General features: G+C 33.4%; 5 protein-coding genes and 1 pseudogene across 5 annotated transcripts; all 6 read right to left on the minus strand.

Moving 5' to 3' along the window:
* Nucleotides 1-16,615: 16,615 nt before the first annotated feature.
* LOC120611252 (olfactory receptor 8K3-like) lies at nt 16,616-17,578 on the minus strand. The gene has a single exon (XM_039873985.1). It carries the CDS (start codon nt 17,576-17,578, stop codon nt 16,616-16,618), a length of 963 nt encoding a protein of 320 aa, XP_039729919.1.
* A 6,302-nt stretch (nt 17,579-23,880) lies between these two features.
* On the minus strand, nt 23,881-24,826 carry LOC120612100 (olfactory receptor 8J2-like; annotated as a pseudogene).
* An 8,034-nt stretch (nt 24,827-32,860) lies between these two features.
* LOC120612892 (olfactory receptor 8K3-like) lies at nt 32,861-33,823 on the minus strand. The gene has a single exon (XM_039875780.1). It carries the CDS (start codon nt 33,821-33,823, stop codon nt 32,861-32,863), a length of 963 nt encoding a protein of 320 aa, XP_039731714.1.
* An 8,257-nt stretch (nt 33,824-42,080) lies between these two features.
* Nucleotides 42,081-42,731, minus strand: LOC120613731 (olfactory receptor 8J2-like). The gene is given in 1 exon segment (XM_039876674.1): nt 42,081-42,731. A coding segment is annotated over 1 exon segment (651 nt).
* Nucleotides 42,732-49,232: 6,501 nt separating this feature from the next.
* Nucleotides 49,233-50,228, minus strand: LOC120614491 (olfactory receptor 5T2). Its single transcript, XM_039877636.1, has one exon. It carries the CDS (start codon nt 50,187-50,189, stop codon nt 49,233-49,235), a length of 957 nt encoding a protein of 318 aa, XP_039733570.1. The 5' UTR covers nt 50,190-50,228.
* A 4,639-nt stretch (nt 50,229-54,867) lies between these two features.
* LOC120621149 (olfactory receptor 5T1-like) lies at nt 54,868-56,047 on the minus strand. The gene has a single exon (XM_039886769.1). It carries the CDS (start codon nt 56,045-56,047, stop codon nt 55,049-55,051), a length of 999 nt encoding a protein of 332 aa, XP_039742703.1. The 3' UTR covers nt 54,868-55,048.
* Nucleotides 56,048-64,077: the final 8,030 nt, after the last annotated feature.

Below are 64,077 nucleotides of genomic sequence, written 5' to 3' on the forward strand. Positions count from 1 at the left end.
TTATGTCTAACTGATTTCGCTTTAAGAGACAGAGGTTAAAAAAATATACATATATATATGTATATAGATCTCAAATTTTAAAAAAACACGATCATTCTCAAAAACTAAAATCAAATGAGTTCTTCAATCTTCTTACAGTCAGAGCACATAAAATTCCATATACCCACGAGAACAGTGTTACAAACACTAAGCTTGAGAAGAAGGAAAGCAATGATACCAACTATGACATGTTATTAAACAGCTACTAGGTGTTAGAAAGTTTGGGTATGCTATCTTAGGTAATCTTCTTAGCAACCTACAAACTAATTCAGAGTCCTTTCATAGATGAGAAAACTAAGAACCAGCCTGATGTATGACATGATCAAGGTCACGCATTTAGTCACTAATAGAGCCAGGATTAATTACAGGTTCCTCTGTCTCTAAACCCTAAGCTATTTTCACTTGACCATATTGCAGACTCATTGTGATACGGCATAAATTTGGAAATATTATCCCCTAGAAACAACATGAAGTAATATCCTCATGTGCTTGAATTCTTTTAGAAAGCCACAAGCATAAGCTGAACATTCTATTTAAAAGAAACTGAAATGACTTCTAGATCAGTTAGATAACTTGTAAAATAAATTTAAAATTCAGTTAAATTCCTCCATGAAAAGTAAAAATTATAATCTCAAAATGCTATAAACTCAGTGGTTGCTTGATAGTCAATTTTCTCTCCATTTAACAATTTTCCAAGATTCGAAATACAGCTTCTTATTTCTACTACCTTTATTCTGTTATCTTTCATTAAGGAAATTAAGTCAATTTCTAAATTAAAAATCTACTGACAAATATATGTAGAACCTTTATTATTATCCCTGCTATTTCTCTGGAATTCTCTCATTCCATTTTTAATTCAGCTCTGTGTTAATTAGAAATATTTCTCTCAGATTTAAATGTTAAAGCAAAAGATCCAATTTGAGATTTCAGGTTATAACTTCTGCCATATTCTGTTAGTAATGGAAAATCTTTCTTCTTACCTGTGGAAATGAACTTCGTACTCAGTTAAATTACGCTATAAATATTAAGCATTTGAACTCTCATACCAGCTTCTCAAGCTCTTCTTGAAATCCTCAGGGATGCTCCAAGGATAAAACACATTTATTCTCTTCTGGAATAACAAAGAAACAAGTAATTCTGTTCGTGTGTGTGTGTGTTTATTGTTGTTGAGTTTCTTTGTTTTTGCAGTAAAGAAGAGTGTTTCTGGAGCTATAAATTATACGATGAAAATGATTACATGAATGCACTTTGGCCCGTGATATAAAATAATCATTCAGTGGAAAAAGAATTGCACTAGAACTGGAAAATAAATTTAATGATACAAAACATAGATCTAGCTCTGGTACTAAATAGCCATGCACCATTGGATGATAACTGAAATCCTCTGAAATCCAGTATCTTCTTCCTGTGAATATAACTTATTTCCTTTTCTCAAAATCTTCTAAACATATACATAATGAAATAATCTAAAAGCATAAGCTATGACAGAATTTACAATAATTTAATAAAGATTACTATACTTATTTAACTGTTAATGGTCTATATTTCTAAGTAGTATGAGAGATATATTTAAGCTCATTAAGTATTTAATAGAGAAGATAAGATGAATCCATGAATAGGAAGTATTGACAGCAGAGATGGGACAGTGTACAGGTAACTGTAGCATTCTATGTAATAGAACATTAAAATATTAGAGTCTGGCAGAGATAAAGATCAAAATCTGAGGTATATACAATCTTTTATTAGTTTGGAGACCCTACATAGTAATCTATAGACTAGTATGCAGCTGTATACTTAAAGAAGTTCTTTAAATATTGTGAAAAAGAGATAGATACTGAAACTCTACAAGAAGAGATTCTAATTTAGAAGGTGGGGAATGTTGATAAGGAATCTGAATTCTAACAGAAAGAAAAATAGAAAAAAGGAAAGAAGAAAGGAAGGAAGGAAGATACTGCTAGGCAACTTAATTTTGGACAAAGTGGATCTCTTAACTAAATATAACTGAAATGATCTATATATTCAATGCAACACCACTACAAACTAAACAAGAATTTTTTTTTTATGGAAATGAGCAAGTTAATTCTATAATTTATAAAAAAGGCAAAGAAACTAAGGCAGTCAAAGCAATTCTGAAAAAGTAGAATAAAGTAGGACTCATAATCTGATTTCAAATTATACCACAAAGCTAAAATAATTAGGAAAGTATGGCATTGGTGAAGAAATAGACATCTACATCAGTGGAACTGAATAGATTCTTCAGCATAGAGCCAAGCAATATAGTCAATTGATTTTTGACAAAGTTGCTAAAGAAAATCCATGGAGAAGGATAATTGTTATTTTTTTTTAATGCTACATATTATGATGCTGAATATGAAGAAAAGCTTTATGCCACACAAAAAAGAGGCATTGACCGAATCATTTTTTGTACTATATATGGAATTGTCATATAGAAATGTTGTCTCAAAATGTATCTTGGATCTTAATATAAAATCTAATATTATAACATTTCTAAAGGAAAACTATGACAACTTTTGCATGGCCATAGTTTAGTCACAAGTTTCTGTATAAAACACATAATGCATGAACAATAGGAGCAAAAAATGATAAATTGTACTTCATCACACTTAAAATCTGCTTTGTGAAAGACATTGTTGAAGGAATGAAGAAAACACATACTTATACAAAGTATTTGCTAGACAGCTATTTGATAAAGAACATGAACCCAGAATATATAAAAAACCCTAAAATCTCAAAAATATAAAAACAAAAGGAAAGATAAACAATAAAAAATGGATATAAATTTGAACAGACATTTTATCAGAGAAGATACATAGATGTGAATTAAGCATATAAAAAATATTTGACATCATTTGTGATTAAGGAAATATGATTTAAAACCACATCGTGTTCCCTGCTCTTAGTCATCTGAATGACTAGCATTTTAAAAGTATAATAATAAATGAGAGTCCAAAGGGCTCACAACGATGCAGAGCAACTGATGTTTTCATCCATTCTGGTAGGAAAGCAAAAGGGTGCAGCAAAATCACTGTGTTATTTACCTGAGACAAAAGGAAACATGCGTCTACACAATGACCTGTACGCCAATGTTTATAACAGCTCTAGGCACTATATTCTAAAACCGGAAACAGTCCAAATGTCCAGCAACTATTGAATGGATATACTAAACTGGGGCAACTTTAATATGGAATACATATTATGGAATTGTCTTAATCCGACAATTAAGAGGAATGAATGCCGATATGTTCCGGAGAAAGATGACTCTCAAATACATCCTGCTAAGTGAAAGGAATCGAACTCCAAAGGTTGCATACGATTTTATTTCTCTTCTATCACCTTCTGTACCAGGCAAAGTTGTGACAATGAAGAACACATCTGATACATCCGTTTGTGTCAGAACTGTGGGATAAAAGGAGTTGAGTGACTACAAAACAGTTTAGACTTTTTAAGGAGACAAAAATGATCTGTAACGTGATTGTGTTTACACAATCACATATGTCCATTAAATTTCATACTACTGACACTTATAAATGGTAAATTTTCTGTATTATATTAAAACTCAATGATCCCAACTTTTAAAAAACTAACAATTACCTAAATTAATCATTGCTTCAGAATAAGATTATCTTTACAAGGGAGATAGTGACTCGAAGACAGAATACGGGAGGCTTCTGGGGTGCTCTCGCATTGTTATGTTGGTCTGAAAATATTATTGTGTGGCCACTTTAATTCTCAGAGCTAAGCTTGCTTCAGGAATACTTTCTACCTGCTGTTTCTTATGTCCAAACAGTTCTTGCCAGCTGGAGGCATACTGTGCACTTTAGACATTAGATATTGCTGCAACAGTTCTTTCTGAAGTACTTGCCTACGTCTTCCAGAAGCTACCTCCCTGTTGGCGATTTCCTTCCTAGTGTACCTGCCTTACTCAAATGACATTCTCCTTCGCATTTTTCCCTCCAGGGGAAGCCTTGTTCTTTTCGTATTCCTGAGATCCTGAGTGATTTATAACAGTGTATCAGTTTCTCACAGTCCTTTTGTAATAATACTCTGATTGAGCCTGGGTAAGGGTGGGGAGCTTCTGGATAACTGATGAAAAATAAAATTTTACTGGGCCACCTGTCTATCAATGTTAAATTTTTCTCTTTTGGTCCTAGGTGCATCTGTGCATGTGCTTATTGTGTGTGCATATATCGATTGATTGATCAATTGATTGATAGATGATTTTTATTTAATCTGAGTAAACTGTGCATTGGTATTCAGGATTGACAAAATAACATGACTTATAAAGTCCTACAGAGCTTTAAAGTTGTAATGTTTCCTCCACATTTCTATGGCATTTTGGGGGCGTTTTTATTACTTGTAATTTATTATTACTAATAATAATCTTCTAATAAGCTTAAATATATATTTTATTCATTTAAATAACAGCACTTTATCATTTAAATAGAGTAAAAGTGCAATGAATTTGATTGACTATAAATGCATCTATTAGATTCTGCAAGAGGTATATTGTGGCTTCATGTTATCATACTTTACCATTTTTTACAGAATGTTGCAATATAAAATGGCTCATTTTGCCAGGATGAGGACATTGTTTCTCAGAGAAGTTAGTGCCAGCCAAGTGTCAGAGCTATATAATTTCTTATCTATTGTCAAAACACATATGTTTTTTTTTTCCCTTAGAGCATCATTTTAAAACAGACAAATAACTTTATTTGTTTTATAAATATCAACACATAGCATATTACTCCAGAACCATTTACATTTTTGTTATTTAAATCATCATGTTGCTGCTTTGAATCAGAAGGTGACTGGGCATATTCCCCTTTGGGTATCTCCTATGGGTTTTATGAATGTTGAGTAAGTGGATATAGGCAACCTAAACAAACCATATTCATAATGTGCCTAAACATGCATTTGCTGTTCTACAGGTAAGAGAAATTTTCAGATCATTTTTGAAATATTTTAGGAGGCAAGACCTAAAATATTAAGGTCAAATATGTTATGAAATCCCTAGTATTCTTTAATTGTTGACTATTGCATAGGTGAACTCAGCACAATGTGATTTATGCAGATTCTGCCAAAGAATGGAAAAACAATTCTTCCTCAAATAAAACAAACAAAAATAGTTGTAAATATTGAATTTATGTTTGTAGGAGTAATGAGAACGTTCCTAATGGCGTGTGCATTTGCCTTTTCTTGCTGGAAGAAGGCAGACCAACTCAAAATAAAACCATCAGGAAATTTGTTAGTAGCGGGCAAGAAAATATTTGACCTGTGTAACTGTCTGGGTCCTTGCATTTTCTTATAATGAGGAAAAGAATCAATAATTCTTTTAATTTTATTTTTCTAGCTATGTAATGTAGAGCCAGTTTGGATTACTACTTATTTCATAATGTTTCTCTATTCTTAATGGCTTAAAAAATATTCAAATGCATCAAGAATAGTGTTTTGTTTATTTCAGTGGGTGTGGTTAGAAGGGGTGTCGAGAGTGGTCATTTGCAGAATGAAGCCATGGTATACTAAGAGGCAGAAAAAATGGAGAAAAGTGTGTGCACCATGAGGGAGACCCAGCTTTGAATCTTGGGTCTGACACTTATTAGCTATGAGAGTTGCTATAAAGGAAAAATAAAATAATGTGTGCCAAATTTCATTACTACAGTTTAATAAGTGACTGCTATTGGTTCTCTGCATCTTTGTAAACTGAATGTTTTTTATATTGAGGTCAAAATTTTTGCAGTATTCTGCCCTGTATTAAAATTCTACATATATTTTTTAAATTTTACTTTATTATTAGTTTCAAGTATACAGTGCGTTGGTTAGACATTTATATAGTTTAAGAAACTATCCTATTCATTGTTCTTTCTCCCTTCTGGTTATATTTTTGAAAGTGGGTTTACATTAATTAGAAAAGTTGATTCTATATTATTAAATTCTTCAAGAATCATAGACATTTTCTTTTTATAACTCTGGGTCTCTTCAGTATGTAGTAATATCGATTCAGTCATGCCCATCTAACAGAAATAACAGTTTTAAGAGAAATTAACAAGTATTTATAATTGTAATCCTTCATTATTTTATTTACCCAAAACAAAATAAGCCCCCTGCAACGTGGCACATGGAAGTATGGTGATCTGTGTATACGTTTTTTGCATTTTTCCTTTTTCTGTTGTTATCAACAATTTATACAGCTCACAAAACATTGTCTTCTAATCCAGACACATGAAGAGTACACAGAGGGAAAACTAGAATCATAATATAATTTGTTTGATTTAATCTGATAGAAAAATATTTAAGTGAATTATATTAATAATCACAAAGTAAATGTAGTTGAAAGATAATATATCTAGTTTAAGCCTCTAGTCAACAATGTTTTTCAGTAATGTAGTCATAACGTTCATGTTGTGGTCCAATATTTGCTAATTTTTAAAAATAAATATATATGATGACAAAAGTTCAATTATATGGGTATGTTAAATTTATAATGAAATTGACATATTTAAAAGAAATTGCCAAATCATGGAGCTGGGAAACATGGCAGAGTGAGAGATGTCCCCACATCTCTCCCCTTGAAACATCAATAAGATGAACATCTAAAACTCAACAAAAGACATCCAGACTGCACACCAGCAGCGCTGAGCGTGAGATCTGAGCATAAGAGCTACCAAAGGTCAAATGATGGACTGGGAGAAATAAAGAAGCTGCCTCTCACAGCTATCAGAGCCCCTTGTAGGAGGAGGGGGAGGGGAGAAGGTGTGGTGACTGCCCTGAACAGTCCTGCCTGGAAGTGCTAGGACTTCTACTCAGCCGACAGTGAGGCCCAGTCACCATGGCAGAAAGCAGAGAAGTGAGACAGGGCCGCAGAGAAACAACAGTTGATTTTTACTGGCCACAGTTGCAAAACTGAGGCCAAACGCAACCCCCAACTCCCAACCCAGAGTGACCCATCCCCCACCATCAGAGACTGACCACCATGGAGTCCCAGAGGAATCTGAGCAAATGCTATCAAAACTCTTGCTCACAGTGACAAGGACTGAAACTGAGAGTAGTGAGTGTGATTAAATTTCTACGAGAAAATTTAAAAAAATTTATTTTGACTTTATATAAAGCAGGGACCCAAGAGGCTTAGACATCACCTGCTGGAAACCAGGAGAAAAGCACCTTCTTTGTAGCAGGCTAAAGAGAGATCTTTATATAATAAATCTTCTTTCTGGAAAAACAACAGAATACTCTTTTATTAATGCCAAGGCAGAGAAATAGTTCACTAAATACCATGAACAACCAAGGTGACAAGGCATCTCAGAAAGAAAAAGAAAACTCTCCAGAAAATAAGCTTACAGACATAAATTTATGCGACTTAAATGACAAAGAATTCAGTGAGTTCTGAAATGAGTCATATCAAGAATTTCAGGAATTGTAAAAACAACTAGATGAGCAGAGCAAGGAGATTGAAACCCTCTAAAAGAAGAGAATAGATATTCTGGAGATACAAAACATACTACAAGAGTGGAAAAATAAAATAGGAATCTTGGGAAATAGAGTCGACCAAATAGAGGAAAGGATAAGTGATATTGAAGACAGAAATCTAGAAATAAATCCGAACAAAGAAGGGAGAAACCGAAGAATGAAAAATAATGAAAGAGAAATACAAGAACTAGCAGATACTATCAGGAGAGGAAACATAAGAATAATGGACATTATCAAAGGCGAGGAAAAGGATCAGGGACTACAAAGCATTTTCAGACAAATAGTGGACAAGAATTTCTCAAATCTAAAAAATGAGCTGGAGCTTGGAATCAAGAAGTTAACAGAACCCCCAATTTTCTCAACCTTAAAAGGCCGTCACCTAAGATACATTCTATTAAAGTTATCGAAAATCGACAGCAAGGATAGAGTTCTGAAGGAAGCAAGGGAAAAGAAACTAGTAACTTATAAAAAAAAACCTATTAGATTATCATCAGACTTCTCAATGCAGTCCTTACAAGCCAGAAATGAATGGAACTAAATATTTAAACTATTAAGTGAAAGGAACTACCAGCCTAGAATAATGTATCCAGTTAACCTCTCCTTTAGATATGAAGGAGAAATTAAGACCTTTCCAGGCATACAAAAATTGAGGAAATTCTCCATTATGAGGCCTGCACTGCAGGAAATACTGAAAGTGGTCATCTCACCTAAAACAAAAAACAATGAAAAACAAATAATTAGGAGTAAAGTGACTATAAGGCAAATAAAGCAGAGGAGTGCAATCCTTACTAAGAACAGAGCACTATAAGCTTAAATAATAAGAAGAGAATTGCTAAAGCAAGATAGTAATAAACTTTCAGCATACATAGGGACAAATTGAGATAGCAATGTCAGAAAAGGGGAGGATTCAAACATCCAGATTTACAAAGGGGAGTGGAGATAAGGCACACGCAGAAGAAAATAGACGACTGTATATATGTAACTATCCTTTTCATATTTGTAATGGTAACTGCACACCAAAGATTCAGAAATGAAGTATATAACATAAAACAAGAACTAGAGGCAAAACCCATAAAAGCCAAACAAATAAAGAAAACAGAAACACAAGGACAAGTAAGCAATGGAAACACTGAGTTACCAGAAAGCATAAGATAAAATGGCTATGAGAAGACCTCATATCTCAATAATCACCCTAAATGTAAATGGACTGAACTCACTAATGAAATGGCACAGAGTTGCTGAATGGATCCAAAACCAAACCCAACCATATGCTGCCTCCAGGAGACACGTCTCAGCTCCAAGACAAATATAGACTCAAAGTGAAAGGGTAGAAAATGATATTTCAAGCAAATGGCTTTCAGAGAAAAGCAGGAATAGCAGTACTAATATCGGAAGAGATAACTTCAAAATAAAAAAGGTAAAGAAAGATACTGAGGGACACTTCATAATGATAAAGGGAATCTTGCAACAAGAAGACATAACACATTAATATCTATGCTCCCAATGAGGGAGCCCTGAAATATATAAAGCAATTAATAACAGAACTAAAGGGAGAAACAGACCAAAACACCATCGTAGTAGGGGACCTAAATACCCCACTGTCAGATATGGACAAATCATCCAAACAGAAAATCAATAAGTAAATAACATCCTTAAATGATACCTTAGACCAACTGGACACAATTGACATTTACAGAGCCTTTCTTCCCCAAACAGCTGCTATACATTCTTCTCTAGTGCACATGGAACATTTTCAAGAATCGTCCACATACTGGGACACAGAGATAGCCTCAAAAAGTATAAGAGGGTTGAAATCATACCAACTATATGCTCTGATCATAATGCTTTGAAACTAGAGATCAACTGCAAAAAGAAAGCAGAAATAACCACAAATACATAGAGATTAAACAACATGCTACTGAAGAAATAAAGAGATCAGAGATAGATAGAAACGAATAATATAATAGTAAACCATATCAAAACTTATGGGACATGGCAAAAGCAGTCATAAGAGGAAAGTTCATATCTTTACAGGGCTATCTCCAAAAACAAGAACGAGCCCAAATAAACAACCTAACGCTTCATCTTAAAAAACTAGAAAAGAAAGAACAAATGAGGCCTAAAGTCAGCAGATGGAAAAAAATCATCAAAAAAAAAAAAAAAAAAAATAGAAAAAATAAATGCAACGAAGAGCTGGTTCTTTGAGAAGTTTAATAAAATTGACAAACTCTTGGCTAGACTCACTAAAGAAATAAGAGAAAGGACACAAATAAACAGTATCAGGGATGAAAGAAGGGGAAATTATGACTGACATAGCAGAAATAGAAAGGATCATACAAAAATACTATGAAAAAGTATATAACACCAAATTTAATAATCTAAAAAAAAATGGACCAGTACTTAGAAAAATACAATCTTCCTAGACTGAATCAAGAAGAACTGGAAAATCTAAATAGACCGATCAGCAGTACGAAATTGAAACAATCATCAAAAGCCTACCAAAAACTAAAAGTCCAGGACCACATGTCTTCACCTGTGAATTCTACCAAACATTCAAAGATGTTTTAGTACCTATTCTCCTCAAATTCTTCCAAAAAATCAAAGAGGAGTCAATAATTCCCAACACATTTTATGAGGCCGATATTACTCTGATCCTCAAACCTGGTAAAGATAACACAAAAATAGAAAACTACAGACCAATATCTCTCATGAACACAGATACAAAAATCCTAAATAAGATACTAATGAACCAAATATAGCAACAGATTAAAAAGATTATACACCACGATCAAGTGGGCTTCATCACAGGGGCACAGGGGTAGTTCAACATATGCAAATCAATTATTTTGATACACCACATAAACAAATTGAAAAATAAGAATCATATGGTCATATCAATAAATGAAGAAAAAGCCTTCGACAAGATACAGCATCCATTTATGGTCAAAACACTTAATAGAATTGGAATAGAAGGAAAGTACCTTAACGTAATAAAGGTCCTCTATGACAAAACCTCGATCAACATTTTACTTAATGGTGAAAAACTAAAATCCTTTCTTCTAAGATCAGGAACAAGGCAAGGCTGTCCACTGTCACCACTGTTATTTAATATAATATTGGAGGTCCTAGCAAGTGCAATCAGGAAAGAGAAAGATATAAAAGGTGTCTAAATAGGAGACTAAGAAGACAAACTCACTATTTACGGATGACATGATTTTCTATATAGAAAACCCTAAAGACTCCACAAGAACACTACTAGAAAAGATAAGCAAATACAGTAAAGTTTCTGGTTACAAAATCAACATTTAAAAATCCACAGCGTTCCTATACTCTAACAATGAAGTGTCAGAAAAAGAAGTGGAAAAAATAATTTCTTTTGCAATTGCAACAAAAAGAATAAAATACCTAGGAGTAAATTTAATGAAACATGTGAAGGACCTGTATAATAAAAACTACAAGACCCTATTAAAAGAAATCGAAGAAGATACAAAGAAATGGAAAGACGTTTCGTCTACTTGGATTGGAAGAATCAATATAGTTAAAATGACCATATTACTTAAAGCATTATACAGATTTAATGCAATCCCCAACAAAATCTCATTGGCATTTTTTAAAGAAGTAGAACAAAAAATTCAGATTTGTATAGAAGCACAAAAAATCCTAATTTGCCAAAGCCATACTGACAAAAAAGAATGAGGCTGGAGGAATCACTCTGCCCGACTTCAGATTATACTACAAAGTGACAGTAATCAAAACGGCATGGTGTGAACAGCAAAACAGACACATGGACCAGTGGAACAGAATCGAGAGTCCAGAAGTAAATCTATATTTATATGGGCAAATAATTTTAACATAAGCCAAAAATGTACAGTGAAAAAAGGAAAGACTCTTCAATACATGGTGAAGGGAAAACTGGAAAGCCACCTGCCAAAGAATGAAACTAGACTGTTGTCTATCACCAAACACCAAAATTAACTTAAAATGGATTAAGGACCTGAATATAAGACCTGAAACATTAAAATGCATAGAAGAAAACATAAGAACTATACTCAAGGACCTCGGACTTAAAGAGGATTTTATGAGTTTGACCTTAAAGGCAAGGGAAATAAAAGCAAAAATAAATGAATAGGACTACATCAAACTAAAAAACTTCTTCTCAGCAAAAGAAACCATCAACAAGGTAAAGAGAGAACCATCCAAATGGGAAAATATATTTGCAAGCAATGCCTCCGATAAAGGCCTAATATCCAAAATATTCAAAGAACTTATATGACTCAATAACAACAAAAAACCAAATGATCCAATCAAAAAAATGGGCAGAGAACCTGAACAAATACTTCTCCTTAGAGGACATACAAATGGCTAACGAATATATATAAAGATGGTCAACATCACTAGCTATTAGGGAAATGCATATCGAAACCACAATGAGATACCATCTCACACCTTTTAGAATAGATATAATCAACAGGACAAGTAATAACAAATGTTGGAGAGGATGTGGAGAAAAAGGAACTCTCATATACTGCTGGTGGGACTGCAAATTGGTACAGCCACTATGGAAAACAGTATGGAGGTTCCTCAAAAAACTAAGAATTGATCTACCATATGATCCAGCAATCCTTCTACTGGGTATTTACCCCCAAAGCCTTGGAAACCCATATCCAGAAAGATATTTGCACACCGATGTTCATAGCAGCATTATTCACAGTGGCCAGGACATGGAAGCAACCAAAGTGTCTTACGATAGATGATTGGCTAAAGAAGCTGTGGTACATATATTCAATGGAATATTACTCAGCCATAAGAAGAGATGAAATACTGCATTTATGACAACATGGATGGACCTCAAGGTAATCATGCTAAGGGAAATAAGCCAGATTGGAAAAGTAGAAAATCACATGATATCACTTATATGTGGCATATAAACCTAAAAGCAACAAATGAACAGGTCAAACACAGACAGGGACACGGACAATGGACTAGTGGTTACCAGATGGTAGGGGATGGGGGAGGAGGAGAGAGGTAATGGGGTAAAGGAGGTCAAATTTAGGGAGATATGGGGAGGGTGAAGTGGGTGAATGGGATCAAATATATGGTAACTGGACTTTGGGTGGTAATCACACAATAGAATATACAGATGTCAAATTATAATGTACACCTGAAAATTATATAATTGTATTAACCAATATTACCCCCATAAATTTACTAAAAAATAAATTAAAAAAATTAAAGGATATCATCTTAAATCTTTCTTATTTTACATATTTAATTAATCTGCCTACCTGCTTATTGTGGATCTGTTTTGTCATTTAATTTTCTGCTTTTTGAAAGAGGAGTAAATTTTGGAGGGAAAGTCTAACATCACACATGATCCTAGTTATGGAGCTGGGTGAGGGGCATCCAGATTCTAAATATTGTGTAACTTTCCTCGTACCAAGTACATCATTGAACTGACAGCAAGAATTGTATTGGAGATGAGCTTTTGCTAGTGACTCCTAATTTCATTAAAACATAGATTGATTTCATCACATTTATTAAAGTTTGCTTTTATTTCTATTATTTCTCTTTTGATCTCATCTATATAAATTATTTTCTCTGTACCTTCTTCTGATTAATAGGCTTGTCATCTTTCCCATGTCGCTTTTTAAATTAAAAAAAAATGTGTTTGGGCATTTTCCAATCAATTTAAAATTTTTTAAAAAATGAAATGATATATTTAAAAGCATTTTATTGTTAGAGCAGCTCAAAATATTCAGTTAATTACAATAAGTGGTTCAATTGCCTTAGTCGTTTTGCTGTAACTTTCATTTCCAATATATAGAATTCAAATTTTTCTCTCATGTTTCATATGAGTAGTTCTTGTTTTCTCTTCCTTCAATTTTTTCTAATCATTCTATGAAAATGCTTTCTCTTGATACAGTTCTTTTGGATCATCCTGAGTTCTTCTTTCCCAGAAGATTGTTAGTAACTGATTTCTTCTCCTTCCATCACTATTTCTGTCCCAAATGGCTCTCTCCCTAACAGATGGGATCATGTTGATCTATTGAAACTGGAGCTCGACTTGCATTATGAATTTAAATAATGTACAGAATATTGTTTGCAGCAGATTGTGTGTTGTGCCATTAAGACTGACTCAGTTTTTCTATGAATGGATATATAAAACATTAAATAAATAACTTGAATTAAATATATCCTCAAACTAGTGTTATAGGAAGGGCTAATCATAGAAATTTAAATTCAAGTTCAGGTAATGCTTTTATTCTTAATTTGATTCACCATGGGTCTATGCAGGGAATAATTTTTTTCTATAGCTACTGATTTTTTCTTTTCTTACTCTTAATATTAAATATTAAATTTTATGTCTAGGTGCAATGATTTTTTTTTTTTTGCTGCTGTTTTTATAGTTTTAATTACTGATCTTAATGAAGTTATTTAATTGTTACTTTTAAATAATAGTTAACTAGTTTTTACTTTACTGAATCCACAATCAACAATATATAACCAAGTATAATACTGTAAAAGAAAATTTATATTTCTTATTTTTTCTTATCTTTTTCCCATTTAACCACAGAATTTTGAGTAGAAAAACATAGATTATCAAGAAATTAGATTTCCAAAAGCAGTGCAAAAAACTAAATATTTACTCAAAAAGGACAATCTAATGCTAAGTATTTGAAAAACAAATTGAACAAAACATAAATTATAAAATTATTATATTCAATTATGATCTGTATTCTTTAGAAGTATCTTGAATTCTTTTCAGAATACCTAAATGGGGTTGAAAAATTTTAGAGAGATTAATTCATAAAATATTATAATTCATTAGGTTTTTAGTCTGTCAATCAAATTTAATTCGACATATTCTACATTTAAAGTTAGAGATGCCAAACAATTTCTTGATTGTCCCTGAAGAATTTCAAAGCTTAGCAGCATACAAAATGGACTGTGTATTAATTGTCTATATGTATCCACCAGAGAGTTAGATTTATTTCCTTTTTTTTTTGTATTACATTCTTACTTTTTACCCTTGATTAACCTTCTTTCTTTTCTTTCTGCTTTGACGCTTAATTTCTGTGTCCAATGGCTAGGTTATGGTGCCTAGTTCTTTAGTCAAAGCTCGGTCTAGATGTTGCTGTGAAGATTTTTTTAAAGATGCGGTTAACATTTTAATCAGTACATTTGATTACAGCCAGTTATGCTCCAGAATGTGGGTGGGCCTGGTCCGATATTTGAGGACCTTTAGTAGCAAAGACTGAAGTGTGTGTGTGTGTGTGTGTGTATCATTTCCGATTTTGCTTTTATCATTTCTGAGATGGATACAGAGCAATGCTCACTTTAAGGTTAATTATTTCCTCTACTGGAGTAGACCTTTATGAATTACGAGTTTTTCTACTCTCTGTGCAACAAATTGGCACAATTCCTGCCTTTGTTTGAGTTATGGGCACAGCTGTATTTAATCCTTTCAGATGATTTTTTTTTCTTTAGCCGTATGTGTTTATTTACCAGTTGCCTGTGCTGATCAGTAGTTTTGTGGAGCAACTGAGAAGGATTCCTTGCAGATCCACTTTCCTTTCTCTACGAAGCTCCTTATCTTTAGTTCTCTGTCTTGCAAATCTAGCTACCTTGATCTCACTGGACTCTCAATTCTGACTCTTCAACTGAATTCTTCATGTAAGTTTGCCCATATGGCAGTACAGCCTGGAATCTCTCTTAGACCAGGAAGGATGGGCAATCATAGGATTCACCTCAATTGTTCTCCATCTCTCAGAGAAACTGTCCGTCATTGTCTGATGTCAATGTTTTGAAAACTGTTGTTTCTTATCTCTATGTTTTGTTTTCTTTTTCTTTTTTCTTTTCTTTTTTTTTTTAATGGGAGGTTAAGTTCAATCTCTGTTACACCATATAAGTTGGAAGCAGAAAGTGTGTTCAGCACGCCTTCAGTGAGCTCTGGAACTTGTTTTCCTATTCTTTTAAAATTATCAATCTTCTTTGCAAGCTACTGACAAACCACATAAATATGAAGAAATATTATTGGCCACTTCTTACAAATATGCCAAAATTCTAATCATTTCTCATCTCTGATTTTCCATGCTTACTAAGCCTCTGTTCTCTCTCAAATTATCAAGAATAAACCCCTGCAGGATTTCCCATTTCCAAGTCTTGGTATTCTACAGTCTATTATTTGCACAGCAGTCAGAGTTGTCATTTAACAAAAGATACATTAAATAACTCCTTCACTCTAAATCCTCCAGAGATTCTTTTGTCAATCAGAAGAAAGGACAAGTTTTACAAGGGTCTATATGGTCCTACTAGGTCAAAATCTGTTACAAGTCTATTCTTATTTCCTCCACTTCCTAATCACATTTCATGTTCCAACAGTCTTTGCCTCTGATGTTACTTAACATAACATTAATATCCTCACTTAAGAACTGTTTCATTGACAGCCTAGGTCTCTGCCTCTACATGTCCATATAGTCTGCTCACTGAACTTCTCAAGCGTTCTTTTAAACGACATCCTCACAGAGGTCTCAATGACAACCTTAGTTAAATTAGAAATCCATTCTGGTTACTTGCTTTATTTCATTTTCATATTGCTCATTACCATATATCATATGATAGCCCACTTCTTATTCTACCTGTGTTTTGTGTTTTCTCTAAGCTCTATAGAGCGAGTGATTTTTGTTGTTAAACTTAATAGTACATGTTTATTTCCTTGAATGAATACACTTATATAAAATCTATCAGGCATTTTTTTCATTGTCTCTTTACCATGTTAGGAACTACAAATAAAATTGTGAATGTATATACAGGCTGGCTTTATATAAGTAAATATTTAGCGGCAGCAAATAGACTACATGTGATAATACGTAAGAATGGCACATGATCTAAACTGGAGAGTAAAGGTTACTATTTGAATTAGGAACAGTGTAGTCATCTGTTAGTGATACACTTTGTTTGAAAATAATGAATAATTTTATTTATTTCCGTGCTTATCACACATTGAAACTTCTTCATCCCATGGAGCTAAAAGCACATGGTTAAACAATCCAGTTCTATATATATACGTTGACTAATACATAATCTGTTGCTAGCATACTTTACAATGAATTTTCAATAGGATATTTGCACACAAGGTCCAGGTTCTAGTCAGGGCATTTTTCACCTCTTTGTTCCTCAAACTGTAGATCATGGGATTCAGCATGGGTATCACCAAAGTGTAAAATAAAGAGGCCATTTTATCAGTATCAAGTGAATCTTTGGACTTGGGCTGCATGTACATAAAGAAGAGAGTACCATAGAATACAGCCACCACTGTCAGGTGTGAACCACAGGTGGAGAAGGCCTTGTGCCTGCCCTCAGCAGAGTGCATCCTGAGGATGGCAGCAAGAATTAGGGTGTAAGACCCAAGGAGTATCACAAGAGATGAAACAAAGTTAAAAGCTGCAAATATGAGAATTAATAATTTAATTTCATGTGTGTCTGAGCACAGCAAAGTTATCAATGGTAGAATATCACAGTAGAAGTGCCTGATGACATTGTACCCACAAAATGGCAAAACAAATATTTTTATGGTGAGCACCAAAGACAAAAAAACACTATATAGATAGGGTATTGTCACCAGCAACTGACATAATCTTTGTGACATGATGACTGTGTAGAGCAGAGGATTGCAGATGGCCACATAACGGTCATAAGCCATTGCTGACAGAAGAAAAAGTTCACTAGTAATAAACATATTGAAGAAAGTGAGTTGGGTAGCACACCAATTATAGGAGATTGTATGCTGATCTACAACCAAACTTACTAGCATTTTTGGTCCTACAGCCGTTGAATAACCAAGATCAGTAAATGCCAGATATGTGAGAAAGAAGTACATGGGTGTCTGCAGCCTGGAGTCCACCTTGGTCAGGATGATCAAGCCCAAGTTGCCCACGACTGAGACTGCATAGATGATGAGGAACACCCCAAAGAAGGGGGCCTGCAACTCAGGGCGGTCTGTGATTCCCATGAGAATGAATTCTTTCAGCACTGTTAGGTTTTGCTGTTCCATCTAGGCCATTAAGGGAAATTACTGTGGGGAAAACCAAGAGTCATTAGATTTCAGAAGATACCATCTGGTAAACTTTTAGGATGGAAACCCATCATGGGTAACTCAAATCCAAGGTTTTTAGATGCAATGACTTAAACTGACACCCACCTCCATCATTAAATGTAGAACTACATTTAGAAACCATTGTAACCTAACATATTCAGAAACCATTTTATTTTGTGTGCCACATACTGCTTATCATTGCCAAGTATATACAATCCTTTATGGTTCTGTCAACAGAATATCATTAGAAATATAAAGAAACATAGACACAGACAATAGATCAGAGGTTATTAGAGATAAGGAGAAGAGGAGAGAGGTAGGTAAGGTTAAAGTGGATCAAATATATGGTGATGGAAGAAAATTTAACTTTGGGTGGTGAACATTCAATACAATATACCTATAACATTTTATTAAACTGTACACTTGAAACCTGTATACTTTTATTAACCAATGTCCCCCTAATATATTTAATTAAAAAAGAAATGTTTAGCTTACATTTGAAAATCTGATATTTTTAAAATTTTTTTTTTATTTAAAATACACATGTTTAAATAGATTTTAAATAAATTTTAGAAGGGATTGTAATAAAAGTTAATACAGTACTCTGCCTACTGACCCTGTAACTTCAGTCCCTGTCTCTAGAGAAATCATTATTAACTCCTTTAATGACTCTTTTGTGAAAGAAGCACAGACTTCAGAGTTGTACCAGAACATAGGAATTGGACCTGAAGCCCAAGGATGTCCTCCCTTGCAAATGCAACCTACCAATCTCAACTAAGTATTCTATAAAATTTTGAAAATAACCTCAACTGAGAAAAATGAAATGGTCACATTCAGAACAGCATATTATCATTCAAGGAAGTGAGAGAAAGGAAGAAAGACGATAAGAAAAAAGAATTTTCGTTTTTCACCATTAAGTATAATGTTGGCAGAGGGTTTGTCATATATTTTCCGATGACTCTAAAAATATGTCAAGCTCAGAAGTCTTTGGGTTAGTTAGAATCAGCAGAAATAGACACATATTATTTTAAAGTAATAAAACATGGACACACAAGATACTTGTCTCATCCAACACAGCTAAGAATGCCATGTGTCCCTCTATACATTTCCATTTCTTGGTGTGTGAAATATACTACATTATCTCAATAAAGGACAACTAACTCTGTAATTATGTGGCAGTGACAGATATAAAACCAACATTAATGTTTTCCAGTCATAGCTTTGGAATTTGACAAAATGTACTGTTTGGCAAATCTTACTTAGAAAATATCCACATTTTGGAACTTAAGACATGCAGTGGTAAACTTGCTGGCTGTGGGATTTAATGCCAATCCCCAAACCACTATTATGTGGCTTGTCATAATTGTTGGAGATTTAAAAAAAAATGTGCTTCTTCATTATAATTATATGCCATTATGCTAGATTCTCAAACATGTTGGCAAAATTCAGTGAGCTGAGTCTCGTGGTTTGTGTTGCACCTGAGCCATATAACTGAGACTTGTGGAGAGGTGTGGGAAGGTCTCTTACTCTTCTCTTTCCAACCTTCAAACAATAATTTTCCCTCTTCACTTTTGACACGTGTGATTTATAACATGAGGAACAACAGATTAAGAAGAAAACTTCCCTAATGCATTTCAGCACAAGAGAAGAAAGCGAATAACCAAGCTGAGAACTCTGAAATGTTTAAAGAGTGGTACGTTCACCAATACTGACAGTAGGATGCATGTACCCGATTAATAATTTTTCTAAGAATTGATCTTCCTGGACCCTTTAATTGTCCTGATTTAAAACTTGGCTTTGTCCACACTATAAATGCATTCAGAGATACCTCCCAGGTTTTATCCTCATGATCCATAAGAAAAGAAATTTAATGCAAAGATATTCAGGGCAAAAGACATCCTATCATTATGGGGCCATGGACATATTTGTCTAAGTCAAAGAGTCTATTGTATATTATTTTGACTTTGCCATCATCTTGGTCTTGCAAATATCTCTATAGCAGACACACCTGTCTCCCATTTCTTGTCACTTTGGGCCACCTCTGACTTGGCCTAAAACCTCAGTAGACATTTTAAAGAATGCTGGCAGCTTCTCATCTTCTATTTTCATTTTTAATTTATTGGGGTGACATTGGTTAATAAAATTGTATAGCTTTCAAGTATTTTACTTATTTTACAAACCATCTTGAGAGCTTGCTCGGTCTATATGCAAGGCAGGCTGGAAGTGCCTGAGATTTAATGTGTCGAAGAGCAGTGCCTGACTGATAAGGGACACGAATCAGTGGATGAACAACCAAGCTTTCCTAGCCTTCTAGAAGATCCCTGAAGGGCACTTCGCAGCATCTTCAGTAATAAAACCTTAGCTGCTCCAGCAGTAATCCACACTCTATTCACACATCACTGGCTTCCTCCTTTTCCAGTCCTTTCTTCCTCATTTCCTCATTTTTGTTTCCTCATTAACTTACCAAATAAACATAATATACCCAAGTCTTCGCTTCAGGGTTTGCTCTAGGGGGAATTGTGTAAATTCCAGTCTCTTAATAGGGTATTAGTAAAACAAGGTCACAAATATCTATAGCACAAATGAAACTTTGCATGTTAATTAGAGATAGTAAATATATCATATTACTAAATAATTGGAGGTCTTATCAGAAATCTGTTAGTATTTGAGGCACAAATACTCACGGAGCATTTGTAACTTTGTCCCGACCATCAGCATTTTGCTTAGATGACATTTTAGGTGGAGCTTTCCAAAATTGCTTATAACTACCTCAGAAGATTTATGATTTAGAGTCCTCATATAAATATCGAAATCATAACAAATAGAAATTAGGAAGCTTACGACATTCAAATAACAAAATAATTGTGGAAAGACACTTTATTGGAGCATATCGTCATAAAAAGTTACTATTAATTCATGTTTTATAATTTACTGAGTCTGGCACTAGTGATTATTCTCATTTCTCAAATTTAAATTGAAGACATGCACCAAAAATTGTCCCTGCAGCTAGTCTAGTGATCAGGTGATCAATGCCATCTACTCACCTGAAAGGAGGTCTGGCTTTGTGTTCCTCAACATGATGAATAACTTGAGTGCAGTCAGAAAATTTATGATTGTTTCACTCCTTTGAGACTCTCCCTTGGGAGCTTGACTGCAATTCTTGCTTATTCCCAAAGTATTGGAGAACAGGAAATTATGCTCGAGTCTTTGTTAATTATTCAGGGTACCTTTGATTTTCCTATTGACAAAGGTTTTTTTTTTGTTTTTTACATATAATTCATCCACGTTACTTTGTTATTTGCTTAATTTTTGCTGCATCATTAAAATATCTGGATGTAAGTATATTTTTTTTGTTAGATATGTGTTTTAGTTACGCAGAAATTACTTCATGGTCAACATTTTAAACATGTCCTATAGTATTTTAAAAATCCAGAAGGAATAAAGATTAAGAATATGTGTGTAACTCAAGTTTTTTTAACATGAGGAACTAAATTGAGTTAATGATACTCTCATTCAATCAGCATCAGTCTTTATTTTATATTTTCACTTCAATTTCCCATTTCCACATTGGGGAAGTTGATATATATCTTTTAACAAGAAACAGGCTTATAAAGTAAATATAATGTATATTTTAATGTGCATGCCTATGGTGTTATAAAACTCATTACGATACCTAAATGTTCTCACTTAAGTAAATGTTTTTGAAGTATATTCGTTTTAGTACATACACACCAGTATTTTGCTTACTTCCATTTAATAAAATTACTCTCTGATCCCATTTAATATATGTTCATTTCCATAGTAACAGGAATTAACTTACCAACTCTTAGGATCACTATGTATCACCACAGTTAACAACTTTGTATGTGTGGACCCCACTGATCCCTGAATGAACATATCTGTGAAACATCTCCTGGAGAGGGTCACTGATTTGAGTAAAATGAGCACATTTAATTTATTTAAATAAGAATAAATCTATATAACACTTCTTTTATCATTATACATTCTACCATCAATATACAAGAATTTCATACTCTGGACATCGAACATACATATATATTGCTTGCACATATAAAGGATCACAATAAATAATTAAATCAGATTAACTTTATAGAGTGAATATCGTCTTATTGTCTTACTACATTATTTTTAACAAAAATCTATACTTACCTGGATTCGAAAGAGGAAGATGCAGTAAGCACATTGCATGTCAAGAAAAAAGTTTAAAAATTATAACGGGTGAATAAACACATAATTTGAATATCTGAATGTCCATAACGATGTTAAGAATGACAGTTTGGATACTGCTGATGAAGTAGTTACTGAAGCGACACAAAAAACTGACCAGCCAGCAGCAGAGACGGTTGGCTGACCACCAGACCTCTTTACTTTTCCTCCTGGGCACGTGGCTAGACTTATTAATAATATACTTTCATGACTTCATGTCTCAATCAGTTTTTATGATTATGTAAACATTAATAATCTTTATCTTTCAGTAATATATTCTTCTGGATCTTTGCCATGCACATTTTATAAAGTGTGTTTTAAAAATTGTTAGTAACCTTTTCTGACCATTATAGCTCAAACTGCTTTAGTTGTTAGAATCACTTTATAAGAAGTATATATTTTGATACTTAGTTATATATTATATATTTTAATATTCAGTTTGGTAAGTTAGTTAACCCCAATGCATGTTCATTTTGTGAGATGAAGGAAATAATTTGTTATCGCAGATGTTTTTGTAAAGAAAATTGCTCCAACCCAGATAATGGTTGTTGTTTATAAAACTACTTTTCCAAGTATGAAAGAGTCAAAAGTGATCCTGTACAGAAGCTTGGAATAGAAGGTGACAAGCAGGGCCATCAATGATGGAAACATCTCAAGATTCATAAAGTAATAGCTGTGTTTATTAGAAGGGACGAACATTTTTATAGCCTTTCACTGAAATACAGAAAGAAATAAAAGGAGAGTCAAGACTGAGTAAGAGATAGAAGCCAGCATGATGGTTTAAGGTTGGGGGAATATTTGAGAAGGGCATGTGGGAAGTTCTTTTGCAGCCCGGTTGTGAAGTTACTCTAAGAATAAGGAGGCCTGATGCTGTTTGACCTCCTTCCACCCATGTCTGCAGTGAATTGACTTCATTTTTGAATGATTTCTTTGAAAGGTCTTTTTCATTTCTATTGAGATAGAACTTTACCTTTGTGGCTGAGGTAGTTTTACCTTTGACCTTAAAAAATTTCAATTTTACCGTTGAAACAAAAAAGTTCTGAATTGTGTCAATCTCTATTATCTTTACTTCCCATGTCACACTCCCTCTTCCTCACTCCATTGTATGTTAGCAGTGTTTCACATGTATAGACAGAAATATGGCACACAATGACTGATAACTTTTTTTTTTGTTTTTTGGTCGAGGGTCATGAGTGGCCTTGAGAATCATTGTCACTTTCAAGACAATTACATATTTGTTGGTCTAATAACATTTTACTCCAAAACACACTAAGCAAATATTCTAAATGATTTCATAACAAAGAAAATTAATTCTACACAATAGTTTTTAGTATGAAAATATAACAAGAAAAAGTTTATTTTTACACTATCTTTTGATGCATATCAACATTTTGTTTTGTTTACATGCACCAAGTGAGATGGACAGAAAGTAAAATCTCCTTTTCGATAAACTTTTCAGTCTGTGTTGCCACATGTCTCATTTCCATGTATATGTAAGCTTTTCTAATTTCATTTTTATTTTCACCTAGAGGCTTATTGTTTTTTTTTGTTACATATATTTGTTTTCAGCACAAGATAAAAAATATGAGTCCAAAATTGATGGATAAAATGCTGCAAACATAACAATACTTTTATGAGTTGAACAAAAGATATCTGTGGCAAAGTAGACGAACTTATACTGACCACTTTTAGAGAAATGAGTCTCGCTTACCTCTCCCACCACCTATCAGGCCTTCCCTGTTTAGAAATGATAAAAACTCTTCAGAAACTTCCCTTTGATTTTAATCTATATCTTCAAATTATTGTTTATTACTTATATAAGTGGGTTTACTTTGGTCAAATAATGCATTTTTTTCTAAAGAGAAAATTGAGTATTTGAGGTTGGAATAAATAGGATGAAGATTTTTCCCATTGAAATTAAAGGGATTTTCAACTATTTATTGACTCTTCACTTAACAGCAGGATTTTCAGGAACAAAAGGAAATCCTTAAATGATGATAACTGTAGTTTTAAACTGACTTGAGTTTGATTGATTAACATGGGTTATCCAAGAATCTCTTCAATGCGTCCTTCACATCCTTATTCCTTAGGCTGTAAATGAGGGGATTCAGCATTGGTATCACTAGCATGTAGAAGACCCAGGCCATTTTATCTGTATCTAATGAGTAGTTGGTCCTCGGGTGCAAATACATGAAGAGAAGAGTCCTGTAGAACACAGTGACAGCCGTCACGTGAGACGCACAGATGGAAAAGGTTTTTTGTCATTCCTCTGAGGAACATATCCTCAAAATGGCAAGGATAATGTTGAAGTAGGATAATAGAATAATAATCACAGAGAAAAACAAATTGGTCCCCGAAAAGGCAAACACTGCTGTTTCTGGAATGTAGGTATCAGGACAGGACAATGCCAACAAAGGGATGTTATCACAGTAAACATGGTTGATTACATTGGAAGAGCAATAGACACAGAGAATACACAAAAAGAGACAGTCAATGCTGTGGTCAGACTGTGGAAGTACATGAGGGACACCAGCAGAAGGCAGACCTGTGGAGACAAAACCACAATGTAGCGTAGGGGGTTGCAAATAGCCATATGGCGATCATGGGCTATTGCAGCCAGCATAAAAATCTTGGCCACAATACAAACTAAGAATCCACGCAGTGGGCTGCACATTTATAGTAGGATATGATTTTCTTCAAAGCCAAAAAATTAACCAGCATTTTAGGGGCAATGACAGTAGAGTTTCCAAGATTGATGATGGCCAAGTGTAGGATGAAAAAGTACATGGAGGTCTGAAGTTGAGAGTCAACACTGGGGAGGGTGAAGATGCCCACATTCCCAGCCATGGTCAGTCCATAGATGACCAGGAAAACCAATAAAAGGGGGATCTGGAGTTCTGGACGATCTGAGACTCCCATGAGAACGAACTCAGTCACCTGAGTGAGATTCCCTGGAGCCACTGACTTTGTTGCTTTCATTGAATTGGAGAAACAAAGATATTAATAGACAGTAAAAAAAATTTTGTTAGATGCCAGATTATTAAATGTTTAGGCTTTCACGGATACTGAAAATTTCAGATTTTGTTTCTCTCCCAATTTCTACCACATTACTCTGCTTCAGCGGCCCACAGACTCCATCTCAATACTGTTCCTTCTTAGTATCATTCAGAAACTTGTGTCCTCTTCGATTAATCACATTTCTTTTTTCTACTATATCAGCCAGTCCTGATCTATATCTCTCTGACTTCTAGTTTTTGGTCTCTTCTCTATTATTTTATTCTGGTAGCATTTCCTCCCCTTTCCAGCTTTTACATTTCCTTTTAATTGTTTAAGCCCTTTTAAAAATTTTTTCAAAGTTATTACTTACAGTTTTGATTTGTTAAAGTTTGATCACTTTATTTGGATAGCGAAGTGATAGGGGAGAGTGCTATCATTGCTTAGTGTGTAATGTACTGTGTCCAGCACTGAGCTTGGCATTTTGAAACAATGTTCTCCTTATTCTGCAGGAGTGTCCTAGAAGGTGGATGTAATTATTTGTATATCTGATTAGACAAATGAAAGTAAGTTAGTTGAAGTCCGTATAAGATATGGGTTAGCGGAAAGTTTTATGGTTTTCTTTTATGTGTTTCGTTTGCTTGATTGGTTGGTTAGTTGCCTGTTACTTCACTAATTACCAGCTACGTGAGTTTATTCAAGTATTTCTATTGTCTTGTGTGAATTAAATGAGATAGTGCACACATATAGGTCAGTTAGCACAGAGCCTGCTAACATTAAATGCAAAATAATCGATGCCAATAGTAATTATTATTAACATGTTTTGAATAATTTTTTAAACAGGGTTTTTGTTTTTTATTTCAGTCTCAGTAACCTATTTTGCCAGACTGAGTGCTTTAATAGTTGACACAGAAATAGCAAATGAATTATTATTTTGCATCTTCAAAACACTGGAACACATAATATGTTATCTCACAATCTAATTCTCTTAACTCTGCGGTGTTTGTTTGTTTGTCTTAATTCAAAGATGCTTAATTTTGTGCATCAAATATGTGTCTGATGAGCTCATCTGATGGTGTTGTAGCAGTTCTCCACACATCTTGTCTTCCAACACTGCATCTGAAAAGAAGTGCACGAGTAAGCTCTTGGTGGAAAACACTGTGGCGTCACTCGCTTTGATGAAAATATCATTCCTTGCTCATTTGCTGCACGTGAAGCAACTCGGTACATGTTTCGCTCTGAGACAATCTATTTGATAAACTTATCTATGCTTAATTTAACAAGAACAAAAAAGTATCAATGATAGCAATTATTAATTGTCTACTATGAACTAGTATGTATCTTCACCTGTTATGAATTCCATCGTCTACTGAAATTTAACTTAAGGCAAAGCTAGGGTTGCTTTTTATTCTGGTAAGTACGTGTTACTGAAATAAAGTTCCTGATAAAAGCAATTTTAATTTTTTACAAATTTCTATTTCAAATTTGTTTTTTAAATTAAGTTTATTGTGGTGACATTTTTAAATAAAATTATATAGATTTCAAGCATACAATTCAATAATATGCCATCTGTATATTGCATATTTGACTTTGAGTGGTAAATACACTCTCAAATTTGTTTTTAAATCTAAACATTTTATAGGTCTACTAAAATAACATTCTCAGTAAAAAAAAGTTTTAAATACAACTGATGTTAATCATTTTATCTTTTAATTTGAAGAAGAAATGATATTTAAATATCTTCTGATATGATTTCAAGAGTATGTTTCATTGATTACTAACTGTATACTTTGTCTTAAATTTATTTAAACATCAGTTGTGCAAGGAGCAAACACTGCATCTTGATTGAGCTCCCAGTGTTCACCAGAAACATAGAGACAAACTATTGCCCCCAGTGAAACTTGGTCTTTCTTGAAGACATAGATCTTATGTGACAAAACAATTAAGAATCTTCCTGACTGGCGCAGAGTGATCTCTAAAACACCCATCAGTTCTGCCATTTCTATGACAAAAAGCATTCCTTCTTATATTAAGATGAAATATATTCCCTGTAATGACTATTCATTATTCTATATAAATGCTGTAGCGGTCTACTTTATCAGTAGGGTTGTTGTGTACTATTGTTCTAGTTGAATCAGAACCATTTTAGTTAGCAGTCAGTGGGCAGAGATGCGAGTCTCTTGGAAAAGAGAACAGAGCAAATATCATTTCGGTCCTGGGTCTGATTGGAATTAATAAAGCTTCCAAGATATCTGTCCGCACATCCAGAATTAGTATTAAGTAAAGTATTTGGTTTACCCTCTCTGTACACAGACATCTGCTGAGACCCACTCCTAAGGTTCCTGCACGAAGCATGCTAAAGAGTTTTTTACAAGTGTCTGAAGTCCCCGAAGACATTCCCACTGAAATATGTTTGTATATGGTCCTGGTCCCTGAACATGAGATCCAGAACCCCCAGATCAAGTTCTGATTCCCCAGGGAAAAGAAGACAAATTAAATGCTCGTTAATCAAGTCTCCATGCAAAAGTTTTACCCAAAGAATAAAAATGTTGAACAGCCAGGGACTCTCCTGGATGCTCATACTGAATAACAATCACATGCAATGACTCCACACTTTGTGCGTTTTGAATTGTACCCTAGTATCTGGGAAGTGTTGTTGCTGGGCCCAGGATGGAGAAAATTCAACAGTTAGAAAGCACAGGGCTCTGTCCCCAGTGTTCAATTTTAGTGTGAATATGAGGAATACACTGAATGGAAAGCCTCTATTTTTGTGTCAAGAATATGCCATGGTATATTTGCCAGAAATATCAGATGACATGTAACATAAAACCCAAATATGAATGGATATAAGCAAACTGATATAAATATTTTTATTAAATTAATAAGGTACCCATCATGAACCTAATCTTACTTATAATTTTAATTAAAATTATTTGATTAAAATATATTTTTATATAACCTTGTGACCTTTCTTCAATCACAAATATTATAATTAAATATACTAATTTTTAATTTTTCTTTTTGTGTGGAATTTTCTAGTCTATGAGCTTTATAAGTGAAAAAGATATGTCTAAATATTTTTCCTTTGTATTAACAGTCTCTAAAATAGTACCCAGGTAAAAGTAGATGTTCAAAAATGATTTCAAAAGACTGATTGACTGATGGAATGAATGATAAATGAATGAATAAATGAGGTTCTTCCCAGAGCCCAAACAGCCACATGAAGTTTTTGTGTTAGCTTCCTCTGTAATGTCTAATGCGTATTGCCTTTCATGTGACCAAAGTTGCAGGCTGTACTATGCTTCATTCGATACTTCCTTCTCCCATAAGCTCTGCCAGTTTCCGCATCTGTTTAGCATTCCTATAACATTATAAAGATTAAAAAAAGCTATTTCTTTTATACTTTTTGTTGTTATTGCCACTTTGTTTAATTGAGAGTCCAGAAATAAACCAATATTTATATGGGCAAATAATTTTTGACAAAAAGTCCAAAAACATACAGCGGAGAAAGGAAAGCCTCCTCAATAAATGGTGCTGGGAAAATTGGAAGGCCACCTGCAACAGAAAGAAATTAGTCTGTTGTCTATCACCACACACCAAAATTCACTCGCCAGCGATTAAGGACTTGAATATAAGACCTGAAACAATAAAATGCATAAGAGAAAACAGGAACTAAATTCAAGGACCTTGGACTTAAAGAGGATTTTATGAATTTGATTTCAAAAGCAAGGGAAGTAAAAGCTAAAATGAATGAATAAGACTACATCAAATTAAAAATCTTCTGGTCAGGAAAATAAATCGTTAAGAAGTTAACGAGATAACCATCTGAATGAAAAAATATATTTGCAAGCAATGCCCCCGATAAGGTTCTAATATCCAAAATATGCAAAGAACTCATACAACTCAATAACAACAAAAAAATAATCGATTCAATCAAAAAATGGGCGGAGGATCTGAACAGACACTTTTCCTTAGAGGACATACAATAAATATATGAAAAGATGCTTGACATCACTAGCTATAGGAAAATGCAAATCTAAACCACAATGAGATATCATCTCACACCTGTTAGAATAGCTATAATCAACAGGACAAGTAATAACAAATGTTGGAGAGGTGTGGAGAAAAAGGAGCCCTCATACACTGCTGGTGGGACTGCAAATTGGTACAGCCACTATGGAAAACAGTATGGGGGTTCCTCAAAAAACTCAGTATTTATCTACCATATGATTCAGCAATCTTTCTATTGGATATTTACCCCAAAGACTTGAAAACCCATATTCAAAAAGATATTTGCACACCGATGTTCATAGCAGCATTATTCATAGTGTCCAGGACATGGAAGCAACTGAAGTGTCCTATGATAGATGATTGGCTAAAGAAGCTGTGGTACATATATACAATGGAATATTACTCAGCCATAAGAAGAGATGAAATACAGTCATTTCTGACAACATGGATGGACCTCAAGATTATCATGCTAAGCAAAATAAGCCAGATAGAAAAAGTTGAAAATCACATGATATCACTTATATGTGGGATATAAACCTAAAAGCAACAAATCAACAGGACAAACAAACAGAAAATCATAGACATGGACTATAGACTAGTGGTTACCAGAGGGTATAGGATAGAGGAGGAGTGGGGACGGAGACGGGGCAAGGGGGGATCAAATATTTTGAGGTAGGGAGAGGTTGAAGAGGGTAAAGGGGATCAAATATATGGTAACTGAAGGAAACTGGACTTTGGGTGGTAATATGCAATAGAATATACAGATGTCAAATTATAATGTACATCTGAAAATTATATAATCGTATTAACCAATGTTACCTCAATAAACTTATTGTAACAAAATAAAATAAAAAATAGAAATAAAAAATACTTTAAATATTTATTATTTTACATATTTAATTGATCTGCCCACCTGCACATTCTTGGGTCTGTTTTGTCATTTAAATTTCTGCTTTTTAAAAGAGGAGTAAATTTTGGAGGGAAAACCTAACATCACACATGACCCTAGTTATGGAGCTGGATGAGGAGCATCCAGATTCTAAATATTGTGTAACCTTCCTCGCACCAGGTCTATCACTGAACTGACAGCAAAAATTGTATTGGGGTTTAGCTTTTACTTGTGACTCCTAATTGCATTAAAACATAGATTGATTTTATTACATTTATTAAAGTTTACTTTTATTTTCATCGTTTCTCTTTTGACCTCTTCTACATAAGTTCTTTTCTCTGTACCTCCCTTTGATTAATACAGCTTGTCATCTTTCCCCAAGGCATTGTTTTAAATTAAAAATAATTGTTTTTTTTGTTGCTGTTGTTATAATTTTAATTACTTATAATGAAGTTATTTAATTGTAACTTTTAAATTATAGTTACCTGGGTATTACTTCACTGAGTCCAAAATCAGCAATATATAACCAAGTGTAATACTCTGAAAGAAAATTATATTTCTTATTTTTTCTTATCATTTTCCCATTTTCACCACAGAATTTTGAGTAGAAAAACATAGATTATCAAGAAATTAGATTTCCAAAAGCAGTGCAAATGACTAAATATTTACCCAAAAAGGACAATATAATGCTAAGCATTAAAAAAAATGGAACAAAACATAAATTATACAATTTGATATTTGATTATGATCCATGTTCTTCAAAAATCTTGATTCTTTTCAGAATACCTAAATGGAGGTGAAAATTTTAGAGAGATTAATTCATTAAATATTACAATTCATTCGGTTTTTAGTCTGTCAAACTTAATTCAACACATTCTACATTCAAAGTTAAAGCAGTTTCTCGATTGTCTCTGAAGAATTTGAAAACTTTGCAGCATGCAAAATGGGGTGTATTTTAATTGCCTAGAACAATATGCATTCACCAGAGAGTTAGATTTATTTTCTCTTTCTGTATTATGTTCTTACTTTTTTACTCTTGATTAACTTTCTTTTTTTTCTGCTTCGATGGTTAATTTTTGTGTCCAATGGTTAGGTTATGGTGCCTAATTCTTTGGTTAAAGCTTGGTCTAGATGTTGCTGTGAAGATTTTTTTAAAGGTTAACATTTTAATCAGTACATTTGATTACAGCCAATTACCCTCCAGAATGTGGGTGGGCCTCCTACAATCATTTGAGGGCCTTTAGGAGCAAAGACTGAGGGATGTGTGTGTGTATGTGTGTGTGTGTGTGTGTGTGTGTGTGTCCTTTCAGATATTGTTTTTATCATTTCTTAGATGGACAAATAGCAATGCTCACTTTAGGGTTAATTATTCTCCTCTACTGGAGTAAACTTTCTTGAGTATTCAACATAAAGCCCCATGAGTTATGAGTTTTTCTACTTTCTGTTCACCAAATTGGCACAATTCCTGCCTCTGTTTGAGTTCTGGGCACTGCTGTATTTAATCCTTTCAGATGATTTTTATTTTTAGTCTTAGGTGTTTACCAGTTGCCTGTGCCGATCAGTTGTTCTGTTGAGCAATTGAGAAAGATTCTTTGCAGAGATCCACTTTCCTTTCTCAATGAAAACCCTTGACTTTGGCAGTCTGTCTTGCAAACTCTAGCTACCTTGGTCCGTGGACTGTCATCTCTGTCTCTTCTATTAAATTCTTCTAGGTTTCACTTAAGTTTGCCCATATGACAGTGCAGCCTGGAATCTCTCTTAGACCAGGAAGGGTAGGCAATCATAGGATTCACCTCATTTGTTCCTCATCTCTCAGGGAAACTGTCCTTCATTGCCTGATGTCAATGTTTTGGAAACTTGTTTCTTATCTCTTTCTTTATGTTTTGTTGTATTTTTCTTATTTTTTTTAATGTTAAATTTGGTCTCTATTACATAATATTAATAGAAGCAGAAAGAGTATTCAACATGCCTTCAGGTGAGCTCTGGAACTCATTTTTCTAGTCTTTTAAAATTATTAAACTTTTTTCAAGCTTTTAAAAAATCATGTAAATATGAACAATGTTATCGATCTCTTCTTATAAATATGCCAAGGCTCTAATCATTTCTCATTCTCTGACTTTCCAAGTTTGCTTAAGCCTCTGTTCTCTCCCAAATTATCATGAATAAACCTCTGCAGTATTTCTCATTTCCAAGACTTGGTATCCTACAGTCTATTATTTGCATAGCAGTCAGAGTTGTCATTTAACAAAAGATACATTAAATCGGTCTTTCACTCTAAATCCTCTAGGGTTTTTTTTTTTTTTTTAATCAATCAGAAGAAAGGGCAAGTTGTCTATATATAGTCTATATGGTCCTACTGGGTTAAAATCTGTTACAAGTCCTTCCTTATCTCCTCCACTTCCTAATCACATTTTATGCTCCAACAGTCTTTGACTCTGTTCCTTAACATAACATTGATATCGTCACTTAAGAACTGTTTCATTGACAGTTCTCTCTCTGTGGACCAGCAAAGCCTAGGTCTCTTTCTTTAAATGTCCATATAGTGAACTCATTATCCTTCTCAGGTGTTCATTTAAATGTCATCTTCACAGAGGTCTCAATGACAACCTTAGCTAAAATTTGAGCTCCGTTCAGGTTACTTGCTTTATTTCATTTTCATATTGCTCAATATCATCTATCATACTATATAGCCCACTTCTCATTCTACCTGTATTTTGTATTTTCTCTAAGTCCTATAGAGTGAGTGGTTTTTGTTGTTAAACTTAAGAGTACATGTTTATTTCTTTGAATGAATACACTTATATAAAATCTATTGAGCATCATTGTTATTGTCTCTTTACCATGTTAGGCACTACAGATAAAATTGCTAATGTAATATACAGGTTGGCTTTATAAAAATAAATGTTTAGTGGCAGCAAATAGACTTCAAAAACTTGAGAGTAAAAATTATTATTTAAAGTAGGATCCGAGTGTACTCATCATTAGTGCTACATTTTGTCTGATGAATAATTTTCTTTATTTCTGTACTTATCACATTGAATCTGGCTCATCCAAGGAGGTAGAAGCACATTGTTGAACAATCCAGTTATAATATACATTGACTAATACATAATCTATTGCTAGCATATCTTACAATGAATTTTCAATAGGATATTGGCACACATGTTCCAGGTTCTAGTCAGGGCATTTTTCACCATTTTGTTCCTCAAACTGTAGATCATGGGATTCAGCATGGGTATCACCAAAGTGTAAAATAAAGAGGCCATTCTATCAGTATCAGATGAATTTTTGGACTTGGGCTGTGCGTACATAAAGAAGAGAGTACCATAGTATAGAACCACCACTGTCAGGTGTGATCCACAGGTGGAGAAGGCCTTGTGCCTGCCCTCAGCAGAGTGCATCCTGAGGATGGCAGCAAGAATTAGGGTGTAGGACCCAAGGACTATCAGAAGAGATGATATCAAAGTAAAAGCTGCAAATATGAGAATTATCAATTTAATTTCATGTGTGTCTGAACACAGCAAAGATATCAATGGTAGACTATCACAGTAGAAATGCTTGATGACATTGTACCCACAAAATGGCAAAACAAATATTTTTATGGTGATCAGCAAAGACAAAAAGACACTATATAGATAGGATATTGCCACCAGCAACTGACATAATCTTTTTGACATGATGACTGTGTAGAGCAGAGGGTTGCAGATGGCCACATAACGGTCATAAGCCATTGCTGACAGAAGGATAATTTCACTAGCAATAAACATACAGAAGAAAGTGAGTTGAGTAGCACACCAATTATAGGAGATTGTATGTTGATCTACAAGAAAATTTACTAGCATTTTTGGTCCTACAGCCGTTGAATAACCAAGATCAGTAAATGCCAGGTGTGTGAGAAAGAAGTACATGGGTGTCTGCAGCCTGGAATCCACCTTGGTCAGGATGATCAAGCCCAAGTTGCCCACCACTGAGACCGCATAGATGACAAGGAACACCCCAAAGAAGGGGGCCTGCAGCTCAGGGTGGTCTGTGATTCCCATGAGAATGAATTCTTTCAGCACTGTTAGGTTTTGCTGTTCCATCTAGGCCATTAAGGGAAATTACTGTGGGGAAAACCATCAGAAGAGTCATTAGATTTCAGAAGATACCATCTGGTGAACTTTTAGTATGAAAACCCATCATAGCTAATTCAAATCCAAGGTTTTTAAGAGCAACAATTTAAGTTGAGACCCACCTCCATCATTAAATGTAGAACTACATTTAGAAACCATTGTAATCTAACATATTCAGAAACCATTTTATTTTTTGTGTCACAAACTGCTTATTATTGCAAATTATGTATAATACTTTATGTTCTGTCAACAGACTATCATTAGAAATATAAAGAAACATAGACTCATACAATAGTTTGGTGGTTATTCGAGGGAAGAGGAGGAGGGGGAGGTAGATAAGGGTATAGAGGGTCAAATATATAGTGATGGAAGACAATTTAATGTTGCGTGGTGAACATTCAATGCAATATACATATGCCGTGTTATTAAATTGCACACTTGAAACCTATATACTTTTATTAACCAATGTTACCCTAATACACTTAATTAAAATAAAGAACAGTTTAGCTTACATTGGGAAATCTGATATTTTTTAAATGTTTTTTTATTTAAAAGACACATATTTGGTTAAATAGATTTTAAAGAAATTTTAGAAAGAATTACAATACAAAGTAATATAGCTTTCCACCTTTTGACCCTGCAACTTCAGTCCCAATCTCTAAGGAAAATCATTATTAACTCATTTAATACACTGATTTGCTTCTCTTCATTATAATTCCTATATCAAAATAATATTCTCATTCCACTATGCATTTGGTTTTCTAAAGTTAAATTCCACTATACTTTTATGAGTATTAAATTTTAAATTAATGGTTGTGTTTTCTTTACCTTTATTTCTTTAACTTCTTTTCCCTTCAGATTGTTTTAAAGGTGGGTCCTTCTAATCTTTCATGGAAAAAAATCATCTAAATTTCATACAAAATTTTTCAGAGTATAAAACTAATGACTGAACAGCAAAGCATCCTAAGAGGATAGCAAAATCATGATTTAAATAAAAAAGATATAATAAAAAGCAATATATTCATGACTACCATTTCACTTATATAGATATTAACATCCTAAACAGTATGAACATATCATTGATGTCAATTCCAAAAGTGTATAAAAATACAATATACTATGTTCAAGCTTAGTTGATGGAATTTGGCTGAATGTTTGAGTTGAAAAGTCTATAAGTATCATTCATCACATTATCAGATTGAATTAAAATAAGAACATTTGAATAGATGAATAAATAGTACTGTTTAGAGTATACAAAAAACATGAAATTAAGTTTTAAAGGAAATTCTCAACTTGATAGAATATCTTATAAAAACTAGACTGAACTTACTCTTAAAAGAAGAGGAATTAAAAGTTTATGAGAAACATTATAGAAGTCCTAAGTAAATTAGCAGAAATTCTATGCTCCTGGATTGTACTATTCACTATTATAAAAATGTCAATTCTGCTCAAATCAATCTCTTAGTTTAAAGTCTTTTCAATCAAAATCTCACTAGAATATTGTATATAATTTGACACCAATTTAAATGTATTTTTAAACTACAAATTATAAAGAAGAAGCAAGACAATTTTGAAAAGACCTGCATTATCGGATATTAAAACTTACAAAATTAGATTTGTTAAGACTCTGTGGCATAGACACAAAAATGGACAAATGCATTAATGGATCAAAATTCACAACTCAAAAAACTCACGATAATATAGAACTGTGGTCTGTGACAGAGGTGGCATTTTGGACAGTCAGACATAAATGGTCTATTCAATACATAGAGCTGGAAAAAGAGATTATCTCTATAGAAGATGATGAAATAGAATATTTAGTTCATCCATATAAAAATCAATCCCACACCGGTCAAGAATTTAATGTAAAAAGAAAATGTTTAAGCTCTTATAGCCTTAAAAACTAGAACTTCTGAGTGTCTCTAAATAAATGTAAGTTTCAAGAAAATCAAAATAGAAATTCAAGATTAATTTGACAGATTAATTCTGCCTCAAAAATTCACTCTATCTAAAAAGCTATTCTCAATATTATCAAAATATTTACAAAAAAGGAATAATTCATTAGCAGCAACTAAACAGGGGAAATGGCAAAATTTACTCTCTTAAGCGACTAAAAGTTATATGCGAAAAAAGATTCCACATCAGTTTGTATATTTGGCAAACCTCAACCTGACATCCACCGTATTCTACAAATCTCTGAAATTCTTCTGAACCTCAAACGAGTTAATCGATTTATCTGACCACACCTCTCCACCCCCAGCCCATGCACTAGTTGTAAAGAAACTAGAAACTGAGCAAGGATCCTCACTCTTTTGTGAAGGAAGCACAAACTTCAGAGTTGCACCAGGACATAGAAAATGGACCTGAAGCCCAAGGATGTCTTCTTTTGTAAGTGCAAACTCTCAATCTCAACTGAGTATTCTATAAAATATGCAAATAACCTCAAAGGAGATAAATAGGATAGTCAAATTCACAAAATCATATTCTTATTCAAAGAAATGACAGAAAGAAGGAAGATTAAAAAAAATTTTAGTTTTTCATCATTAAGTATAACGTTAGCTGATGGTTTGTCATATATTTTTAAATGTCTCTGAAAATATGTCAAGCTCAACAGTTTTTGGGTTAGTTAACATCAGCAGAAGTACATACATACTTATTACTTTAAAATAATAAAACATGGACACAGAACATGCTTTTGTCATCGAACACAGCTAGAAAGACCATAAGCCCTTCTATATTTTTCCATTCTTTGGTGTATGAAATACACTACATTATCTCAATAAAGGACAACTAGCTGCAATTGTGTGACATCAGTGACAGATGTAAAACCAACATGAAATTTTTCTAGTTATAGTTTTGGAATCTGACAAAATATACTGCTTCGCAAATCCTACTTAGCAAATATCCACATTTTGTAACTTAAGATGTGCAGTGGTAAACTCGCTGGCTGTGGAATTCAATGCCAGTCCCCAAACCACTATTACGTAGCTTGTCATAATTGTTGGAGATTTTTAAAAACTGTACTTCTTCATTATAATTATATGCCATTATGCTAGATTCTCAAACACGTTGGCAAAATTGAGTGAGCTGAGTCTCGTGGTTTGTCAACACCTGTGTCATGTAACTGGGACTCGTGGAGATGTATGGGAAAGACTCTTATCCTTCTCTTTCCAATCTTCAAACAATATTTTTCCCTCTTCACTTTTGATATGTGTGATTCATAACATGAAGAATAACAGATTAAGAAGAAAACTTCCCTAGTGCATTTCGGCACATGACAAGAGAAAAGTGAATAACTAAGCCAAGAACTCTAAGTGTTTAAGGAGTGCTACGTGCATCAATACTTATTGTAGGATGCATGTACGCGATTAATAATTATTCTAAGAATTGATCTTCCTTGACTCTTTAATTGTCCTGATTTAAAATTTGGTTTTACCCATACCGTAAATGTGTTAAGAGCTCCTTCCCAGCTTTTATCCCCAGGATCCATATGAAAAGAAATTTAATGCAAAGATATTAGGGGCAAAAGACATCCTATCATTATGGTGCCACGGACATATTTGTCTAAGTCAAAGAATCTATTGTATATTATTTTGGCTTTGCCATCATCTTGGTCTTGCAAATATCACTATAGCAGACACATCTGTCTCCCCATCCTTTGTCACTTTGCACCACCTCTGACTTGGCCTACAGTCACAGTAGACTTTTTTTTTAGAATGCTGGCAGTTTCGCATATCATTTTTAAAAATTTATTAGGGTGACACTGGTTAATAAAATCATATAGGTTTCAAGTGTTTTACTTATTTTTCTGAGAGCAAACGGTCTTGGGAGCTTGCTCGTCCATGTGCAAGGCTAGAAGTGCCTGAGATTTAAAGTGTCAAGGAGCAATGCCCCACTGATAAAGACACAGATCAATGGATGAACACCCAAGCTTTCCTAGCCTTCTAGAAGATCCCTGAAGGATACTTCACAGCACCTCAGGTGATAAAACCTTAGCTGCTCCAGCAGTAATCCACACTCTATTCACACTTCATTGGCTTCCTCCCTTCCAAGTCCTTACTTCCTTATTTCCTCATTTTTGTTTCCTGAAATAACCTACCAAGTAAACACAACATACCCAAGTCTTCGCCTCAGGGTTTGCTTTTGGGGGAATTATGTAAATTCCAGTCTCTTACAGGGTATTAGTAAAACAAGATCACAAATATCTATAGCACAAATGAAACTCTGCATGTTAATAAGAGATAGTGAATATATCATATTACTGAATAATTGGAGGTCTTATCAGAAATCTATTAGTAATTGTGGCACAGGTACTCACGGAGCATCCATAAGTTTGTCCCGACCATCAGCATTTTGCTTAGGTGACATTTTAGGTGGAGCTTTCCAAAATTACTTATACCTACCTCAGAAGGTTTATGATTTAGAGTCCGCATATAAATATCGAAATCATAACATATAGAAATTAGGAAGCTTATGACCCTCAAAGAACAAAATAATTGTGGAAAGACACTATACTAGAAAATATCATCATAAAAATTATTATTAATACATGTGTTATAATTTACTGAATCTTTCATTGGTGATTATTCTCATTTCTCAAATTTAAATTGAAGACAGGCATCAAAAATTGTCACTGCAGCTAGTCTAGTGATCAGGTGATCAGTACCATGTACTCACCTGAAAAGAGGTATGGTTTTGTGTTCCCCAACATGATGAATAACTTGAGTGCAGTCAGAAGAATTTATGATTGTTTCTCTCCTTTGAGACTCTCCCCTCGGAGCTTGACTGCAAGTTCTTGCTTATTCCCAAAGCGCTGAAGTACAGGAAATTATGCCAGAGTCTTGGTTAATTAATCAGGGTACCTTTAATTTTCTTATTGACAGAGGTTTTTTTTTTACATATAATTCATCTACATTACTTTGTTATTTGTTTATCTTTTACCACATCACTAAATATATCTGGAAGTAAGTATATTTTTTTGTTAGATATGTGTTTTAGTTACCCAGAAATTAATTTGCAGTCAGCATATTTCACAATGGTTTCTTCCCAAGATTTTTGTCTAACGATGAAGACAAAAATCTTTAAACATGTCCTATAGTATTTTAAAAATCCAGAAGGAATAAAGATTAAGAATATGTGTGTAACTCAAGTTTTTTTTAACATGAGGAACTAAATTGAGTTAATGATACTCTCATTCCATGTCCATAATCAGCATCAGTCTTTATTTTATATTTTCACTTCGATTTCCCATCTCCACATTGGGGAAGTTGGTATATATCTTTTAACAGGAAGACAGGCTTATAAAGTAAATATAATGTATGTTTTAATGTGCATGCCTATGGTGTTATAAAACTCATTATGATACCTAAATGTTCTCATTCAAGTAAATGTTTTTGAAGTATATTCGTTTTAGTACATACACACCAGTGTGTTGCTTACTTCCATTTAATAAAATTACTCTCTGATCCCATTTAATATATGTTCATTTCCATAGTAATAGGAATTAACTTACCAACTCTTAGGATCACTATATATCACCACAGTTAACAACTTTGTGTGAGTGGACCCCACTGATCCCTGAATGAACATATCTGTGAAACATCTCCTGGAGAGGGTCACTGATTTGAGTAAAATGAGCACATTTAATTTATTTAAATAAGAATAAATCTATATAACACTTCTTTTATCATTATACATTCTACCATCAATATATAAGAATTTCATACTCTGGACATCGAACATACATATATATTGCTTGCACATATAAAGGATCACAATAAATAATTAAATCAGATTAACTTTATAGAGTGAATATCGTCTTATTGTCTTACTACATTATTTTTAACAAAAATCTATACTTACCTGGATTTGAAAGAGGAAGATGCAGTAAGCACATTGCATGTCAAGAAAAAAGTTTAAAAATTATAACGGGTGAATAAACACATAATTTGAATATCTGAATGTCCATAACGATGTTAAGAATGACAGTTTGGATACTGCTGATGAAGTAGTTACTGAAGCGACACAAAAAACTGACCAGCCAGCAGCAGAGACGGTTGGCTGACCACCAGACCTCTTTACTTTTCCTCCTGGGCACGTGGCTAGACTTATTAATAATATACTTTCATGACTTCATGTCTCAATCAGTTTTTATGATTATGTAAACATTAATAATCTTTATCTTTCAGTAATATATTCTTCTGGATCTTTGCCATGCACATTTTATAAAGTGTGTTTTAAAAATTGTTAGTAACTTTTTCTGACCATTATAGCTCAAACTGCTTTAGTTGTTAGAATCACTTTATAAGTAGTATATATTCTGATACTTAGTTATATATTATATATTTTAATATTCAGTTTGGTAAGTTAGTTAACCCCAATGCATGTTCATTTTGTGAGATGAAGGAAATAATTTGTTATCACAGATGTTTTTGTAAAGAAAATTGCTCCAACCCAGATAATGGTTGTTGTTTATAAAACTACTTTTCCAAGTATGAAAGAGTCAAAAGTGATCCTGTACAGAAGCTTGGAATAGAAGGCGACAAGCAGGGCCATCATCGATGGAAGCATCTCAGGCTTCATAAAGTAATAGCTGTGTTTATTAGAATGGAAGAACATTTTTATAGTCTTTCAATGAAATACTAAAAAAAGAAAAAGCAGAAGCAAGAAGGAGTAAGAGCTAGGAGGCAGGTTGATTTAAGGTTGGAGAAATATTTGAGAAGGGCATGTGGGAAGTTCTTTTGCAGCGCGGTCGTGAAGTTACTTTAAGAATAAGGAGGCTTGATGCTATTTGACCTCCTTCCAGCCATGTCTGCAGTGAATTGACTTCATTTTTGAATGATTTCTTTGAAAGGGCTTTTTCATTTCCATGGAGATAGAATTTTACCTTTGTGGCTGAGACAGTTTTACCTTTGACCTTAAAAAATTTCAATTTTAGCTTGAAACAAAAATGTTCTGAATTGTGTCGATTTCTATTATCTTTACTTTCCATGTCACGCCCCCTCTTCCTCACTCCATTGCATGTTAGCAGTGTTTTAATGTACAGGCAGAGGTATGGCACACAATGACTGTTAACTTTTTTGTTTCTTTTTTGGTGGAGGATCATGAGTGCCTTGAGAATCATTGTCACTTTCAAGACAATTATATATTTGTTGGTCTAATAACATTTTACTCCAAAACACACTAAGCAAATATTCTAAATGATTTCATAACAAAGAAAATTAATTCTACACAATAGTTTTAGTATGAAAATGTAACAGGAAAAAGTTTATTTTACACTGTCTTTTGATGCATATCAACATTTTGTTTTGTTTACGTGCACCAAGTGACATGGAGAGAAAGTCGAATCTCTTTTTAGATAAGCTTTTCAGTCTGTGTTGCCACATGTCTTATTTCCATGTATATGTAAGCTTTTCTAATTTCATTTTTATTTTCACCTAGAGGCTTATTGTTTTTTTTTGGTACATAAATTTGTATTCAGCACAAGATAAAAAAATATGGGTCCAAAATTGGTGGATAAAATGCTGCAAACATAACAATACCTTTATGAGTTGAACAAAAGATATCTGTGGCAAAGTAGAAGAATTTACGTTGACCACTTTCAGAGAAATGAGTCTCGCTTACCTCCCCCACCACCTATCAGGCCTTCTCTGTTTAGAAATGATAAAAACTCTTCAGAAACTTCCCTTTGATTTTCATCTGTATCTTCAAATTATTGTTTATTACTTATATAAGGGGGTTTTCTTTGGTCAAATAATGCATTTTTTCTAAAGAGAAAATTGAGTATTTGAGGTTGGAATAAAAAGGATGAAGATTTTTCCCATTGGAATTAAAGGGATTTTCCACTATTTCACTTAATAGCAGGATTTTCAGGAACAAAAGGAAATCCTTAAATGACGATAGCTGTCGTTTTAAACTGACATGGGTTCGATAGATTGACATGGGTTATCCAGGAATCTCTTCAATGTGTCCTTCACATCCTTGTTCCTTAGGCTGTAAATGAGGGGATTCAGCATTGGTATCACTAGTGTGTAGAAGACCGAGGCCATTTTATCTGTATCTACTGAGTGGTTGGTCCTCGGTTGAAAATACATGAAGAGAAGAGTCCTGTAGAACAGTGACAGCCGTCACGTGAGACGCACAGGTAGAAAAGGCTTTTTGTTGCCCCTCTGAGGAACATATCCTCAAAATGGCAAGATGATGTTGAAGTAGGATATTAGAACAATAATCATAGAGAAAAATAAATTGGTCCCTGAAAAGGCAAACAAAGCTGTTTTTGAATGTAAGTATCAGAACAGGACAATGCCAACAAAGGAATGTTATCACAGTAAAAATGGTTGATTACATTGGAAGAGCAATAGGACACAGAGAATACACAAAAAGAGACAGTCAGTGCTGTGGTCAGACTGTGGAAGTACGTGAGGGACACCAGCAGAAGGCAGATCTGTGGAGACATCACCACCACGTAGCGCAGGGGGTTGCAAATAGCCATATGGTGATCATAGGCCTTTGCAGCCAGCATAAATATCTTGGCCACAATACAAACTAAGAATCCACCCAGCTGGGCTGCACATCCATACTAAGTTATGGTTTTCTTCAAAATCAAAAAGTTAACCAGCATTTTAGGGGCAATAACAGTAGAGTTTCCAAGACTGATGATGGACAAGTATAGGATGAAAAAGTACATGGAGGTCTGAAGTTGAGAGTCAACACTGGTGAGGGTGATGATGCCCACATTCCCTGCAACGGTCAGCCCATAGATGACCAGGAAAACCAAGAAAAGGAGGACCTGGAGTTCTGGACGGTCTGAGACTCCCATGAGAACGAACTCAGTCACCTGAGTAGGATTCCCTGGAGCCACTGACTTTGTTGCTTTCATCATTGAATAGGGGAAACAAAGATATTAATAGACAGTAAAAAAATTTTTGTTAGATGCCAGATTATTAGATGTTTAAGTGTTCACAGATACTTAAAATTTTAGATTTTATTTCTCACCTAAATTCTATCACACTACTCTGCTTCAGTGGCCCACGGACTCCATCTCAATACTGTTCCTTCTTAGTATATTCAGAAACTGTGTCCTCTTTGATTAATCACATTTTAGTTTTTCTCCTAAATCAGCCAGTCTTGCCCTAAATCACTCTGACTTTTAGTTGTTCTGACTCTTCTCTATTATTTTATTCTGATAGCTATTCCTCCTCTTTCCAGCTTTTACATTTTCCTTTAAATTGTTTAAGCCCTTTTTTTATTTTTTCAAAGTTATTGCTTATAGTTTTGATTTGTTAAAGTTTGATCACCTTAATTGGATAGAGAAGTGATAGGGGAGACTGCTATCATTGCTTAGTGTGTAATGTACTGTGTCCAGCACTGAGTTTGGCATTTTGAAACAATGTTCTCCTTATTCTGCAGAAGTGTCCTAGAAGGTGGATGTAATTATTGTATATCTGATGAGACAATTGAGGCTCAATGAAAGTAAGTTAATTGAAGAGTCTGTATAAGATATTGGTTAGCGGAAAGTTTTATGGTTTTATTTTATGTGTTTTGTTTGTTTGATTAGTTGGTTAGTTGCCTGTTACTTCACTAATTACCAGCTATGTGATTTTATTCAAGTATTTCTATTGTCTTGTGTGAATTAAATGAGATAGAACACATATAGGTCAGTTAGCACAGAGCTTGCTAACATCAAATGCAAAATAATTGGTACCGAGAGTTATTATTAACATGTTTTGAATAACTTTTTAAACAAGGCTTTTGTTTTTTATTTGTCTCAGTAACTTATTCTGCCAGACTGAGTGCTTTAATAGTTGACATAGAAATAGCAAAAATTATTATTTTGCATCTTCAAAACACTGGAACACATAATATGTTATCTCACAATCTAATTCTCTTAACTCTGTGGTGTTTGTTTGTCTTAATTCAAAGATGCTTAATTTTGTGCATCAAATATGTGTCTGATGAGCTCATCTGATGGTGTTGTAGCAGTTCTCCACACACCTTGTCTTCCAACACCGCATCTGAAAAGAAGTGCGCAAGTAAGCTCTTGTTGGAAAACACTGTGGCATCACTCGCTTTGATCAAAATATCATTCCCTGCTCATTTGCTGCACATCAAGCAACTCGGTACATGTTTCACTCTGAGACTATCTATTTGATAAGCTTATCTATCCTCAGTTTAACAGGAACATAAAAAGTATCAACAATAGCAATTATTAATTGTCTACTATGAACTAGTATGTATCTTTAACTGTTATGAATTCCATCGTCTACTGAAATTTAACTTAAGGCAAAGCTAGGATTGCTTTCTATTCTGATAAGTACGTGTCACTGAAATAAAGTTCCTGATAAAAGCAATTTTAATCTTTTACAAATTTCTTTTTCAAATTTGTTTTTTAAATTAAATTTATGGGGGGCATTTTTTAATAAAATTATATAGGTTTCAAGTATATAATTCCATAATATGCCATCTGTATATTACATTTTTTGCTTGAGTGCTAAATATACTCTCAAATTTGTTTTTAAATCTAAACATTTTATAGGTCTACTAAAATAACATTCTCAGCAAAAAAAATTTTAATACAACTAATGTTAATCATTTTATCTTTTAATTTGGACAAGAAATGATATTTAAATACCTTCTGATATGATTTCAAGAGTATGTTTCATTGATTACTAACTGTAGACTTTGTCTTAAATTTTTTAAACATCAGTTGTGCTAGGAACAAACACTGCAGCCTGATCGAGCTCCTAGTGTCCACCAGAGATGAACTATTGAACCAGCGAAATTTGGTCTTTCTTGAAGACATAGATCTTATGTGACAAAACAATTAAGAATCTTCCTGACTGGTACAGAGTGATCTCTAAAATATCCATCAGTTCTGCCAGTTCTATGACAAAAAGCATTCCTTTTTATATTAAGATGAAATATATTCCCTGTAATGACTATTCATTATTCTATATAAATGCTGTAGCGGTCTAATTTATCAGTAGGTTTGCTATGTACTATTGTTCAAGTCGGATCAGCATCACTTTTAGTTAACAGTCAATGGGCAGAGATGCGAGTCTCTTGGAAAAGAGAACAGATCAAATATCATTTCGGTCCTGGGTCTGATTGGAATTAATAAAGTTTCCAAGATACCGATCCGCGCATCCAGAATTAGTAGTAAGTAAAGTATTTGGTTTACCCTCCCTGTGCACAGACATCTGCTGAGACCCACTCCTAAGGTTCCTGCATGAAGCATGCTAAAGAGTTTTTTACAAGTGTCTGAAGTCCCCGAAGACATTCCCTCTGAAATATGTTTGTATATGGTCCTGGTCCCTGAACATGAGATCCAGAATCCCCAGATCAAGTTCTGATTCCCCAGAGAAAGAAGACAAATTAAATGCTCGTTAATCAAGTTTCCATGCAAAAATTTTACCCAAAGAATAAAAAATGTGGAACTGCTTAGGGACTTTCCTCGTTGCTCATACTGATTAACAATCACATGCAATGACTCCACGCTTTGTGCGTTTTGAATTGTACCCTAGTATCTGGGAAGTGTTGTTGCTGGGCCCAGGATGGAGAAAATTCAACAGTTAGAAAGCACAGGGCTCTGTCTCCAGTGTTCAATTTTAGTGTGAATATGGGGAATACACTGAATGGAAAGCCTCTATTTTTGTGTCAAGAACATGCCATGGTATATTTGCCAGAAATATCAGATGACATGCAACATATAACCAAAACATGATTGGTTATAAGCAAACTGATATAAATATTTTTATTAAATTAATAAGGTACCCATCATGAACCTAATCTTACTTATAGTTTTTAATTAAAATTATTTGATCAAAACATATTTTTATATAACCTTGTGACCTTTCCTCAAACATAAATATTGTAATTAAATATATTAATTTTTAATTTTTCTTTTTATGTGGTATTTTCTAGTCCATGAGCTTTATCAGTGAAAAGGACATGTCTAAATAGTTTCCTTTGTATTAACAACTTCTAAAATGATATCCGGGTAAAAGTCGATGTTCAAAAAATATTTCAAAAGACTGATTGACTGATGAAATGAATGATAAATGAATGAATGACTGAATGAATGAATACAATATCTATCATAAAATTCTGAAGTAAAATATGAGGATTTTGTTTCCAGGGCCATAATCTGTCTTTAATGTGATTTTAGCTTTGATAATGAAGTAGTAACTACCTGCATATTGTTCCCTAGAGTATTCTGTACTGCATGGCAGAACAAAACTATTTTTTCTTCTTCTTGTTGCTATTATTTAATAAGGTTATAGCACATTCTAAGCTCTAAAATTAATGAGGCAAAAAACAAGTTGTGGACAATAAAGAGGAAATTACAATGCTTTTTACCAACTTCAATTTCTCATTACAATGTACTTAAATCCTTGAGGTTCTTCCCAGAGCCCAAACAGCCACATGAAGTTTTCGTAGTAGCTTCCTCTGTAATGTTCATTGTGTGGTGCCCTCATGTGACCAAAGATACAGGCTGTTCTATGCTTCATTGGATACTTCCTTCCCCTATGATCTCGGCCAACTTCTCCATTTGTTTAGCATTCCTATAACATTGTAAAGATTAAAAAAAAGAAACTATTTCTTTTATACTTTTTTGTTATTGATGCTTTTTTACGACTTGACTTCTCATTTGAATCTTACAGGTCTATTTTCCATTTTATAAATCTTGAATATGCTATTTAATAAACTTCCCTTGATCAAGCAGACAAAACTTTAAGACAATACCAGCTCCGAATCACAAAATTTCACCTTTCAAAATATTTATAAGAGACATACACACACATCTACGTGCACACAAAATAAATATGCAGAAAAATGATATTATAGATAACATGTTTTCATTACTTACATTAAAAATAGTTTTATAAGAATCATTATTTTCAAGTAATACATAATTACAGAAAAGCTAAATTTCCATTGATTCAATACCCATTCTCAGCCCTCCATCCCATCTAGAATCAACAACTAACAACTATTATAACCTTTTACTATTTTTTCTAATCTTTTTATTTATTTTTATTGTTGATAAGAACGCTTCACATGAGATCTACTCTTGTACAAAATTTTAAGTAGACAATAGAGTAATGCTAAGTATAGGCACAGTGATACATAACAGATCTCTAGAATTTAATTATCTTGCACAACTGAAACTTTATATTTATTGAGTAGCAACACACATTTTCCTGTTCCCTCAGCCCCTGGCAACTACCATTCTATCCTCTGCTTCTATATGTTTGACTATTTTATATACCTCACATAAATGGTATCATGCAGTATTTGTCCTTCTATGATGAGCTTATTTCACTTAGTATAATGTTCTCAAGTATCACCCATATTCTTTTTTAAATAAAATGCTTTTACTCTTATGTATATACGTTATACTATATATAATTGTTAGTTATGTGGTTTTAAAAATATATAAGTGGATTTAAGATGTTTACAATATTCTGTGCTTGGTATACATATATATTGCTTAACTATCCTACTTTGAGATTTAATTATCTTGATTGTTATGGATTTAGTTCATGTATTTAAAGTAGATGAGTATTTTGGTTGCTTCTGAATCTTTTCTGTAACAGACAATAATAAAGTTTACATATTTTTATTCCTCATTTGATAGTCCCAGACTTCTTAATGTTTGCCAACGTTATGAGTGTGGAAAATTGTTTCATATCATTTTACACTCACATTTTCCAGACCGTTATTAAAGTTAAGTGCATGCATTGGTCTAAAAATGTTTCTTCATTTGTGAATTGTCCATGTGTGTTCTTTGTCCGTAGTTCTATGAAACACTAGTCTAGCATTTATTAATTTAACAGATGCATAATTGTATCTATTTTCTTTGTCTATGGCTATTTGTTTTACTATATTTATGATTTCTTTTTATTCAGAATTTTAAAATTTTAAATCATAAAACTTATCCATCTTTGTGAATTTGAGTTGTGTTTATGGCTCCCTTCAATGCTAAATCACACACACACACGAGTAGTCACCATCTCATGATTGGATATACAAAGAAAATCAATATCAGTGACCATGGTTTAGTTTTGACATGTTAAGAAAGGAACCATGTGAACAGTGGTGGAGAAAGCCTCTAAACAGTAGAAAATAAAAGTAGAGAGTCTGTGGTAGGAATACATGGCAGTAAGAGGTATTCCATATAAAAGCTGAGACGTGATTCTTAAACTTAATAATCTTAATTTTGAGAAATAGTCTTAGGATGGACTCTAATTCTTAGGAGATTGTCAGGGAAGAGAATATGTTTTCATAAAATAATAATTAAAAATTAATAAATAAAAATGAGAGAATGGGAAGAAATAAGGGAGAACATAACAACTTAAAATTGTTTTTGATGGAAACACACCTTTGCACTGAAATGAGGTCTGTTGGAAGCAGGGCTAAACACGAGCTTAGAAGAGACCCTCATCTGTACCTTGGTTCTTATGCCTGGACACTGAGCAGTGGTAGCATGTGCAAGGGCATCACAGAGGGGCAGGGGTCAAAGGAAAAGAGAGCTGAAAGTTGAGTCAGGGCCAGGCTTGTAGGAAATTTTGTACAGGTGGGCCAGGCTTAGTTCTGGGAAGAACTCAATCTGACAGTCACTTGTACATTTTTTTGTTTGTTTGTTATTGTCCTGTTTTTTTGGTCATTCTTAAGTTTAAGTATGATCTTGATAAATGCCAATGCCTAGACTTTTGTTTCCTATGACATATTAAAGATGAGTGTAATAGCTATGCTCTGGATGAAGTAACAAAATAGGGAGAAATGAACCCTCACACACAGGACAGTAAGGACACTAGGAATCTGAAAACATTTTTTGTGGTCTCTGAGCCATGGGTTTTGATGAGTTTCCCGCCAGTGCATGGATCCAAGGATGGGCAGAGTGCTTTGCCCTGGAATCAGACAGCAATGACTTTATGGAAAGTGTTCCTGGCTAATGTGAGCTGTGACTTTGTTATTGATTAGGTGGTATTTGATTAAGCTAGTCAGACAAAATGATAATGTTATTTACAACTGCAACTATAAGAACCTATATATTTCATTACATAGAGATGAAAGGAAACAATACCCAACATCTAAAAGTAATGATTATGTACATTTGTGTTATAACGGTCAGTATCAGCATCCACATACATATATGTGTGTATGCACATATCTCAGGAAGAACATAGTAAGAAGCAAATTGATGAGGGAAAATTTTTAATTTTTTAATCTAAAGACAGCATAGGTAGATGGTTAACTATGATCTTTATTTTAAAATATCCTGGAAAACACAAATACATTAATAAACTAAAACAAACCATTTTAATCATACCTCTTTGATATCGAGGCACAAAATATCACTCTTAATATTTTAAATTTATTTTTTGCCATGTAAAGATACTTTATTGATAAACCAATTTTTCCTAAGCACTGTTTTCATGGCCTCTTTCACATCTTTGTTCCTCAGACTGTAGATGACGGGATTCAGCATGGGAATCACAATGGTGTAAAATATCGACACTATCATGTCATGGTCCAAAGCATAGCTGGAACTTGGTCTCACGTACATGAAGAAAGCTGTACCATAAGATATGGACACCCCGGTTAGGTGAGAGCCACATGTAGAAAAGATCTTTCGTCTCCCCTCAGCAGAATGCATCCTCAGAATGGCCAACAGGATGAAACCATAGGAGATCAGAATAATCAGGATAGTGACTATCTCAATAGAGCCCGCGAAATAGAAGAGTAGAAGCTGGTTCATGTGAGTGTCAGAACAGGAAATAGCAAGGAGAGCAGGGATGTCACAAAAGACATGCCTAATTTCATTGGATGCACAGAAGGATAGGCTAAATGTGGCCACTGTGTGTAAAATAGCATGTAAAACGCCTCCAATATAGGAAGCAATGATGAGTGGCACATAGACTCTTTGCGACATGCTAACTGAATACAGGAGAGGGTTGTAGATTGCTACATAGCGATCATATGCCATTGCGGCCAGGAGAAAGCATTCCGTGGTCCCAAAAGTAACAGCGAGAAACATCTGTGTTGCACATCCAAGGAGTGAAACGACTTTACTCTTTGACATAAAATCTACCAACATATTTGGGGTAATTACTGAAGAATAGCAGGCATCCACGGATGACAATGCACTCAGAAAATAGTACATGGGGTTGTGAAGTCGGGGATCCCCCATGACCAGTACAATCAGTCCTAAATTTCCTATCAGAGTAAAGAGGGAAATTGCTAGAAACAGGAAAAATAAGATGATCTGCAGTTCAGGCTTGTCTGTGAAACCTTTCAGCATAAACATGGTAACTTCAGTGACATTCCGCATGTTGACGCCTCATGGGACAAAGTTAAAGAGATTTGTAAAATTACAAGTTAATAACTACAACAAGAATAAGCAAAATTATGATAATATTGGGTTACAAGGGGAAGTGAGCTTGTCCTCATATTTATTTTTTGACAAGGTAAAGTTTCCTAGTTGCAGATCAGGAGACAGTGACAAGACAATGGGGTAAGTGTTTATGCCACTCACTGCAAAATCAGATGGAAAAGATCGGTGTTCACTCACTGGCTGAATTCATGTTATTTCTAAAGGCATCAGGTCACCTGGTTAATTTACCACTGCACTCCATTAACTGTTTTTCTATTAAATCACAATAAAACAGCAAGTGATTGGCTAAAGAATAATTTCTTTTGACATCCAAACTCATGAGATAGTATATCAGTGTACAGTGCATTGGAATAGAATAGAATGTCATCATTCTTCACCTTTCATTAATTGTGTAAAATTATTTGTTATCATCTACTCTCCTGTAGAATGAGAACATTTATAATTATTTTACAATATTAGAGTAATTGTTGAAAGACAAAAAACATGCCAATAAAACTAAATCTTTACAATTTTGTTAGAGAATGGGCTTAATTTGGTTGATCCTACAGAGTAGTGACAATCTAAATTCTAACATTTACGAGCTCATATCTAAACATTTTGTAACTCTATTAGATCTTCTTGGTTATACCTAAAAGAACTCATCAAGAATTTTTCCAAGATAATGGCCCACGATTTAATTAAGCCAAAATAAGAAATGAAATACAGCTTAACAGGCCTGAGAAAAATGAAATACTGCGTTTTGAAACTACATAGATAGATCTTGAGATAATCATGTTAAAGAAAATGAGTCTGACAAAAAAGTTGAAAACCACATGATTTCACTATATGTGAGATATAGTACTGAAAACAACAAATGAGCAAGACAAACAAAAAAACCTCATAGACACAGATAACAGTTTTGTTGTTAAGAGAGGTTAAGTGGTAGGCGGGGAGGTTGAAAAGGGTAAAGGGGGTCAAATATATGGTGATGGAAGAAGACTTGACTTTGGGTGGTGAACACACAAAGTAATACACAGATGATACATTATTGAATTGTAGACTTGAAACCTATATAATTTTATTAACCAATGTCGCCACCATTAAATTTAATTTAAAAATTAATAGAAAGAATTTTGTGGTCTTAAAAGATTCTTAAGCCATACAAATCTGTTGAAATATATGGATCTTACTTGGATCCTGATTCAAATAAACTATGGGAGGAAGGACATTTATAAGAATTCTGAATATTAAGGAATTATAAAACCATTAGCAGTGATGATGATGTGCTTGGGTTTATAACGCAATTATTATTGTTAGAGATACATAATGAAATGCTTATGGATGAAACTATAAACACTCAGGATGGTGGAAGTTGGGAGAGAGGACTGACCATGTTCGTAAATGGTTGAAACAGTGTGATGGGCACATGGGAATTCATTATACTATTTTGTCTGCTTTTATCGCATGCTCAAAATTTTTCAAAATAAAAACAAAAACAAAAAAACAAAAAACAACAGACCTAAGAATAAGAAAGACATGAAATAAAAACTTTGATGAATATGATGAAATCTATTTATAAAAAAAGTGATAAGCAGTCACAAGAGAAAGTCAGCCCCAGTATAATTCTTGACATCTATCTGTTCAATGATAAACCTATTTAAGACAAAGAACATAGGACTTAGATATGAAAGTATGTGTTCATTGGCCAGGTTCATGATTAAAAACCATACGTGGTGCTGGGCTTTCTCCTAAGTTTGCTCCTCTTTAGAATAATGTGTTTAAATGACCAAGCAGACATAATAATATACAACAGGGAAGACTAATTAAATGGGTAGAGCAATAAATATATGAAGAAATTTCTTTTAAGCATGTCAATATTTGGTTACAAATTTAAAATAACCATATAATTGAACTTTTGTCATCAGATATATTTACTTTTAAAACATTAGTAAACATTGGGCCACTAAATATAATGTTATAACTAATCATTGAAGAATATATATGGAAAAAGTTTTGAGACACATTTCATCCTTAACCGGCATTTAAAATATTTGTTTTGTGATTATTCTATCTGGATTAAATCCAATAAATCATATTTTGATTATGATTTATTTCTCACTACCCACACACAGATCACCATAATTCCATTTCCTACATTATCGTGGGCTTAATTTTACTTGGATAAGTAAGATAGTGAAAGACTACAATGTTAAACACTTCAGCTAAATTTTTCTTGAATCAGATTCTGGGTATAATGAAGTCTATATTAAAATATATTGAAAGGACTCAGAGTTATTAAGTGAAAATGAGTATGATTTCTGAAGTTTAATAACGTAGCATCAACTTTTAAAATGAATGTCAAACCACTTTTGAAAATGTAATCTTAATGGAAGGCAAACAATTCCAAATATCTTTGGTTCAACATTGAAATACTAAGTTTTTAACACAGTAGAAAAATAATAACAGCCATGTATAGAGCACAGTCAGCAGGAATAGACTTTTGGGCACATTACTTTATTTCCCCTTCTCACGGCTCGTAAGTACCAGAACCAAGATCCAATCCCAGGTCTCCCTCAGAGCGCATGCGCTTTGCAGCTTTACACAGTTTCCTGTAATACCGCAGCTTTATTCTGTAACTGACTCCCGATCTGCAACTCCCAGTGAAATAAAACAAGATTTTTGATATATATTTAGATAAGTTTTAAACATTAAGACTAGAGAAACATGAAACAACAGTAATATGAAGTGGCTTCTACATCACAAAGTTGGGAAAATAAATGGTAATTGATTGCTTCCTCATAAGAGCAAAATACAAGCCCCCAGGTAGCTGAATAAGTCAAAGGTTTTTGTTTCCTCCACTGATAAATTTTCTTTCTTGTTCTTGCTTTAATTTGATCTGTCTTCTTTCATTGGGAAAATGAAAGCATACACTCAATATGGAACACTCTTACTTAACTCTACAAAAGTAAATTTAATATTTTATATTTTCTTAGTTTAATTTTTTACCTGTGCAATAGGCAACATCCAGAAGATTTAGTACTGGAGATTTCATAACTTATTTGACCTTGAAATTTGAGGCCCCTCTTTATAAAATATTCTGCAAAAGACTTGGAATTTTCTCTTACCTGTGGAACAGCAAAAGCAGGTTTATATACACTATGAATATGATTAATTTAGATTACTTATATCCGCTTACTCAGTTGTTGATGAAACCATAAGAGATCCCCTAGGGCAATATGCCTCAATTATCTTCTGGTTCAAAATAGCAAAAGGATGATTTCTTCAATAATGAAAAAGAAAATGTTCCTGGAATAACTTACTACATGTTGATATATGTTGAATAAATAGAGTTTTAAGGCCCCTGATTATAATGATCTTTAGATTTGCATTTTCCTAATGATTAGTGAGTGATGTTAAGTATGCTTTCATATTGATCTGGCCATTTGTATGTCTTCTTTTGAGAATTATCTGTACAAGGGGTTTTCAAATGTTTAATCCTATTCTGTAGGTTGCCTCTTTATTGATTATTTTCTTTGTTCTGCAGATGTTTTTTAGTTGGGTGTATTCTCATTTATCTAATCTTGCTTTTGTTGCTTGTGCTTATGGTGTCGCATCCATAAAATCGTTGCCTAGTCCAAAGTCATGAAATTTTTCCCTTATATTTTTTTTTTCAGGAAATTTAAAGTTTCAGATCTTATGTTGAAATCTTTAAGCTATTTTTGTTCTTGGTGTAGGATGAGTCAAATTTCATTCTTTTGTATGTGGATATACAGGTTTTCCAGCACAATTTGTTAAAGTGACTATTCTTTTCCCTTTGTGTATTCTTGACAGTCTAGTTGAAGATCAATTGGTCATTTATGGGTAGGTTTATTTCTGGCCTGTATTTTCAGTTCCCTTGGTCTATATATCTATTTTTATACCGATAACATATTCTTCAATTACTTTGGTTTTATAATATATTTTGAAATCAGGAAGTGTGATGACTCTAGCTTTGTTCTTTTTGCTTAAGATTTCCTTGGTACTACATGAACGTTAAGATTGTTTTTCTCTATTTCTGTTAAAATATCATTGGTATTTTGATATGAATTTTCTTTGAGTCTTTAGATCATTTTGAGTAGTATGGACTCTAAAAGGAGTTGAAAACTTACGTCTATGCATAAATCTACACACAGATATTTATAGCAGCTTTATTCATAATTGCCAAATTTGTCTAACTCCATGTACCTTGGAATGCGACTATATTGGGTATAAGCTTCCTGTAGAGATAATTTACTTAAAATGAGGTCTTTAGTTCGGCCCCTCATCTAGTATGAGTGGTGTCTTTATAAGAAGAGGAAATAGGACACAGATATACAGAGAAAAGATATGTGAAGACAGAGGGAGAAGACTGCTATCTACGAGTGAATGAAAAAACTTCAGAAGAAATCAACCTTGCCTTTACCTTCGCCTTGATCTCAGATTCCTATATTCCAGAAAAGTGAACAAAAAATTTTTGTTTTTTAAGCTACCAGTCTGTAGCACTTTGTTATGATAGCCCTGACAATCTAATGCAATCACCGTCAGAATATGTATACCTGTGAGAGTGTGTCTATGTGTATGTGTGTGTGTTTATATCTGAGAGTGAATGAAGTAAGAAACAAATGGATTACACATTTTTTTCTGCATGTTTAGAAACTGTGTATGTTGAGGTATGACCAAAATCTTTATTAAAAATGTGTAAGAAGAATAGAAAGACACTAATAAACTAAAACACCACATTTTTCTCATTTTGATTTTGAGACAATAGATATTATTCTTGATTCATTTCAATTTCATAGTTACTGTGAAAAATATACTTTATCAGTACACCCATTTCTCCCAAACATTCTTTTCATGGCCTCTTTTACATCTTTGTTCCTCAGACTATAGATGACAGGATTCAGCATGGGAATCACAATGGTGTAAAATATCGACACTATCATGTCATGGTCCAAAGCATAGCTGGAACTTGGTCTCACATACATGAAGAGGATGGTTCCATGATAAATTGACAATCCAGTTAGGTGAGAGCCACATGTAGAAAAGACCTTCCATCTCCCCTCAGCAGAATGCATCCTCAGAATGGCCAACAGGATGAAACCATAAGAGATCAGGACGATCAGGATAGTGACTATCTCAATAGAGCCCGCAAAGTAGAAGAGCAGAAGCTGGTTCGTGTGAGTGTCGGAACAGGAAATAGCAAGGAGAGGAGGGACGTCACAAAAGACATGCCTAATTTCATTGGATGCACAGAAGGATAGGCTAAATGTGGCCACTGTGTGTACAGAAGCATGTGCAATGCCACCAACATAGGAAGCAATGATGAGTGGCACATAGACTCTGGGTGACATGCTAACTGAATACAGGAGAGGGTTGTAGATTGCTACATAGCGATCATATGCCATTGCGGCCAGGAGAAAGCATTCTGTGGTCCCAAAGGTAACAAAGAGAAACATTTGTGCTACACATCCAAGATAAGAAATGGCTTTGTCCTCTTTCAGGAAATTGACTAACATTTTGGGGGTGATGACTGAAGAATAGCAGGCATCTAAGAATGATAACACACTAAGAAAATAGTACATAGGATTGTGGAGTCGAGAATCCCTAATGATCAATAAAACCATTCCCAAATTTCCTATCAGAGTAAAGAGATAGATTGCTAGAAACAGTAAAAATAGAAAGACTTGCACTTCAAAATTATCTGTGAAGCCTATCAATATAAACATAGCGACTTCAGTCACATTTTTTATCTGAATCAGGTGTAAATCGAAATCTGCTGTCAACTGTGACATTTTCATTTCATTTATGTTTTAAAGCAATATTTTAAAAGTAGCATCCACCTATTATATCCTCTTGTTTCTTAGCAGGGAGTATTGAAATCCTTGGCAATGAGGGAATGACAGTGATAAATTTGCTGGGTCCAAGAGTATGTATTACCCTGTTAAATTAAGAAATTTTTATTAAATGGTTGGCTAAATTTGTCATATTAAAAAATGCCAGTTTATGTGGTTTAATATCCACCTTATTTTTTGTTAAATTGACTACCACGTTGTTTCATATTTCATCATCCTAAAATGCACAAAGATGAATAATATAAAAATCTTAAATCTAAAAATACTGTAATAGAAAATATGCATCTGAGTACTAAGCCTAGATTTTTGCCGGTATGCATGAATTGCCTTTCCTTAGTGTTTCCAATTGTTAAAATGAAAGAAGCCACTCGTATATCACAAAATTGTATGTAAATGAGAATTGTACTTGAATGAGAAAAACAATGTAGAAATTATTTCATTTTAAAATATTCCCAGATGACTAGAAAATGGACTAAGATATACTCACGTTTCAACCGGTCATATGTGGCAGCCTTTTCCGAACAAACAATTGTGTATTCCCTTTTTTGGCTATTATTCCATTCCAGTAGTACTTCTGGAACCCTGGTGAGCAGACTACAGATATTATTTGAGAGGTAGATGTACCTTGTATGCAAACGATAGCAGAGCATTGGTTTTGTTTCTTTTTCAGTTTTCTCTCTTGATTCACACACATATCACTATGTTGTTCATTTAGGCCTGCACCTTTTATTATTCTGTTAAGGTTTTTCCAAATTTTACTTAATACCACTGTAAGATTTTTTTCTATTAATATATTCCTTATCCTGGCAAAGTTGTTGGGTATATTTTTAAGACATGTTTATGTCAAACAGAAATCATGACCATTTCTTTAATATATTATAGTTTCTTAAGGATTCTCTAAAATTATTATAAATGAAAAATCACCAATAACAGTTCATAAAATTTATAGAAGCTGTTGCTAAAAGAGTAAAACCACTACATAAATTACAAACTAGTGCTTTATTTCTGGAATATTTTCTTGTGCTCTCATACTGTTTCTCATTCAGTGGAATATGAATAAAGCAAAAATGTACATTAAAAAGCTGAAGAGTCACCTGCATCTAGATTGAAAGTATTTATGATTTAAACGAAATTAAGTATAGCATCTACCATATTTAGGAGCCAGATTTCAGCACTATGACTCCCTTTTTTCCCTCTGTCTGTCATAGATCAAAATATGTTTAAAGGAATGAAAAGTCTGCAGTGTAATAAGTCAGGGACGTACGAATGATTTATATTTGTGACATAAAACACACTACATTTTTGTCATATCTAGATGTCCATACATCAAGAAAGAATGAGAAAAACAGCTTAAAATTATTCTTAGAAAAAAAAAGAAATATACATGTTTTTATTTTCCCACAAAGGTCTTCTCATATCCATGTGGGTGATGTTTCTAATAAAGACAATAAATATTTTTAAGTGTGAAGATATCACCCCCTTAAAATGCTCATTTAATCCTTAGAGAATTATAAAGTAAAAAATATAATTAATCTAAATTTTGACTTTGGTGTAAGTACAAACAACTCATACATTACTCTTGAGAACACACACACAAATGCCTTATAGCAATTTTCAGTTTTGAATGGTTACATTAGTAAAATAACTTATAAAATCATCAATAAATAATATAAAATTGTTTTGATATGTTGTTTGTGCATTACATGAATTTTATTTCTATTTAAAAAATTTCTCATTCCTTCTCTTTATCCCTCCATTTTCTCTCTCCATCCTCGCCCCCTGCCTTCATACATGGGTTATACAAACAAATATTTATGAAAGAAAGTCAGCGACAAAACAGGAATTAGGAAGATGAGCAGCACAATGAAAACAAATAAATATGTGCAAGCAATTATAGAAAAATATACCAATAGGTAGTCTACTAAAGGTACCCATTACAAAACACAAGTTGCCTATTATACACAGGAGAAATTTTAGCAACATTACAACTCTAACTTTTAACTGATGTGTCTAAGACGATGTAATTGTTGAGAATTAAGAACAGAATATTTGGGCTCTGAAACCTTGTATTAAAATACAGATTTAGCACCTAGTGTCATTGTAACCCTGAAAAATAAGTTTATCTTTTCATACTAAAGAGTAATTAAGGTTGACCAAATTTTCAGGTATCTCCTGTTCAATTACATGAACATGGTATGATTACATAGCACTTATTTTATTAAATTCACTAAAATATGTTTATTAAGTGAAAGTGTTTTAATTACATGTGAAGGATACATACATATGAAATATGACTTCTAAATTTTCTTTAACTACAAAATATCAATAGGGAGTAATAAAATCTGTTTTTTATCAAAACATTGAGCAATGAGTGCACACCAAACCAGAAGCTCAGTATTTCTTCCTGTTATACATATGTTTAAGTTACATGACACTTAAGATTTATTTAAATATCTTTCTCATGAGATTAAAACCAGTTAATCCCAATATTCTATGGTATAAGTAACTTTAAAAATACATCCTGTCATTTCATTATAACTCTGAATATGACAATAAAATAATGTCTATTTGCTTAAATTCCTCTGATAATTTTGTCCATTATAATATTCTCATAACTTTTGATTTTTCTGATTTCATCTGTAGTGCAAGAAAGTGATTTATAAATGAAGAAGGTATATTTTAGTCCAAATTATGTCCCATTAGGGCAATTATCTGCTGTAGGGAACTGGAGGAAAAATAGAAAATATGTGGTTCATCTACTTCATTAAAAATGCTCTTCAAACAGGCATTTCTGTCAACTAACATTTAAGAACATTGGAATTGATTGTATTTATGTCTAACTGATTTCACTTTAAGAGAAAGGTTAAAAAAACAAACATATAGATCTCAAATTTTATCACAACACGATCATTCTGGAAAACTAAAATCAAATGAGTTCTTCAATTGTCATAGAGTCAGAACACAAAATACCATATATTCATGAGAACAGTGTTACAAACACTAAGCTTGAAAAGAAGGAAAGCTGTGATAGCAGCTAAGACATGTTATTAAACAGCTACTAGGTGTTAGAAATTTGGGGTATATTATCATATGTAATTTGCCTGACAACCTACAAACTAATTCATTGTCCTTTCACAGATGAGAAAACTGAGAACTAGCCTGACCTATGACTTGATCAAGGTCATGCATTTAGTTACTAGCAGAGCCAGGATTTAAGGACAGTTTCCTGTGTCTCCAAACCCTAAGCTATTTTTACTTGACCATATCACAGACCCACTGTGATACGCCCTGAATTTGGAAATACTATCCCTTAAAAATATCACAAAATAATATCCCCATGTGTTTGAATTATTTTAGAAAGCCACAAGCATAAGCAGAACGTTCTATTTAAAAGAAACTGAAGTGAATTCTAGATCAGTTAGCTAACGTGCAAAATAAATTTAAAATTCAGTTATATTCCTCCATGAGAAATAAAAATTACAGTCTCAAAATGGTTTAAACTCAGTGGTTGCTTGATCATCAATTTTCTCTCCATTTAACAATTTTCCAAAAATTAAAATATAGCCTCTTATTTCTACTACCTTTATTCCATTAGCTTTCATTAAGGAAATTAAGTTCATTTCTAAATTAAAAATCTATTGATCAAAATATGTAGAGCTTTTATTATTGTCTCTGCTATTTCTCTGAAATTTCCTCATTCCATTTTTAATTCAGCTCTGTGTTAATTAGTAATATTTATCTCAGTTTTATGTTAAAGCATAGGATCCAATTTGAGACTTAAGGTTCTAAATTCTGCCATATTTTTGTAGTAATGAAAAACCTTTTCTCTTACCTGAGGAAATGAGCTTCTTACTCAATTAAAGTATGCTATAAATATTAAGCATTTGAACCCTCCTACCAGGTTCTCAAGTGCTTCTTGAAATCCTCAGGGATGCTCGCTCCATGAATAAAACACACCGATTCTCTTCTGGGACAACAAAGTAACAAGATAACTTTAGTGTTTTTGTGTGTTTTTTTTTTCATATTAAAGAAGAGTTATTCTGAAGCTCTAAACTATATGATGAAAGTGACCTCTGATATAAAATAATCATTCAGTAGAAAAAGAATTACACTAGAACTGGAAAAGAAATTTAATGATACACAACATAGACCTAGCTCTGATACTAAATAGCAATGTATCATTGAATCGATAACTGAAATTCTCTGAAATCCAGTATCTTCTTCCTGGGAATATAACCTATTTTCTTTTCTCAGATCCTCTAAACATATACATAATGAAATAATCTAAAAGCATAAGTTAAGACAGAATATACAATAATTTAATAAAGATTACTATACTTATTTAACTTTTAAGGTTCTACTCTTCTAAGTGATATGAGAAATATATTTAAGCTCATTAATAGAGGAGATAAGATGAATACATGAATAAGTATTGACAGCAGAGATGGGACAGTATACCAGTAACTGTAGCATTCTATGTAATAGAACATTAGAATATTAGAGTGTGGCAGAGGGTAAGGTCAAAAATTGAGGTTTATAGAGTCTTTATTATTTTACTGTGCGTATATACTAATCTGTAGACTAGTATGCAGCTGTATACTTAAAGAAGTTCTTTAAAAATTGTGCAAAATCCTCAACAAAATATTAGCAAACTGAATTCAGCATTTCATTAAAAATATTATACATAATCACGATGCATTTATTCCTGGAATGCAAGCTTGGTTCAATATCTGCAAATCAATTAATGTGATACACCACATTAACAAAACGAAAGATAAAAATCATATGATTGTATCAATAGATGAAGAAAAAGTGTTCAACAAAATCTAGCATCCATTTATGATAAAAACTCTCAGCAAAGTGGGAATAGAGGGAACATACTACAACATAATAAAGGCCATACATGACAAACCTACAGCTAACATAATACTCAATGGGGAAAGGCTAAGGGTGTTTTCCTTAAGATGAGGAACAAGACAAGGATGCCCACTTTCACCGCTCCTCTTCAACACTGTATTGAAAGTTTTAGGCACAGCAATAAGACAAGAAAGAGAAATAAAAGGCATCTGAATTAGAAAGGAAGAAGTAAAATTCTTGTTATCTGCCAATGACATGACAGTATATACAGAGAACCCTAAAGATTCCACCAAAAAAATTGTTAGAACTGAGCAATGAATTCAGTAAAGTAGCAAGTTACAAAATAAATATTCAGAAGTTAGTGGCATTTTTTACACCAATGATGAACTTTCGGAAAGAGAAATTAAGAAAACAATGTCATTTACAATTGCATCAAAAACTATAAAATACCTGGGAATCAAATTAACCAAGAAAGTAGAAGACCTGTTTTTAGAAAATTATGTCATTGAAAAAAGAAATCGAAGAAGATACAAATATATGGAAGCATATACTCTGTTCATGGGTAGGAAGAATCAACATTGTTAAGATGGCCATACTACCCAAAGCAATCTACATATTCAATGCAATCCCTATCAAAATACCAATGGCATTTTTCTTAGAGCTAGGACAAATAATCTTAGAATTTATATATGCCCTACAAATCCCCGAATAGCCATGGCAATCTTGAGAAAGAAGAACAAAGTTGGAGGTATCACACTACCTGATATCAAACTATGCTACAAGCCTACAGTAATCAAACAGCATGGTACTGGCATAAAAACAGATACGTTGATCAATGGAACAGAATAGAGAGACTAAAAATAAATCCACACCCAAACGCTCACTTAATATATGACAAAGGAGGTAAGAATATACAATGGGTTAAAGACAGTCTCTGCAATAAATGGTGTTGGGAAAATTAGACAGATACAAGCAAAAAAAAAAAAAAAAAAAAAGAAGAAGAAGAAACTGGACTATCTTTTTACACCATATACAAAAATAGACTCAAAATAGATTAAAGACTTAAATGTAAGACCCGAAACCATAAAACTTCTAGAAGAAAACACAGGCAGTAAACTCTCTGATATTACTAACAGAAATTTCTTTTCAGATATATCACCTCAGGCAAGAGAAACAAAAGAAAAATAAACAAATGCGACTACATTGAACTAAAAATTTTTTGTACAGCAAAGGAAACCATCAACAAAACAAAAAGACAATCAACTGAATGGGAGGAGATATTTGCTAATGATACATCTGATAATGGGGTTAATATCCAAAATTTATAAAGAACTTATACAACTCAACAACAAAAATACAAACAATCTAATTAAAAAATGGGCAGAAGACCTGAACAGATACTTCTCCAAAGAGGAAATACAGATGGCTAACAGACATATGAAAAGATACTGAAGGTTGCTAATCATCAGAGAAATGCAAATTAAAACCACAATAAGATATCACCTCACACTTGTCAGAATGGCTGTCATCAATAAATTAAAAAACAACAAGTGTTGGCGAGGATTGGAGAAAAGGGAACCCTCATACATTGTTGGTGGGATTGCAAATTGGTACAACCGCTATGGAAAACAATATGGAGGCTCCTCGAAAAATTAAAAATGGATATACCTTTTGACCCAGTAATTGCTTTTCTGGACATTTATTAAAAAAACCCTAAAAACAAAACAATAATTCGTAAAGATCTATACACTCCAATATTCATGGCAGCACAATTTACAATAGCCAAGATATGGAAGCAACCTAAACGCCCATCAACAGTCGATTGGATAAAGAAATTATGGTTTTTATATACAATGGAATATTACTTAGCCATTAAAAAAATGAAATCCTACCATTTGCAACGACATGGATGGACCTAGAGGTTATTATGCTGAATGAAATAAGTCAGAGAGAGAAAGATAGATACTATATGATTTCACTTATATGTGGTATCTAAGGAACAAAAAGAACTAATCTAAAATAGACTCACAAATATAGTGGACAATTTGGTGACGGACAGAGGGGTGGGGAGTTGGGAGACTGGGAGAATGGGGTGAAGGGTTAAAGAAGTACAAATTAGTAGTTGAAAGTTGGGCACGGGGAGCATGGCAGAAGGAGTGTGGTTAGCATGAATATTATGGCTGAGTTGAGGGCCGAGGGAGGGAGCAATTGGGGGGATTATTTTATGAATATTATAGATGTCTAACCATGTACTGTATACTTGAAACTAATTTAAATAAATAAACTTATTTTAAAAAATTCAAGAAAAAAATTGTGAAAAAGAGATAGATAACTAAAACTCTACACCCAGAGTTTCTAAATTAGAAGGTGGGGAATGTTGGTATGCAATTTGAATTTTAAGAGAAGGAAAAAAAGTAAAAAGGAAAGAAAGGAAGGAAGGAAGATACTGATAGGCAGCTTAATTGTTAACGGTCTGTTAACTAAATACCATTGAAATGATCTATATATTCAATGCAACACTACTTCAAACTAAACAAGCATTTTTTTTTTTGTTGCAGAAATTGACAAGTTAATTCTATAATTTATAAAAAAGACAAAGGAACTAAGGTAGGCAAAGCAATTTTGAAAAAGTAGAATAATGTAGGGCTCATAATCTGATTTTAAGCTATACCAAAAGCTAAAATAATCAAGAAAGTATGGCATTGTTGAAAAAAATAAATGTCTACATCAATGCAACAGAATAGATTCTTTAGCAGTAGAGACAAGTAATATAGTCAATTGATTTTTGACAAAGTTATTAAGGAAAATCCATGGAACAAGGATAGTATTTTTTATGCTATATATTATGATGCCGAATATGTAGAAAAGCCTTGCATCACAAAAAAAAAGACATTGATTGACTCATTTTTGTATCATATATAAAATTGTTATATATAAAAGTTGTCTCAAAATGAATCTTAGATCTTAGTATAAAAGCTATTACTATAACATTTCTAGAGAAAAACTATGACAAGTTTTGTGTGGCCATAGATTAGTCACAAATTTTTCTATACAACACACAACGCATGAACCATAGGAGCAAAAAATGATATATTATATTTTATCACATTTAAAATCTG

Source organism: Pteropus medius, unplaced genomic scaffold, assembly GCF_902729225.1.
Source record: "Pteropus medius unplaced genomic scaffold, Ma_sr-lr_union100, whole genome shotgun sequence".
Taxonomy (NCBI): Eukaryota; Metazoa; Chordata; class Mammalia; order Chiroptera; family Pteropodidae; genus Pteropus; species Pteropus medius.

Coding starts and splice junctions, on each gene's coding strand:
- LOC120611252 (XM_039873985.1), bottom strand. CDS start 17,578: ATGGAACAGCAAAACCTAACAGTGCTGAAAGAATTCATTCTCATGGGA.
- LOC120621149 (XM_039886769.1), bottom strand. CDS start 56,047: ATGAAAATGTCACAGTTGACAGCAGATTTCGATTTACACCTGATTCAG.
- LOC120614491 (XM_039877636.1), bottom strand. CDS start 50,189: ATGCGGAATGTCACTGAAGTTACCATGTTTATGCTGAAAGGTTTCACA.
- LOC120612892 (XM_039875780.1), bottom strand. CDS start 33,823: ATGGAACAGCAAAACCTAACAGTGCTGAAAGAATTCATTCTCATGGGA.